A 72,089-nucleotide genomic window follows, 5' to 3' on the forward strand; every position below is an offset into this window, starting at 1 on the left:
GTAGTAATTAGTGGAACGTTAAGCAAAATAAAATTATTATTATTATATGACGTGCGGCTTAATGACGACGTGAGGTAACGCTCGTGCGCCGTCTCGCCCGTGTGAACCGACGCCATGGTTCAGCGTGCGAACGATTTGCCAAGAAACACGGAGCAGTGCGGCATCTCTCCAGTGTGGTTTACAAGTGCATGGTTAACTTACATTATTCTCTGAATATTTTATCGCACTACTGAGTACTCGTGTGTGTTCTGATCTGAACTGTTAGAGTGACTTCCTTGGCTGAGGATTTGTCGCAGACATAACACCAGAATTGCTTCTCGCCTGTGTGAGTCCGCATGCGAACTGGTAGGTAACTTTTCTGGAGGAGGGATTTGCTAGTGCGCCTTACGCCCGTGTGAGTCCGCATACGACGTGCTGGGTGGGATCTCCTGCTGAATACCCTGCATCAGACATTGCATGAGATTGGCTTCTTGCCTGTCAGCATGTGAACTACTATGCTGACTTTGATTCTGAAGAATATGCCACAGGTATTGCAACAGTATGGCTTCTCGCCTGTGTGTGTCGGCAATTGAACTCCCAAGTCGCGTTCCTCGAAGAATGACTTGCTGAACACATTGCAGCAGTGTGGCTTATCGCCTGTGACCTGTTAGATGGTTTTCTGGCTGAAGGAATTCCCACAGACGTTGCTGCAGTATGGCTTCTCATCTGCGTGTGTGTCCGTCCGTGACATGCTTGGACGGATTTATTTATAAATTACTTGGTGCAGACACTGCAGCATTATGGCTTCTCATCTGTGTGTGTGTCCTCACGTGAATAGATTGGTAGGCTTACCTGCTAAAAAACAGACATTGCAGCTGTAGGCTTCTCGCCTGTGTGAAACGGCATGTAATAAGTCAAAGCACTTTTCTGTATGAACGATTTTCCACAGACTTTGCATTAGTATGACTTATCTCCTGTGTGAGTATGCAAAAGATTTGTTAGATGGACTTTCTGGCTGAAAGATTTCCCCACATACGTTGCAGTTTTATGGCTTCACGTCTGTGTGTTTCCGCATGTGAACTGCTAACCTGTGTTTCCGGATGAATGATTTACCACACACATTGCAACAGTATGGCTTATCGCCTGTGTGAGTATGAATATGGCCTGTTAAACTACCCTTCTGGCTAAAAGATCTCCCACAGAAGTTACAGCAGTAATGCTTCGCGTCTGTATGTGTCCGCAAATGAATAGCTTGGACGGATTTACTGCTGAATAACTTGCCACAGACATTGCAGGGGTATGGCTTCTCGCCTGTGTGAGAACGCATGTGAATAGCATGGTTGTCTTTCCTGCTGAAGGATTTACCACACATTTTGCACCGGTATGGCTTCTCGCCTGTATGGGTCCAAATATGATAAGTTAGAGTGCCTTTTCGGTTGAATGTTTTACCACATTCTTTGCAGTAGTAGGGCTTAAAATCTGTGTGAGTACGAATGTGATATCTCAGATGGGTCTTCCGGCGGAAGGATTTCCCACAGACGTTGCAGCAGTATGGCTTCTCGTCTGTGTGTGTCCGCATATGAGAAGTTAGAGCGCCTTTCTGGATGAATGATTTGCCACAGACATTACAGTTGTAAGGTTCCTCCCCTGTGTGAGTCAGTTGGTGATAAGATAAACTGCTTTTCTGGACGAATGACTTGCAACATACTGTGCAATAGTAAGGCCTATCGCCTGTGTGAATACGCATATGCTCTGCTAGATGATATCTCCGGATGAAGGATTTTCCACAGACGTTGCAGCAGTATGGCTTCTCACCCGTTTGAGACCGCATGTTTGGAGTTTTCCTGAACTTTTCATGACCTACTGAGCATTCATTTATAATCCGACCTGTATTCAAACGCGTGTCTTCTGTCAGCATTTTCCTCTTTGTAAAGCATTTATCAGAAAATCCGCACACCTGCAGCGGGTGGATACTGAGGTGTTCCGACAAGGTGCTTCGACTACAGAATGCCTTTCCGCAGTGATCGCAATTGAAGGGTCGATCATCCTTGTGGCTCTTCAGATGTCGCAAGAGGCCCATCTTCCCAGCCAGGACTTCACTGCACACACTACACCTAACACTAGGTGATCCGCAATCCGGAGGTTGATGACCTCTATAGCTCACCTTGGGTCTCGATCTACAATGACAAATTAAAACAATATGACCAATAGTTCAACAGCCAACTCCACTACAACTCTCACACAAGCGATTTGTTACTGCACATTCCAATCACTGATATCCAGTGCAGAGAGCTCGTTACTCATAAACATTACATTCCTGAGAGTAAACATCATCTGAGGTTAAATTTCAAAAGCTCTCACTTGTTACGAGAATATGTTGCGTCTTTTCTTAATCACGATATCAGGCGCAAGAAACTTGTCACGGTTTAGAAATGTACGAGTTAACAGACCTCATTTAAAGAATGCATGAGAAGTGGTCCAACCTAAAAGGAGAAATACAAGCTCTTTAATCCAGCACACATTATTCTATTGAAGTCCGTAGTGTATTCTCCTACATAAAGGGTGGCATATGCGTTGGAGTTTTGATCTTGTTGAACCACTCTGCGCTTTGTGGCAGGCAAGTAATAATTTTTGTAAAAGACCTTGTTCTTGAGGTTGTTTGAGAGAATGTCAGTGTTGTAGATATTAATAAAGTTGAGAACATCGTTTGCCGACAGTCAGCATGATCTGCTGAACAATGGCTAATCTCTTATGAATGTTATTTTGTCACACAAATATACATATTGTATTTGTACATTGTTATCATATCACTATAGCATTTTATTATATCACGGTGTCGCTTTTCCGAAATATGTAGCTTGGATGTGCAATCAAACAGAGCCAAAATATATATAGGACGGTAGGTTTATACAAGGACGTTCATACTTACTACCATGTACCACATCAGTCTACGTCTTAATTGCTGTATTTAACACAAGCCGTATGCAAAACTGAAACCACTAATCCTGATGAAAACCTGGAATATCTGAAATATAACAAGTATACGACGGCTCTCTCCCTAGCATTGATCCTGTCTTTTCTCCTCCAGATACTGCTGTTATAGACATTATGAAGGCCACACAGAACATGGCTTTGGTGGTAGCGTTTTATTACAATGTTCTAATATCCTGACTTTGAAACCAAACGCAGCCCATCATGCCCTTGAATATTCTTACACGTATCACTTTAACACTACGGATAGAAGGAGCTTAAAAATCAAGGCTTGAGCCAAAATTCGAGATGACAAGACGTTAAATTGCACCGTACTGGAGATTGCTGCTATGTAAAGGAAGGAATGATATTCCAGTTATAACAAAAGATCACGGGCAACGTGATTATTTTTTGTGGATTGATAATATAGTCGTATAGCATCCAATTCTGAGCCTGTCTCCTCACCGCACAGTAGTTCTACATATTCTACGAAAGAAGGGCGGGATACACAAATTTCTTGGATAAAGGTGAGATCCGCTTAACAACTGGCACATGGGAAAATCGATCACGCAGGCTAAAATATATCGTAACATGAACTGGTACTTCCCAATTCATGCTGTATGAATTGAATTCATATGGCCCAGTCGAATGCATGACTGGCTCACAAGCAAAGTAATGGGAGGCTCGACCACGTATTGTTACTGCACTCTTTGGAGAAAATAAGTGGACAAATAAAAGGGGGACATTGATTCCAGATATGACAGACTAAACCTCTTGTTCATCTCACAAGATAATGATGTTGACACCACTAGACTAGAGGGGAAAGAAAATACGACACTGGATTATATGTCATGCATTTTGTGGCATATCACGCCAAGCAAAGCTGCAAAAGTCTGTAACCCTTCTTCTTTAGATGAATACGTGATTCCTGTGACAAGTAATTTATCAGGTTCACAATTAGTTTTTCAGTAAAATAATGTTTCATTTTGCATTGATAAATATTCTACACGAACCAGCTATATTGCTGTAACACGTGGCGCGTCCCAGGTGACGGATACGGGTTCCCCACTGGCCTGCCGTTGAACTTGAGCAAAATATAATAGCTCTCGCTTACCAAACACGTACAAAGTCTTTAATGGCATCTTTGGAGGGGATGGAAACGTTCAGTACGAAGTAGATGGCGGAAGAGGTACACTAAATTTCTGGAAGTTAATGCAGGAAAGAGGGTAGCGTTTCTTCTCTAGAGGAGTGGCTGCAAAAGGCATCTGTTCCTCATGTCCGGAGCGGCGTAACTACCTGCTCTCATAAAATCTAAAATGCTTCAAGACAAGCCGGCCGTAAAATAATACCGTTACATCATTACAGAAATATCTCTCATGGTATCGGAATCAAGGTTAGTGTAGCCTCTGGAAGGGACGCGCATTGGCAGGGCCCAGTCAGCATGAAAAGTACGCTGGGGTTACCGTCGCACGGGCTGTGACGGCTAACCATGCTAGTACCCCCATTCTGTCTCCCATCATTGAATTTCGCCTGGATGAAGTAGCAAATAAGCCACTGCACTTGAGAGAAGGCTTGTAGGCATCTGAGAGGTGCGGGAAAAAAGATGGAGTGGAGAAAAGTCATGGGAAAAGAGGTGTGGCTACTAACTGATGCAGAACAGAAACCGAAGAACAGCTCATAGTGTTGAAAATGTCATATCAACAAAATTTGACGGTTCAGTCTCCGAGGTGCAAAAGTTTGAAAATCGCTTGATGTAACTCGTCCGCATTGGGGAGAGAAAGAAATTCTAATTTTTCAGCGCAACGCTCCACAAACTGACGTGAGCACGGAAACTAAAGATGCGTTCTGGGCACTGCCTACAAGAAGACCGCTGACTCTCTCATCGCTGCCGATGATCTGAATGCACGTGCCGGATGGAGGAAAGAAGAACAAACAGTCCATGGCGTTCATGGACATGGAGAAAAGGACGACGATGCCCAACAAATTCGCGATTATGCAGAAACTGATCATCGCAAAAACACGGTTCAAAAATAGTGATATTCATCTACTCAGTACTACAGTGGCTCCCATCCAATTCGCATTGACTACATCCTTGTGAGAGAATGAAATCTCAAAGATGTTCCAGAGATAACAGATGTCCCTTATTAAATCCTTGCGATGCAACAACGACCAGTCATCTAAGCTGCGGATAAAATCACCATGAGCCCTATACCTCACAGGAAATAGACAAATTGGGATCAAATGGTGGCCCCTGATGAAGGAGACTACCGTTGTTGCAAAAGTTACAGAGCCACAAATCACCACAGTTGAAGTGAGCCGGACTAAATTGAAAGACGCCGTTCGCTCTATTCTGGAACAATTAAGTCAGGGCGACGACAACGAAGGATTAAACATGACATATGGCTAAGGAATGAAGATGTTAAATATGCAGCACGGTTGAAGAAGCTTCTGAACCACGAGTTTCTTGCTCGTTGGAATGCCTACAAAGCAGCCACTAGTAAGTGAAGGGGATCTTTGCCGTAACAAAATCAAACCGGTAGGCAGGTCTATATGTGAACCTTGACATGCGCGAATTCGAGCGGAATTTTTAACGGCTAGTCCAATCGAACCATCGCAAAACGGCAGAAGTCCAACGTTTTTATGACATCAACGAGGAAACAGACGATTTGCTACTGGACTGGCGGAACTATTTTGAATAAATTTCAATCATGGAATTTCCGTATCTACGAATCTTAATCACCTCCGCTGTTGAAGGTCCAATGTAGGAAAATAACGTCACTAAAGTCCAGGCTGTGCTGAAGGAAAAGAAACCAGGGAAAGCCATCTGTCCCGATTATCTTCCGGCAGAGTTTTGTTTCTCTCAGTGAGGGGAATGCAGCAGTGTGGCTAAAGCAAATTTTTCAACCATATCAGCAAAGAAGTTCAAAAACAAACAGACTGGCGACGGAGTATCCATACTGAAATAAGGGAAGACCTGCCGATTTATCTAATCACGGCGCGATCATACTTCTGAGCCACGCAATGAGAGACTTAGAACAAATCTTCGACAAAAGGATTATCGATTTAGCCAAATATATAACAAGCCAAGCTGGATTTGTGTAAAATTGTGGCGCAATAGGAGAAACCCACGCTGCCGGACTGTTACTTGAGAGACACTGTAAAAAGAATAGGAGGGTTCATCACAAATTTCCGGACCCTGAGAAGGCCTTCCATCGGGTACTTCATGACCTAATCAGTCAGCCCTACAAGTACAAGGCATTCCAGAGCACCTTGCTGAGAGGGTATAATTGCTCTACAAAGAACAAATGAGTTCTGTTCAAGCTGCGCAGGAGCGTCTGATGACTTCCGTATAACTGTAGGAGTCCATCAAGGCCCCGGCCTATCACCACTGCTGTTCATTCTTGTGATGGACATAATTACCACAAACCTGCGCAGTCCAATACCATGGACACTTCTCTAAGCAAATGATATCATTTTGGCTGAAGAGAATAAGCTTGACCTGCAGCGTCAAACAGAAGACTGTAACAATCGACTAGCGTAATAAGCCCCACGCCTCAACAAGAACAAGACAGAAGACATTGCATTACATCGTCGAGAAGTTGGAACCATGCATGTTGACGTTGGAGATATAACACGAGTAGGGAAATTTAAGCATAATGTCTCCACAATCTCTGATGATGGCCGACTTACTGAAGAAGTCAACTTAAGGATATACAAAGCCTGACTGAAGTGGAGAAAGACAACAGGCGCCCTTCCGAACTTTGGACGAAGGGCCATCTCTAAACTAGGTTCTACCGAACTGATATCTGTCCTATCGTTATCCATCCTGTCCTTTTCTACGGCAACGAATACTGCCCAGCTCTAGAGGTAGAACGCCAACTAAGCATCATGGATACGAAGTTGCTTAGATGGAAGGCTGGCATAACTAGACGAGATCACATTTCAAATGATGTTATTAGAAAACGTTCTGGCATTGCACCGATCCAGAAGAAAATTGGCGGGTGCGCTGGTTTGGGCATGTGTTACGTACAGAGGACGATACATTGGGAAAGTCAGAGTATTACACAGAAAGTCGGTGAAAAGAGGCGCTAGGGACGAACCAGACAGCATAGACTGATAAAGTGCACAACGGCCTGAAAGTTGGAAGACTACATGCAGACATGGCCCGAGACCGAACTGACTCACAACACCGGACACTGCCACCAGAAGCAGACTGATGAATATGCTGTTAAATGGGATGCAATTGATATTTTACACATCCTAACATTCAAATTAGTTTATTGTATGTTCAAATTTTCTCCCCTAAAGCGTATGTCCGATATCTATAAAAACTTATTTTCACAAAATAGTGTTTGAATGGCTGAACGCTTCTGGATTTCGTGTTTAAATGACTCCTATAAATGCACTGTGAAGAAAAACTTATAACTCAACAAAATAAAAAACTGGGTATATCTGTGTTAAATGGGAAGGACAGTTTGAATATCCGGTGAAATTCTATGAGTACCAAAAAGAGGGGAGTCCGTCAGTGTATTCTAGCCTGGATAGAATTTTGCAATTCATATTTCTGCTTGCATACGTCATAGACAGCAGACGATCATGTTAATCAGTTTGTTATTTTCACTCCGATCACGCCTATAAATATGAAGACCATGGAGGAGTGGCACAAAGTGGTCAGCTCAGGGCCATGTGACACTAGACGCTCTAAAGCTGGAAGGAAACCACATAACTAAGTTCAGGACCATGTGTGTCTACACAAACGGAAGTAAGCCTCATTACTATTTAGCTCACGGCGATGTGTGTCCACAGATAGAAGGTAATCTCATCACTAATTGGTAACATCACAAATACGTGTATGTCCACAAGTCAGCAATTAGGAAATTCTATGAATCTTAAAATGTGTTCTTATGTAATTCAATACCCAACTGGCATGGCAAATAGTTCAGACATTTTAAAGGAAGTCATTTAAGTTGCGGCATGACACTTGTAGACTGCTGAAATGAGAGTGAGGAAACAATAGCGCCTGAGGTGAGATATAAAACAAAGTGGGAAGTAGCAGATAATATCCGTCGACTGAAGCTTCAGAAGGATCTAAAATCTATGTTGTAAAATGGACTAAGCTACGTAGACAATGGACTGTCCTCTGCCATAAATACCAAGGAAAAAGAAGACACATAAAATGCATGTGGCTTCGCTGGTCCGTGAGTGCCACTGCACAAAATATGTTTAGAGAGTAGAAAGCTAATTTAGACTCCATCAAAAAATAGAACTATGCCTTTTGTGTGTGAAAAGCATTCATACGCAACATTTTACTGATGGTAATAATACAAGATTGTTCTCTAACGTAGCCTATTGTGTCCTGTTACACATGAATTACAAAGAAACAGCAGGATTTAAACCTGGAAGAATTGACTATTTGGTCGATCTTCAGTTGTGTGCATGGTTTTACTCTGACTAATAAGAGAGTGGAGCTGGTACTGGGTAGTTCTGAGGACCGACATGAATATTTCTTGCCACTACTTGTGAATGTACAGTAGAAACAAGTCAGTGCATCACATAAGAGTCGAGAAGAATCTAACCACACACAAAATCAAATAAACCATTCAGAATTTGTAGTTTCCGTCACAAATCTGGTTCGAAGTCAAACCTTAGGATATGACTAGCCATTGCATGACTTGCCGATACAAGGGCTTGGTTAAGAGCACCAAACCCAAACTATACAATCATTTCCCAGGGATTATCAAAGATAATTTCACACAGTAACCAATAATTGCATGACAACAAAAAATTAATTAGCAATGTCACAACTACAGTTCAAAAACACTACTGCATTAAATGTTTTAAAACAGGAAATACACTTGTGGTAAGGTCAGTGACAATAATTACTATTGTGAAAGAATATTATATCAATACGTTATTTACCTATTATTATTATTATTATTATTATTATTATTATTATTATTATTATTATTATTATTATTATTATTATTAGGATAGGGCAACAAGTTAGATACATATGTGCAAGTATATAATATTTACAAATATACATAGACAAGAAACATGTTTTAATGCAGAATGTCCAGTTGGGTGATCGACTGTATGGCTTCCCCTGTTGGTTCCACAAAGTCACTCGGGCTACCTGTGTAGGAACGTCGTGTACATTCACTTACAATATGGGGATCATCTGCCGAGATGCACCACAGTCGCACTCTGGTGATGAGATATATTTCCACTTATCAAGGGCATCCCTGCATCGTCCATAATTTGTTCTCATCCGATTTAGAGTGGTCAAAATCTTACGCGGTAGATGATGTTCACCAGGAAGATGTTCACCAGAAAAGATGTTGTGTAAGGAACTGTCTGTGGCAACTTTCCAGCGACTTCTCCATTCTTCTAAAGGGTGAAAATTCCCGTCAGCCAATGTGGCAGCATCATGCAAAGATGGATGCAGTGACTTCAACCTCGTTATCTTGAGAACAGGAATATCATTCAAAACAGGCAGTTGAGGGTTCATTTCTATCTTCTTGAACTCTCAAATGGGAGCATTTGATCTTCTTAAATCAGGCGGCATTATACCGGGCAGAATTGGGAGCCAATAAAGGGGTGTGGACTGGATAGTACCAGATATTAACCGCACGCTAGCATTCTGTTGAGTATCAGTGAGTTTTGTATATGGACTATCCAGCCAAACTGGTGCACAGTACTCAGCACACGAGGAAAACAGTCCCATAGCAGAAGACCTTAAAGTCTTTGCTGATGAACCCCAACTTAAGCCATATAATTTCTGAAGGATAATATTACGTGTTTTGAGCTTTTTGGACAGATTCATAAGATGTTGTTTGTAAGATAGTGTACGATCAGGTGTAATCCCCAAATATTTCAGATAGTTGCTGTGCCGAAGTTCATGGTGACAAAAACGTATGTGAAGTTTAATGCCAGCTTGGCGATTATTCAGGTGAAAAACATGACACTTCTGTTTTGTTAGGGTTCGGATTCGGTTGCCATTTCTTGAAGTACGTTTCAAGTTAAATGAGGTCTCTTTGTAGCACTTGTTCTGTCACAGTAAGGTCTCGATGTTGAGTGGTTAGTGTTATGATATCAGAATAACAAACTTTTTGTGATGATGTTTCTGGGAGATCGGAGATATACAAATTGAACAGTAGGGGAGACAGTACCGATCCTTGAGGTAATCCATTTTTGAGCTTCCTTTCTCTACTCATACTATTTCCCATACACACTCAAAATCTTCTGTCATTGAGCATATTGCTTATAACCTGCACGATGGTCCTACAGGGACAATTCGGAGAAGCTTGTAAATTAATACTTCCCTCCAGACTGTGTCATATGCTGCTGTAAGATCAATGAATACAGTTAAGGTCTTGAGTTGTTTCTGGAAACCTGCTTCCATGTGGAATGTCAAGGAAAGCACTTGATCGCAGCAGCTGGGATTGGGCCTGAATCCGGCTTGATCAACTGGAATATGCTGGAAAATAGTTGCGCTGATTCCGTTGTAGATTAGCCTGTCTAAAAGAAGGGCAATTGGTCTATAACTGCTTGGGTCATTGGTAGGCTTACCTGGTTTCAAGATGGAAATCACTATCGTTCGTTTGAATTCTACCGGGAGTTGTCTGTTCTGTAGAAGGTGGTAAAAAAACTTGCCAGCCAACTTCTTGCATTCTTTTTTAAATGAATCCGAAATTCTGGATGAATGTCATCAAAATCTGGAGCTTCATTTGCTTTAACGTCTTTGAGAGCAGCATTGATGTCTTGCACCGTAAGCGGTTGTGAATACCTTGGTGAGCGTGGTGTTCTTGATTTCAGAGTTTAGGGCTGGCGCCGTATGTGTTTGGTATGTTTCTTATGTGATGGAGTTTGGGAAGTTTTGACAATGTGAGATGCTACTTCATCCGGAATAACTCCAGGCTCTTGCTTCACCAAAGGTGTCCTTCCTCCAAGTTTTCTGAGGAGACCCTACGCTCTTCTACTCGAATGAGTTAAGTCGATATTCTCCACTGTTTCAATTCACCGTTCTCTCCGGGTAGTATCCATGCTGGAAAGAAGTTCATCAGCTATGTCTTCATCACCAGTCTGCAGATATTCGTTATAGAGCGCATCAGTCTCAACATTCCAACCAGGAATGTATTCCTTTTCATGGCCTCCAGGCATACTCTTCTTAGCCGCCATCATAACTGCACCTACGAAACGCTTGTAATTGTTGTGCTTGGGAACAATCCACCGAACACATTTATCCAGTTCAGTGGTGAATGTTGACCAATTTGGTTTTCTGAAGTTCCACCGAGCATGTGGTATTGACCGTACAACAGGAATTTTGATGCCAGTATCCGCTATATTGGGGCGATGATGACTGTAGGGAAAATACCTTAACACTTTACGACTGGTATGTAAGGGCTGTCCTCCCTCATTGCAGCTAACAAAACACAGGTCAAGATTGGAATCCCTATTCCATGCAGCTGATTGGAAAGTACCAAGATCTTTTGGGTCAAACATCAGATGGAGATTGTTCATCTCTGTCCATTCTACGAGTTTCGTTCCACATTCACTGTTATTCGAGTACTTCCATAGTTCGTGATGGCTGTTGAAGTCGCCTATGTAAACTACAGTGTGTTGAGCATTAGGTAGTACTGCACTTGGTCACTGTGCGTTTGGGGGTTTATAAAAGTTAAAAATAGTAACATCTGCCACTCGCACAGCAACACAATGGATGTCTTCGTCTTCGTTTTGAAAGAGCAGTGAGGCATCTTGGATATTATTACGAACATAAGTGGCTATACCATGTGCACTGTGATATGTTGCACCAAGTGCTGTGTAACCATTAATGCGGCCCCTTTTCAGAAACTCTTCTACATTGGCTGTATGGGTTTCCTGTATAGCCACAACATCCATATTATTATCCAGGATAACCTTGGATAGGTAGTCACATTTTGCTCTGCTGTTGCTTTCTACATTAAGCTGGAAGACATGGATGAAAAGTCCAATGTTTCTTCTCTGGTAGCTATGAGAAGAGCCATTTCCATGAACTAACTTTGTCATTGTTGGGAGATCTTTAAAGAGGCAGGTCCAGCAGCCACAGTTATTGCTTTCTTAGCACCACCCGGGGGTCACGTGTAGGGCACTTTGAGGGTAAACCTACGGACGTGAAGTAATAATGTACCCCCTATTAATCTAATTTTATGAGATAATAAATTCACTTAAAGAATTCTGAATTTTTTAGGCAAGCTGCACAAATTTAAAACTCCACTTGTACCTGTCCATTTTATTTCTTTATACTAATTGTGTAACTATGTTTGCAATAAACACACAACAAGTACCCGACTGACAATGAAGACTAAAATGAATCAACAAATATGACCACAACACCGGAACGAACATAAATTCAATACCGCATATTTTTGCGCTTACAATAATGCACAAGTTTTATTTGAAAACTATGATATCGAAGATGTGGCATTACTGACTCGAATGTTTCATTTCTACAACACATTATCTGCTTTGGCGTCCACAAATGGAGAAATCTGACTTAACACATAAGAGAACAGAAATGATCATAAAAAAAGGAATCTAACAAAATAGTTTAAAATGACATTCTTTGAGTTATAACATTATTGAACTCAGCCATAATTATATTGTTTAATGAAAATGATTATGTTAGTTCGATATATTACAATGTACATAAAACTTAACAATTTTGAATTTGTAGATTTAATTTATAACCTACAAACTTCACTTTTTCTGTGTGTCACTGTTGGTGTGAATGTACAAAAACTTACTCAGAATATCTGGAGGCAATAGTTTCAGATGGCATTTCAGACGATAAGAATAAGATGAATAAATGATGCAGAGACAGTGAAAGAAAGAACACTTTCTTCACAGTTGCTTAAAGGCATTGTAAACAAATACACTTCAAAATATCTAGCTTTATCAGAGATTCTTTTTGTAGATATATATTCAATAAAACTACATGATGGTACATTAAATATGATCTTAAAGTTCTTGAATATTTAAGATGATTTTAACCTATAGAATTTTAAGATATTTGCATTTAAATGAAACCTTGTAAAGAAAGGATTCAACTGACGAAAATGCCCAGTTTTTCAAGATAAACCAACCAACACTGAACACAACTGTGAATACGTACAACATATTCTATATTATATAGGATTTGTAGTGTACTTACTTTGTTTCTTCTTTGATGTATGGCAACAGCTGATCATCGGTATGTTCTTCTATGAATATTTCCTCCTTAGTATCTTCGGAAGGCTATAAGTAAGAAATAAGAAAAGTAGAATAAAGAAGTAAAGGAATACAAATATATAGGCCTAAACAAGAAAGAGCTGAGAAAATAAATTTCACAGTGGCACAATAAGGATTAAAATTAATATACCTCTCATTTTAAAAATATAACAATGGAATAGAACAATCAATTCAAAATCAATGTAAATACAAGAAAGGAGTCTACCTTGGTGGCAAATGGTACACAAAAATACATTATTATCAAGCACTAAATTTTAAAAGAACAGAGAAGAAGACAACTTCACAAAATACAGTATTATAAAATTTACGCTTTCTTTTCTATTAAGCATGTATATAATTTACAAAATTTTACTCACAATACCTTCTGTATTACAAACATAATCAACACATGTACTACTTGTTCAACTACTTCAAATAACAGTAGTACAACTTCTATTAGATTAAAATTTGCATTGCATTTATTTATTTTATTTTTTACCCTTTTTTGGAACCTAACTTGCATAATGACCTGCTGCGTTTTAACCCGGTCCCTTTTGCCACTGCTTTTCATACAAATGATAAGAGAGATAAGAACATGAAGAGGAACACTGTGTAGGATAGCAGTAGACAAGGTAGCATAGAAAAGGAGGATCATTTGCAAATATGTAAATTTAAAATTACCTACATATTTGTGAATATTCGCCAGAGTATGTGTACACATACATGTGTGAGTGGAGGCAGTTCCGTGTATGTGTACATGTACAATTTAAGGAAAATAAATAATAATAAACACTATCTCTAAATCACTACCCAATAACATCCCGTGCTTGTGTTTCTCTTTCTGTTGATCCTTATTTCCACAATGACTGGCTATTTTCTTCATCCTTTTATGTTCACATTCCCCTGTTCCCATCCTTCTAAACCGACTTGACTTAGAACTTCTTTGTTCATTTCCATGTTCTTATACACTTTCTTTCCGAAAACACTTCACTGTCATATCAAATAATCCCACATTATTCCCACTACTTTCCAAACAAGTGGACAATGCTTAAATCATAAGCACAGAAATATCCATCATCCCTCTCTGTACATCACATTAAGACCAAAAATATAAATCAGTCAATGTCCCAATCAATGAATGAATCAAACAACAGCATTTAGGGCTGTTGGTTGTTTATATAGAGAAAGATTGTGGAAATATATGAAACAACTCCCAAAGTAGATTATTTCAATCACTAAATCATCTTCATATAAGTGAACATTTCCCAACATTTGTCCCCATGAATTCCAACTTATCTTCATGTTGTGAACTTTCCTACACTTAAAGAACATGACTTAAATGTATTCATCAACTAATGTCATTCCAAGCCATCTCTCCAATGACATCTCAGAATATACTGCTTAATCGAACAGCTTGTGTCCTTTCTCCAAGTCTTCCCAGCTGGAACTTTTTAACATCTCTGTAACACACCTTTTTGTTACAAATCACCCACAAGAAATGGAACTATATCTGTGTATTATTTCCCGTTCTCCACTTAAGTAATACTGCTGATGGTCTCATACTCTCATTGTGGCTTTGCTGGAGATTTATATGCCCTCTCCTTTACAACCCCTAAATAACCTCATAAACATATTAAGGGACCTGTAAATTTTATTTTCAATGTGAATAATGAATTTTCACAACCGCATTGTAATTGAAACCGACTTTCAACTTACTAGGTCGTGTTACGTACATTTAGTACGTGTTTAAGAGATGTTAAGTACAGAACAAAAATGGCCAGTGGGATCCGAGCCCACAACCTCCCGATTTCGCGTCGGTTGCTCTACCAATGCGGTCGTGAAAATTCAATATTCATTGACTTGGCCCTCAACGGGCAACTTAAACGCACTCTACAGTGTGATGGTAGTAGTACCAGACCTGTAGCTTAGATCCTTTCCAACAGAACAAAGATGGCCTAGGCCACCATAGCTCAATTGGTAGAGCAACCGACGCGAAATCGGGAGGTTGTGGGTTCGGATCCCACTGGTGTCTGGTTGGCCATTTTTGTTCTGTACTTAACATCTCTTCAACACGTACTAAATGTACGTAACACGACCTAATAAGTTGAAAGTCGGTTTCAATTACAATGCGGTCGCGAAAATTCAATATTCATTGACTTGGCCCTCAACGGGCAACTTAAACGCACTCTACAGTGTGATGGTAGTAGTACCAGACCTGTAGCTTAGATCCTTTCCCAACAGAACAAAGATGGCCTAGGCCACCATAGCTCAATTGGTAGAGCAACCGACGCGAAATCGGGAGGTTGTGGGTTCGGATCCCACTGGTGTCTGGTTGGCCATTTTTGTTCTGTACTTAACATCTCTTCAACACGTACTAAATGTACGTAACACGACCTAATAAGTTGAAAGTCGGTTTCAATTATTTTCTATATGTTTATATGATTACCACAATGAAGATATATACTTATTATGAATAACTAGGTACTTACAGAGGTCCCCATGAATAACTTTCACCCCATCAACACAATAATTAAACCAGAGTGGTCTCTTTCTATTTGTGAAACACATAACCTGACTTTTCACCCCGTTTACCAATATAGCATTGCCCGATGTCCTTCTTAAATTATTGTCAAGGTCCTTCTTGCAGTTACTCACAATCCTGAAACTTATTTATTACAAAGAGCCTCATCACTCTTTTCAGTTCATTATTGATAATGTTTATATATATCAGAAAATAAAGGTCTCATAATACTGCCCTGTGGGACCCAATCCCATAATTGTTATAGGATCAAATAAAGCTTAATCTACTCTAATGCTCTGAGTTCTATTTTTTTTAGAAATACACCAAACAAGGCCACATTTTAATGGTAAAACGTATATTTCTATCTTTATTTAAATTATTGACCTTTATAGCCTTTGGTGGTAAAGTTACCACTTGGGATATCCCTGACCACACTATTGTATTTTTTCATATAGTGGCTACAGTGAGAACCACAATGTAATTTCATTATTTATATGGTTTTGTGCCATTTTTGTTAGTGAACATGTTCTGTTGATTATCGTCTATATCTGCATATTGTTGCTGTATGGAAGTAAATAATGTGACCTATTATTAATACTGCGCGTTCTGTAAGTTACATACATTATTGATACTATTCACGAGATCAGTTGATATTTCTTAAGAGTGATTCTTGAGAACGGTCAAATTTTGAGGTTATGGGGAGACGAAAGGACCTTTCGCCAAGAAAGGCATTATCAGAGAGCTACTTGTTGAGAAACGTTATTCACAGCAAGATATAGATTCTAGATTGCATCCATCACAGCAATCTGTAAGTAGATTTTTAAAATGTGAAGATAAGGGGAAGACAAATTGTCAACAACGTGTTGGAGAATGTGGGCGAAAGAAGAAACTAACCCCAAGGAGGAAGCAAAACTGATTAATTTGCCAGTAAACAACCTCAAGGTTACTAGTTTGTATTTAGGTAAGAAATTAGAAGAGTATGGGTCATTTGTACCAGCCAGAACTGTGAGACGAGAGCTGTTTAATGCTACAATGAGAGCAAGACAACCTCAAAGAAAAGCGAAGATTACTCCTACTATGACTGCCAAGAGGAACCAGTGGGCCAAGACTCTCCAGAGTTGGTCATCTGATGAATGGAAACAGGCAAGTCCATGACAATTACTGTAATTCCTAAATTATCATTCATTATTCCATTTTTAACCCAATCTATGTGGTGTAACTGTACAGCACAGTAAATGTATGAAATTTTCCTTTAAAACTGTACAGCTTATTGCATTTAAAGCTAGGCTTAATTGTTTTATTTATTTCAGGTTTGTTTTAGTGACGAATCTGTAATTCCTCTCGAAGAAGAGACAAGTCAATGTGTCAGAAGAAGTGGAGGAGAAGCATTCCATCCAGACTGGGTGAAGCATCCATCTTCAGTGATGGTCTGGAGTGTGTTTTCTTGGTACGACTGTGGACGATTATATATTGTAGAAGGAACTATGAGACGTGAACAATATAGCATTAAGAACCCGTTTGATACCTCAGGTGCAAGAGTGGTTCGGCCAAAGTGAATTTATTTTTATGCCATAGAACATCCTTGAGCGATAGAAAAGAAAAGTCCAAAAAACGAATATAACGACAAAAATTGTGTTTACTGAGAAGCTCGTTCTGATCTGGTGTCAAGATGACGATTTAAAGAGTCAGTGTAAAATACTGTTTGAGGGTATACCCAGTCTAATCTAGTCACTCATGAAAGCTAAGGGGGTGCATACCAAGTATTAAAGTCATCAACTTAAAAATTGGTAACATCTTACGTTTTCAATTCTCATTTTTTTAATGTTTAATAATTTGGCCACGTCTTTATAGTCACCCATTAGCCACAATTTTATCTATCCCAACCACACTAATTTTTGCCAGTAGTTTACCGAAATCTACCCCATGAAAATCCTTAGATATGTCAATTTCCAGAAGTTTGTAGGAAAGTCATCTTGTCCTGGCGCTTTTTGGTTCTTCACAATCCTAATGGCACCCTCTACTTCCTTTGATGTGATGCATAAGACGGGACTTACCATGAGGAATAGGGTGACTTGGTAATTATTCCATGGAATATTTGGAAGCTAACACTCAGAGAAGTGTTTCTCTCATGGGTCAGTTTATCTCCAAAGGGAAGAGATTGGGTTGGATCAAAAACATTTCAATGACACTTGGATGAATTATCAATTAACAAATAGTAAATGAAATGATTATCACTATTTTACAGTAAAACCAGTTACAGTATTAAAATTAACAGCTAAAAGATAGCTAGGCATATCAGAAAACTGTTAATAATGTAGAATGACACTGCGTAAGCACTGTACAAACCTACAGATAGTTTCACTTTAAAGTTCTACACAACAATTTAATCCAAAAATGCAATTATCACATCACACATAGGATTTCTACAAAATATCAACCCATCAAAATATCAAAATAATACACTTTTAATATTTCTGTATAATGTATACAGTAGTATATACTGTGGAAAGAAATTCTTCATCTACAACATATTGTATCCGAATATGGCATAATTATAGTTAACACTGAGATTGCCGCAAAAGCCAAATTTAATTCGGCCATTTATAACACCTGTGGTGAGGGCCAGGATCTGATAACCTTAGAGCACGTCGCCTTTATGCTCATAGCTGCATGCAGCTATCGAGCACGGTGAGGAAGTAGAACCGAAAACTGCATTATGGAGAGTATATTATTGAGCACACGAGGCGACAATCGCAGTTTAAGGTAATAATCAATTTCTGTGCTCAGTCAACTAAAACACGTAGCTTTAGCGTTACAAGATTCAAAGGTAAAAATCACCAACAGAACTAGGATTTGAACATGGAGCTCACTCGGACCCAAGGCTGAAGTGCTATTCAAATATCTAACACCAAAAATTAAAACTTTTAATTCTGAGCAATGAAACAATCGCTGAATTGGGTTCTCAAACTCGGAGCTAACTTCGACTCAGAACTAAAGATCTTAAGTTCACAAGAAGAAAAAATGTTAAAAGTCCTCAACCCGACCCGGAATCGATGACGGGCTTTTCATTCACTGAAGACTAAGTGTGAACGATTAGCACAAACTATGTCAATTGAATGTGGAAAGAGAATGCAACAACTTCTGTACTAAGTGAGGTCGTTACATACGTGCGTCTTAGCAAAAAAATAAAAAGATAGATTCCAAGAACTTTCTGATTAGACTTGGAAATATCTGCTGAAATACAAAGTTCATTGTTTTTGCAATTAGCCCAGTATGCACATCTCAGCGAAAGAACATTGGCGGTACGAGCAAGTTGACTACACTTCGAAGTAACTTATTTGGTAAGACAGGGAATACACAGTTTATTGTTCGCGCATTGAGCTCTAGGCTACAGATATGAACCATGGAGACGTGTAATTGCCTGCTGTAATGTTTACATCACTTGGTAACTAACATTAGAGAAGCGAGCAAATAAAAAATCACCAGGCCGCCTGGGAATCAAACTAACATAACAGCTAAAGGAATCAAAACCCACAACCTTCGAGCTAAAAGAAATTGAAAAACCACCGACCAGACTAGGAATCGAACCAATGGCTTCTTTACATGTGCATGAAACGAGCATGCTAACTAAATGACTGTACATTAAAAGCTTGTGTGTTTAATTGAAACAATCAAGTTCGACTTCCTTTCACGGGGTGGTGGGGGTGGTTGACCAAAAAAATCGCTTTACGTCTTAATAACTATACTCGAACGTTGGAAAAGTTTGAAATAATAATTTTGAAGATCCAAGCTGCTGTCGTACTGAATACTCAACTTTCATGCACAATAAGAAATATGAGGCCAGCACTTTACCCGCCTGAGCTACTCAGCTTGGCAATTAAACTGTTAAGTGCCAAAACACACACACGCTAATAATGATAATTGTACCGGGAGGTACACCTCAACCCCGTGCATTTATATGAAGCGCATAGAAGAACGCTACCTATCACATAAAAATTGAAATTACTAGTGCAGGAAGTTGGGACGTTGGTCAACAGATATCGCTACTAAAGTGATAGAGTAACGTTATATTTAGGTGTCCTAAACAGACTGCATTTCTTTTGTTCCTTTTTTGGTGTATCATATTTGGCAACAGCTATTTCAAGAAGTTCGGATATTTCTCCACAGATGTCTTTATTAAACAACTGATGTCATGCACTCTGGTGTAAAGTGGAACAACTAGAAATTTAGAGAAATTTTGTGTTTATAGGTTTCCTGAACTGAACGGACTTTCTTTGCTTTTGATACTACTAGCTTTTCAACACTTCTTACTCATCGCACCAGCCTTGGAGTCTGGCAAATCAAAAATTTTGTGTATTTATTTTTCTGCCAATCATAGGCTTTTTGTAACTTTTCGACTGTCCAATAAAATGATGGGGTGTGTCTGATCATAGCCCAGAGCCTCCTCGAACCTTCCTCTCGGGTGTAAAAGCTTACGCTTTTCCGAATTAACTTCTTTTACTGATCGTCGTGCTATTGAGTGTGTGTACTAAGAGAGGAGGCGGGTGTCTCATCCATCGGCAGGCAGAATATCAGCTAAGGTAATGGCCACCATTTTCCATTTCAGCAGTTATGTATACTTCTCTTTCTTCTCATGTAAAAGTTCGAGCAAATCAAGTGTACTCAACTAAAATTCGGGAATTGAGAGTGTGACACCCTCTCGAGTTCCCTATCAACTTGTTTTTGAGGTAAATATGTTTCTGTAGCCACATTCTATCTGTAGCCTTGTAACTTAAATTTCCTCTATATAGTCACCTCAGTTGTGTGGGATTAGCCTCTGCATCGTCGGGCCACTAGCCCAAGTAGAGTTGTAATCTTTGATTTCAAGGAGCACAAGTTTCCGCCTCCATACTTTTTGATTTTTGGGCCAGTATAATCAATTGAAATGGTCTTGTTAAATGTAGGTTGTGCCTAGAGAGGCCAGAAAGTGGAAATATTATTGAGCAAGACGCTCTTATCACTAGTGTAAAAGTTAAGGGCTGTAAGGCTTTGGGAGCGTAGTCTCCTCAGTAGAATTGTAGAGCATTGAGGCTCTTTTATTCAAATGTATACATATTTATGTGATATTGAATGGTGCCTTTGGAAGGCAATAACTGGTAACCTTCGGAGCAAAGTGCTCTTCAAAATTGTGATTTAAAATTTCCTGTAAAACAAACTGGGAGATTCGTCTGCTTGCCTATCTAACTAAACGCAACAGTAGTGGCGTAGGGACCTTGTAAATAGGGAGCTGGAAGCTCGAATTTTGTAATTGAACTTTTGTAGGTTTTTTAAAAAATTTGTATAAACTACCTCTGTACCTGAAAATTTGTTGTTTGTTAAAATTTAATATCTGAAAAGATATATAACCTTAATTTTAAAGTTTTAAATTAATCCTTGACTATCGTAGATAGACGCATTCAAACCAGCACCTTCTTTCACCTCTCTGTGATCCACGAAAACTCGGTGATACTAATAATAATAATAATAATAATAATAATAATAATAATAATAATAATAATAATTTAGAGGATCCAACCCACCTTTGTACTGAATATTCTACATGCATACCTAATAAGAAAAAATCTAGTGCCGGAATGTAGACCTGCAGGAGTTTGCATCTTGTCAGAATTACCCTATCAAGAATAAAACCCCAACTTAACTGGGAATTACAAAATCTAGAATATTTAAATCAGCCTGGATTACACCTACGTGCACATTATTCCTGTAATATTCAATCACTACCAAGCAAAATGCTTATCCTGAAACACAGACATGTTCCACATTCAGTTGTCAGAGACCAAAGGGGTTACTCTACTCTAGTTTCTAAGAAGTAGGCTCACAGAAACACAAGTTTTCATGCAGCATTTAATAATGGATCATAAAACTCATGAAACCAAACCAGTTCTTAAAAAAAATTGAGGTGAATCTGTGATGGATAGGTTAGTATTACATACGAAAGGTAAAAGATGATCGTCGAAGAGAAATATGCAAGTGCTGGCCAACAAGGGGTATACCATGGATGGTACATGGGGGGAAGGGGTAGTGTTATTTTTCCTACCTTCGGATGCTGCTTTTCTCCGACCACAACGCCACTGCTTCACTCACTCTACTGCTCTGCTCACCTGCCGCCTGCCTACTCCGTCCATCCCGTGTCTCTCCCGTTCTTCTCCACGCATCGCCTTCTCCGCTTGCTGTGTGTGTTTGTGTCATCCTGATTATGACTTTCTTATTTCTGGAACATGCCGGCTTTCAGCTTCTCTATTCATCTCGACGCTTCCATACCGCTATATATTCTCTCCTCCATCACTCTAAAATTGAGCCTGCCTTCGTCTCGGAGTGGTGGAGCACCGAACAACTGTGCTACATTTATATTGTCATTACCATCCGGACTATAATTCTTCTCATTATTTCGTGAGCAAGACTTACCATGACGTTATTTTGTCATTAGATTCTTCTTTGGGCCATCTGCCCCAGTTTGAACTTTGCTTTCGGCAGCTTATTTCGGCATCAAATTACATATGCGAGTCATTATTCCTACTAAATATTTTTAAACACGGACTGTACTACGGACAATGGAACTTTGATCTCACATTATCTGCTCTCTAGGAGCACTGCTAAATTTTGCAATAATAATAATAAAACATCCTGAAGTCTAACTACACCCGGCGAAGAGAATCCTTCCCCCAGTTCGATCCCTACTTCCATTCCCATTATTCCCTTCTTTTAGCATATTTTCTTCTCTTTTTTTGGGTTCTTCGAGTTTACCACTCTTTATTGTTCGCTTATACTTATTCATACGGTTTTTTTATGTATTTCTGATATTATTTATTGTAAATATAGCACAATTTCCTTGTCTTCTTTATATCCTTTATTGTCTGCAAATCTCTTGACGGGCATTTACTATCTTGTTGAGAAATGTTTAATTACTAATTTACTTATCGTTAAATATATATCTTATTTACGTCGTTAACCTTTGGTTTTCTCTTGCCCCTATAATTTCCTCTTAGCCTAGTTCCTTCTCACTGGCCGCTTCTGTCATTATTGTTCAATTATTATTATTATTACTATTATTATTATTATCATTATTATTTATTGCGTTTCTTCTTCCACTACTTGTATGCTTAATCTAATCTATCTATTAACTATTACTATAACTATATTATCTCAGCATCGTACGTACATAACGATGATAGCAGGGCAACAGAAGATATAAACAACACACAAGCAGTCACACAAATAAAAGGACACAAGTGTATGAACAAGGATTGGCTACTTCGGATGTATTGAAACACAAGACACAACAAGTTACAAATAGTACTGCACAAAAATATTGAAAAATATTTCAAAATTAATCACAAAGGAAATATTACAAAGATCAGTGAGAGGGACACCAACATTTACAATTAGACTCATTAAAAAGAACAGATGATTCCTAACCAACTGTACAATAAGAAATAAGAAACATTAGGGAGGATATCGAAGTAAAAAAGAATAGGGGAAGCACGCTGACTTAGTGACAAGACGACTACAAATGAACATAATCATCAACAATACAGTTTGTTGCCATGGTACCAGATGGTTGAATCAAGATCCCTCGACTAGCCCAAAATGAAAACGTAATGTTCAAATTAATCTCCCAATTCAGAAAATGCCACTAATGCTTCTTGCAGTCATGCATGGTGATCTGTTCATAATAAAAGTTGCAAGATTAAACAAGGTATAGAGAGTAGCTGTATATTGTTTGTGAATTATCTCAAATTAATTCAACAACGGTACAAAAGTTTATTGAGATCCACCTATTCAGTACACATAGCGTTCTTATAATTAGGATTTTCATCTTGTCTTACTAATTTAACGGGACATGTTTTGCCCATTGCATGGGCATCGCCACCCGTGATCTCATGCCTAAAGAATAAAAATCAGGATCCTGATTACCCTAGTCAAAGTGTTACATAGAGAAACATGTATGTTATAAAAATGAGGAAACTTGTTGTAAGTTCACAAATAACAATTTACACAATTAATGCATGTCTAAAAAATATGTGAGAATAATGGTTAATGTTAGTGGAGTTTTACATTGATATCTTTAAAACAATTTAAAAAATAGCCAATGTCTATATTTACATGAACAATAGGAATGTCTATGGCTAAAATTATTGCCTCAGGTTACAACTTTAAAATACGAATCAAACCTGGTTTAAGGCAACTCAATTTGAAGTCATAGAATGGTTACTATGGACCTTAAGTTGTTTTATCATTGAAAGATGACATTGAATATTCTTGTAAGAAGCTTGTAGTGTTATCAGAGAGTGTACAGCTGTGTGACTGATTGAGTTGTTACTGTTATTAAACAGGGTCCACCAAATCCAGATTTTGAAATTCCTTAACATTTCCCGGTTTTCCAGATATAAAAACCAGTTTTTTTCCCTGACACACAATGACAAAAAAGAAAAGTATAAAGGAAGTTTCCAGCTATGACAGCAATATTAAAATAAATTTGGAAGCTTAACATCCAAAAAGTAAATGAGTAATTAATGTGCAAATTAAATTTTATAACAAATCTTGGAAGTTGAATTTATTCTAATAAAATTCAATTTAAGATTTTAAAAGAATTGATTACCATTACCGCTGCAGCAAAGAAATTCCTTTGCTCTAGACACCAAAGACTGTTGATCTTCTGTTCTTCTAATTCATTCAGCAACAAAGTGCCCATAAAAACCTGGCTGCAAACACAAATTGTCCTCTGCCTACCACAGCTACACAATGAACTCTATCACATATGACTCCACTTCTTCTTCTTCTACTTCCATTACAGAAGGTTCACCAGAGGATAGATGTCTACAGAACTACCTTTCAAGAGAGCAAGTAACCAAAGCTGAGATTATATGGTGCATGCATACTGTCATATAACACCATTATTTAAGAGGCAGTGAAGCTAGTGTACGTATGTTCCCTGTAATGTTTCCAGACTCTGAAATTGCTTTGAAAGTTCAACTGCAAAAAACGAAAGTTGCATATACAATCACTCATGGTTTGGCTCCCCATTTTTATAAACAAGTTCTTGAGACGTGTAGTAAGTGCATACGTTTCACCGTTGGTTTTGACGAGTCAATGAATAAAGTCTCTCGGATGGGCCAAATGGATCTTGTACTTTGCTGTTTCAATCCTGATACTAATGAAGTATGGACATCTTATTTTGATTCCGTGTTTCTTGGTCACTCTACCTCTTGGAATTTGTTAAATGTTTTTTTGCAAGCACTGCAAGGACTCTAACAAATTTCAATGGATGGTCCAAATGTTAATAAAATGTTCCTTCAGGATATTGGTAATTTATTAAATGATGATCCACATGCTCCTATTTTAGTGAACATTGGACCTTGTGGCTTGCATAGTGTGCACAATTCATATAAAATGCCTGTAAAAGAAACCCAGTAGAATATTGCAGAGTTTCTTCGTGCACTTCACTTCTTGTTTTGATACATTCCTGCAAGACATTATTCAGGTTCAAACGTACTTCCTTTGAAATACTGTGCTATAAGATGGCTTGGAAATTCGAAAGTCACTGAAAGTGCTATAGATAACCTACCTAATGTTGACAAATATGTGGAATGGAAAAACAAAGGCAAAAAATCCCAAATTGCAACAGCTTCAAAATAGTATCTACTTCACTATCACTAAGATAGTGTATGCACTTCCTAACAATATCCAACACTAAAATAAGAATACGTACATTATTATTACAAATAAAAGAAATAAATTATTTGCAGCTAATGACTGGCATAGGAAGGATGTTTTGGCTGATTGAGACCATGGTGCCAATTTTTGTGGAGTCACATTCTTCTCACTTGTCTTTGATGAACTATACTGAGGTATGATACACAGATGAACAATATACTAACCAACGCACGGACGTAAATAAAATTACATCTACACTGAAGACTATTAAACCTATACCATAAACGCTGAGCCAGGTAGCTTAACCACATGGCGATGTATTGTAGACAATATAATTGGCAGCCAGGTTTCATGATTGCACTTAAAGTATATAATAATAATAATAATAATAATAATAATAATAATAATAATAATAATAATAATAATAATAATAAGTATATAAATAGATTTGAATATCAGCTTGGGACTGGTTGGATCAAGACTGAATACACAGAATCATGCCTCAAAAACTCCAAACCAAAAAAAACTTTCATCTTACAATGTGATGTCACTTTATTTTAAATCTTGATCTGTATTCACGAAATTACATGTGATATTACAAGCCACTAGTCATGCCTCAAGCTTCCGAACACCGATAGATAGATAGATAGATAGATAGATAGATAGATAGATAGATAGATAGATACTAGAAAATTGAATCTAGCAAAGAAGGCAGCTAAGGATAACCTGATGGCAAGCATAATTGGCAGTCATACGAATTTTAGTGAAAAATGGAAGGGTATGTATAGGTATTTTAAGGCAGAAACAGGTTCCAAGAAGGACATTCCAGGAATAATTAATGAACAAGGGGAATGTGTATGTGAGGATCTTCAAAAGGCAGAAGTATTCAGTCAGCAGTATGTAAAGATTGTTGGTTACAAGGATAATGTCGAGATAGGGGAGGAGACTAAGGCCAAAGAAGTAATAAAATTTACATATGATAACAATGACATTTACAATTAGATACAAAAGTTGAAAACTAGAAAAGCAGCTGGAATTGATCAGATTTCTGGGGATATACTAAAGACAATGGCTTGGGATATAGTACCATATCTGAAGTACTTATTGGATTATTGTTTGGTCGGAGGAGCTATACCAGATGAATGGAGAGTTGCTACAGTAGCCCCTGTGTATAAAGGAAAGGGTGATAGACATAAAGCTGAAAATTACAGGCCAGTAAGTTTGACATGCATTGTATGTAAGCTTTGGGAAGGCATTCTTTCTGATTATATTAGACATGTTTGTGAAATTAATAACTGGTTCGATAGAAGGCAATTTGGTTATACGAAAGGTTATTCCACTGAAGCTCAACTTGTAGGGTTCCAACAAGATATAGCAGATATCTTGGATTCTGGAGGTCAAATGGACTGTATCGCGATTGACCTGTCTAAAGCATTTGATAGGGTGGATCATGGGAGACTACTGGCAAAAATGAGAGCAATTGGACTAGACACAAGAGTGAGTGAATGGGTTGCTATCTTTCTAGAAAACAGATCTCAGAGAATTAGAGTAGGTGAAGCTTTATCTGACCCTGTAATAATTAAGAGGGGAATTCCTCAAGGCAGTATTATCGGACCATTATGTTTTCTTATATATATAAACGATATGAGTAAGGAGTGGAATCGGAGGTAAGGCTTTTTGCGGATGATGTTATTCTCTACAGAGTGATAAATAAGTTACAAGATTGTGAGCAACTGCAACGTGACCTTGAAAATGTTGTGAGATGGACAGCAGGCAATGGTATGTTGATAAATGGGGTTAAAAGTCAGGTTGTAAGTTTCACAAATAGGAAAAGTCCTCTCAGTTTTAATTACTGCGTTGATGGGGTGATAGTTCCTTTTGGGGATCATTGTAAGTATCTAGGTGTTAATATAAGGAAAGATCTTCATTGGGGTAATCACATACATGGGATTGTAAAAAAAGGGTACAGATCTTTGCACATGGTTATGAGGGTGTTTAGGGGTTGTAGTAAGGATGTAAAGGAGAGTGTATATAAGTCTCTGGTAAGACCCCAACTAGAGTATGGTTCCAGTGTATGGGACCCTCACCAGGATTACCTGACTCAAGAACTGGAAAAAATCCAAAGAAAAGGAGCTCGATTTGTTGTGGGTGATTTCCGACAAAAGAGTAGCGTTACAAAAATGTTGCTAAGTTTGGGTTGGGAAGAATTCAGAGAAAGAAGAAGAGCTGCTCGACTAAGTGGTATGTTGAAATAATAACATTAAGTTATTTATTAGACCACCTAATCAATACAAAATCGTCTTGGATTGTTTACATAAATTTGTTAGCTAATAGTGGGACATGTTTCGCCTTCCCTGAAGGCATCATCAGCCATAGTCTTAACCTTAAATTAAAAATAAGCGTCTAAATAACATGTAGTGATGAAATGAATTTTAAAATCTTGAAGAGATTTGAAGTAAAATAACATTAAAAATAACAATGATGGTTTGAAAATACAATGTGATGAGATACAATAGTGGAAGTATTAACAAAATTAACATTAGAAGGCTGCTAAAATGAGTACAATGGATAAAACAACAGATTGTTATACAACCAGTAGTAAGATTGCATAAAAGTAAAGTTGATAGTCATGGCGGTTATAATTAGACGATGGCGAAAAATCTTATATAATCAAAGTAAAGAGGAGAGAATAAAAGTCAAAGTTAGTCGAGAGATCCGAAGTTCATCATGATCTTGAAGATAAAAGACGAAAGTCAGATGCATATGGTGAAGTTGTAGAACACGTTGAGGATATGAAGTTGGTGAATAGAAGTTGAAGAACATTTTCAAATAGGATCACTATGGACTATCTCAAAATTTGAAGTCATGTTCAAATGTTGTAAATTGTGAGTTTGTAGATATTCTAGTTGAAAAAGCATATACAAGTGGAATCTGTAAATGGAAGCAAGAAACGTAGAGTTAATTGTGTGAAAAGATATTTGAAAAATATTGAAGTAGAATCGTATGCACTTACCATTTGACGGTGACAAAGATAGCTTGTAATATTATGAGTTAGAAGTATTTGCAACAGTAGACTTCTTGCTACGTGTGTTATAACTGAAGTTTTGTGCTGGAGGGGGATCTGTTTGCGTTGACGTAACTATTGGAGGGGGGCTGCTATTGGTGGGAGAGAAGGAAGAGAGTGTATTACTGCGCGTGTTGTAACGGTGTAAGGCTATTGGAGGGAGCGATGTTCCGGTGGGTGTGGCTATGGGTTTATTGGTTGTATTTGAATTAGAGGTACTAGCGGCGGGGGGAAGGGAGGGGGGTATATTAGCTGTAGGGGAGGTGGGAACTCTAATTGATGTGAGGTTGAAGATTTTTAAGAATTTGTTGGTGAGGGAAGTTGATTCTCGTAATAAAATAAGAATCTGTTCATACAAGGGGCTTTTTTATCAATAGTGTCATTTAGATTTTTATCTTTATTAAAATGTTGGTCGAGGAAAATAAATAAGTTTTCATATTCTGTCATGAGTTTGCTTTTATCGACTCTTTTTAGGATATGGAGGTCTTGTTCTATTGTGGTGAATTTATGCCCGGTGTCCCTCATATGGTTGGCCATTGCGGAGAATTTGTTGTGTCTTTGGGCATTGTAATGCTCGGTGTATCTGGTAGAGAAGCTGCGGCCAGTTTGGCCAACATAAGAAAAATTACATGTAGAGCATTTCAATCTGTATATTCCTGATCCAGAGTAACTATTGTCTGTGATGTTGATAGAGTTGTGATTGAAGAATAAATTACGATTAGTGTTTTTTGTTGTGTAGGCTATTTTTATTTCGTGCTTCATTAATGAATTGGTTATCGGGTAAATGCTATGGTTAGTGAACGTGAATTTAGCGTATTTAGGTTTGACGGGTTTTAATGGAGTTAAATTGGTAGCTAGTTTCAGTTTGGTTTTATTGATGATTTTATCAATCATATTCGTGTTAAAATCCATTGAATTTAGCTATTTCCTTGATGAATAGTAATTCTTTCTTTAAATTAGTAAGGGACATAGGGATCTTTAATGCTCTATATATTAAACTGTGATAAGTGGCTTTTTTATGTGAGTTGGGATGTAAAGAATCATTTTTTATGGTTGTTGGAGAAAAGGTGGGTTTTCTGTATATTTGGAAGTCGAATTTGTTCAATGCTCGTGTGATTTTGATATCTAAGAAGTTCAAAGAGTTATTAAACTCATCTTCTTTAGTAAATTTAATATTATTATCCAAGTTGTTGAGGAATGATAGTATGTTATTGCTGTTGTTGATTTGTTTATCAATGATAGCTATGGTATCATCAACATAGCGATGCCAAAGACAGAGTCCGTTGATGTTATTAATAATCTTACTATGTTCGAGATTATCTAAGTATATATCGGCTAGTATTCCAGATAACGGGTCTCCCATCGCTAGACCTTCTTGTTTGTAAATTTTCTTATTGAAGGTAAAATAGTTGTTGTCTAAAACGAAATTAAGTAATTTTAACCATTCATCAATTTCGATTTTACTCAATGTGCTATGTTTCAACAGATTGTTTTTTATGATGTTAATAGTATTGTTTATAGGGATATTAGTATACATGTTGGTGATATCAAAAGAACATAAAACGTGGTTTGGTTGTAGACTGAACTTATTTAGGGAATTACAAAGTTCGATCGAGTTCTTTATGGGGTTGGAGTTGTGAAATTTAGAGTGTTTTTTTAGGAATTTGTGTAGGAATTGAGAGGTTTTATAGGTAGGACTATTGATACTATTAATTATAGGCCGAATGGGGACATCATTTTTATGAATTTTGGGCAGTGATCTCACTGTAGGTAATTTTGGGTTCATTACAGTTAATTTCTGATAATCTTGATCATTTAAAATGAAGTTAGAATTTTTAAGAAGGTTCTTTAAGTTACGCTGTATTTTGTTTGTTGGATCTTTGTTAATTAAGGTATAGGTATTGTCTGAAAAAAAGGTTTCAGTTTTATTGATGTAATCTTGTTTGTTCATTATTACTATGGTGTTGCCCTTATCTGCTTTTGTAATTACTACGTTGTTGTTATGGATTTTGGATTTTAGGTTTAGAATTTGTTTCGAGACATTGTAGTTATTATCGGATGTTATCTCATTAATCAAAGTTGGGAGTTTCTTTTTTACTTCATATCGTACGTCATTCTGTTTATCAATTGGGATTTGTTTATCGATATTAGTTTCGGTTTCAGCGATGGTAGTGATGATGTCTTCTGCCTTTTTGTGATTAGGCCAATTATGTTTGATGCCTTTATCTAATAGATTTAATTCTTGGTTAGAGAAGGTTGCATTAGATAGGTTGATTGTAGAGGGAACGTTAGTCAAATGGGAAGGGGATACACCGAGCATTACAATGCCCAAAGACACAACAAATTCTCCGCAATGGCCAACCATATGAGGGACACCGGGCATAAATTCACCACAATAGAACAAGACCTCCATATCCTAAAAAGAGTCGATAAAAGCAAACTCATGACAGAATATGAAAACTTATTTATTTTCCTCGACCAACATTTTAATAAAGATAAAAATCTAAATGACACTATTGATAAAAAAAGCCCCTTGTATGAACAGATTCTTATTTTATTACGAGAATCAACTTCCCTCACCAACAAATTCTTAAAAATCTTCAACCTCACATCAATTAGAGTTCCCACCTCCCCTACAGCTAATATACCCCCTCCCTTCCCCCCGCCGCTAGTACCTCTAATTCAAATACAACCAATAAACCCATAGCCACACCCACCGGAACATCGCTCCCTCCAATAGCCTTACACCGTTACAACACGCGCAGTAATACACTCTCTTCCTTCCCTCCCACCAATAGCAGCCCCCCTCCAATAGTTACGTCAACGCAAACAGATCCCCCTCCAGCACAAAACTTCAGTTATAACACACGTAGCAAGAAGTCTACTGTTGCAAATACTTCTAACTCATAATATTACAAGCTATCTTTGTCACCGTCAAATGGTAAGTGCATACGATTCTACTTCAATATTTTTCAAATATCTTTTCACACAATTAACTCTACGTTTCTTGCTTCCATTTACAGATTCCACTTGTATATGCTTTTTCAACTAGAATATCTACAAACTCACAATTTACAACATTTGAACATGACTTCAAATTTTGAGATAGTCCATAGTGATCCTATTTGAAAATGTTCTTCAACTTCTATTCACCAACTTCATATCCTCAACGTGTTCTACAACTTCACCATATGCATCTGACTTTCGTCTTTTATCTTCAAGATCATGATGAACTTCGGATCTCTCGACTAACTTTGACTTTTATTCTCTCCTCTTTACTTTGATTATATAAGATTTTTCGCCATCGTCTAATTATAACCGCCATGACTATCAACTTTACTTTTATGCAATCTTACTACTGGTTGTATAACAATCTGTTGTTTTATCCATTGTACTCATTTTAGCAGCCTTCTAATGTTAATTTTGTTAATACTTCCACTATTGTATCTCATCACATTGTATTTTCAAACCATCATTGTTATTTTTAATGTTATTTTACTTCAAATCTCTTCAAGATTTTAAAATTCATTTCATCACTACATGTTATTTAGACGCTTATTTTTAATTTAAGGTTAAAACTATGGCTGATGATGCCTTCAGGGAAGGTGAAACATGTCCCACTATTAGCTAACAAATTTATGTAAACCATCCAAGACGATTTTGTATTGATTAGGTGGTCTAATAAATAACTTAATGTTATTATTTCAATCTAATATCATCAATACGGACCAAAAATGATATTTATTACATGTAATAATAAGTGGTATGTTCCGAGCTGTCAGCGGAGAGATGGCATGAAATGACATTAGTAGACGAATAAGTTTGAGTGGCGTTTATAAAAGTAGGAAAGATCACAATATGAAGATAAAGTTGGAATTCAAGAGGACAAACTGGGGCAAATATTCATTTATAGGAAGGGGAGTTAGGGATTGGAATAACTTACCAAGGGAGATGTTCAATAAATTTCCAATTTCTTTGAAATCATTTAGGAAAAGGCTAGGAAAGCAACAGATAGGGAATCTGCCACCTGGGCGACTGCCCTAAATGCAGATCAGTATTGATTGATTGATTGATTGATTGATAGATAGATAGATTGATAGATGTGGTTTATTTTAACTGGAAAAGTTAGGGACACATGTCCCTGTCTTACACCTAACCAGTGAAATACATAAATAATATAAAATAAAAATTTCTGAATACTGAATTAAAAAGAGACAAACAAATTACTATGCTACTGGGCTATCCTACAGTACATAAAATATCTATTATAAAACACAATATAAATTTACATTTCCTAAGTATAATAATATAATAACTGCTAAAAAATAAACATACAAAAATTGCAATAATAATAATAATAATAATAATAATAATAATAATAATAATAATAATAATAATAATAATACAGACAAACCTAATATATGCAATTAATTTGTCCAATTCCAGAAATATATTACACTGACAAATGTTTCAGTTTTCAAGATTTTATTGTCGGCAAAAAAACATTACAAAATGGGGAACGGGATAAGGTTAACTATGCAGGGAACCACAGCTGAGTACTCTCTAACACTATTGATGAATGATATAATAATAAGAAGGCAAAGAAGAAAGGCCAGGATTAGAAGGAGAAGAAGAAGATGAAGAAAAAACAAATCTGTCGCACTACAAGCTCGTTTCATAGAGATACTTTGAGCACATACTTTTAAATCTTCCCAGGTTTGATATCACTCTGACCTCCTGCGGAAGGAAGTTCCATTCACAGCTGGCCACAACAGTGAAGGAATTGTTGTTGGTTGAGGATTTATGCTTAGGGATAGCGAGCAATGTCGAGCTCAGCGCTATGATGTTTTTAACGTGTTCAGGGAGACTATGAAATCGTTCATACAGGTAAGATGGGGATTGTAAGGTAAAGATTTGGTGCAATGAAGTCAGGGTATGCAGCTTGCATCTGTTTTCAAGGCGTAGCCATCCGAGGTCGAGGTAAGACTGGGTAACATGATGTCAAAATTTCAGATTACATATAAATCTTACACAGGCATTCTGTGCACATTGTAGTTTATCTCGAAGTTCACGTCTGTGTAAACTACATCACAATAATTGAATATTGGAAGAATGAGGGTTTCAACTAGTTTCATCTTTAAACTGAACGAGAAAGTAAATTTGAAATTGTTCAATATGTGCAGCATTGCAAAAAATCGTCTACACACAGATATTGTCTGATCCGTCCAAGAGAAGTGCTCATTAATGATCACTCTGAGATTGTTTACCCTCTTGCAAGAGGGTAAAGCTTCATACTGAAGTCACACATCAGGGATGGACATGCTACTGGAAATAAGTCTTGGATGGGCAAATGCTATGATTTGGGATGTTTTGGGGTATATAATAAGTCCATGCTGGAAAGACCATTTGCTTATGGCCTCTAGATTCATGTTAATTTGCTCAATTGCTTTTAAAACATCTGTTGGTTTTGCAAGGATGTACAATTGTACGTCGTCAGCATAAATGTGGCATTTACAATGTGTCAGCTCTTTAGCTAAGTCATTGACATAGACAGAAAATAGCAAGGGTGCTAGGGTTGACCTTTGCAGAACACCTGTTTTCACATATGGTCATGACGAAAAGGTACCTTGATTGACGACACGTTGACGTTCATGTAAATAGGCTCCCATCCATCTCAGAGTACTGTAGGAGAACACTACGCAATAAAGTTTGGATAGGAGCAACTCATGGTCTACAGAGTCAAATGTTTTGCTGAAGTCCAATAATACTAGAATTGTCAGTTTTAGCTCATCAGTAGCCTGTCATTCAGTCATGCTTAGTAAGGTAGTACATGAAATGTGATTTAGGCGGAAGTCTCACTGGTGTGGCTCCAGTATGTCATGATCGTTGAGATAGTTCGTGTTGACTTCCATAAGGTAGTGGGTCTTACATCAGGTTATATAAGGTCATGGGCGTAATGTAGTCGAGCGTTTCTTACTGTGCGAGTCGTTTTATTATGTAGTCATTTGTAATAGATAGGTTTTCCTCCTTCGGGTAATGTTTATATTTCCTATGAGCTGGATCCCGCTTAGGCATCATTGCTCTAATATCATCATTTAGCCATGGAGAGAGTCTTTTACAGGTGCATGCTGTTCATAGAGGGGCGTGTTTGTCAAAAGTATGTAGTATCATGTTATTGAAAGTGTGACCATGTCTTCAATGTTAGTTTTATGAGTTATATCCTGCCAAACAGCATCATAAAAGAGCCTTCCAGTAAGTTTTCATTGTCAATATGGCTATAGTCTCTGTATCAGATCAAAAATTAATGTATGGCTTTTCAGGCGTTTGCTCTATTAACCAGCATTTTGTCTTAGGTCTCACACTAGACTCGCCAGAGTGTAATGTGTCAGACCCTACCCACTCTGTAAGTCACGTACTTAGGTTTATGTCTGGGGCACTGCAGTGCGTAAGACATAAAGATAATGTCATGGGCAGACAGTCAGGGAGCAGACGTCTGGCCATGATATAATACTCTGTCAGGGTTGTTCGTTACTATCAGGTCCAGTAATGTGTATGGTTTTAGTGTGCTGAGTGGGGGAAAGTGGCAGGATCGCCATACTGCATGCTTGAAACATATTCAATAGATGGGTGGTTTCAGATGAATCTGGATCTAGAAGGTTTGTATTGAAGTTGCCCATCATTATAAGATGTTCCCATACAGGAAACAGTCTGTTAAGATCAGTCTCTAAGTCATTCAGATGACGGGCTTTATGCAGCTTGTATACAGCACCTACTAAGCATTTCACAGTAGAGACCTGCATCACTATGAATATGTACTCATGTTTTTGCTCATACTGTTGAGGCGACTGACAGATAATTTGAGGTTTCAAGCACAAAGAGACAAAAGCATAGACCCCACCTCCCCCTTTGCCAAGTCTGTCATTCCTCAGAAGGCAGTAGCCAGGTAATTCCAGATTCTTAGCCTGATATTTGACTTTCAACCAACTTTCACTGCATAGGATTATATCAAAGGACAGTGGTATGAAAATCACTTTTAGTTCATCTATACGAGTTTGAGAAACTAAACTCTGGGCATTAAGGTGACATATGTCAAGTGCGCTTTTATGTCTATCTACGGCTGACTGGAGAATGTGTGTTGTAACTTCAAGGGATGGAGTTCGGGTCAATGGACTAGCAGGTAGACAGGTTGAAGGGTGGGTGCAGAAGGGGAAGTGTGACAAGATAAGTATTGCTATGGTCACAGGGATTTCGGCTGTTTGTGGTATGCATTACAGAGCAGGGACAAAGTATTCACAAAATGAATAAAGAAGAATCTGAAAATCCTGAAGGACAGTGTCCCAGATATATCGGAGTACTCTAGACCTTTTACTGAGAATGAGATAACTATTGAAATTGCTGATATCAAGCCAGGCAAAGCACTAGGTATGGATGGTATTCACCCAGAATTTATCACTCACCGTGGGGATAGAGCTAGAGAATGGTTGTCCACCTTCTTCATGAACATCCTACAGAGTGGGCAATTACCAAAGCTATTCAAACAAACTAAAATCATAGCCATCTTGAAGAAAGGCAAATCCAGTGATAAACCAGAGAGCTATCGACCTATTGCCCTGCTTAGTGTGACATATAAATTACTAGAAAGGCTCCTTCTCAATAGAATTGGCCCAAAGATCCTCGAGAAAATCCCAGTGGAGCAGGCAGGATACAGACCGAACAGAAGCACTACAGACCAAATAATGTCTCTTACAACTTACATAGAAGCAGGCTATCAGAGAAAGCTTAAGACATCAGTGGCTTTTATTGATCTGACAGCAGCCTATGATACAGTCTGGAAGGATGGCCTACTCTTCAAGTTTCTCAAAGTGATACCATGTAACACGACTGCCCAGCTCTTGAATAATATGCTAAGCCAAAGACTTTTCCAAGTACATATGGACCGGGCGAGTTGGCCGTGCGCGTAGAGGCGCGCGGCTGTGTGCTTGCATCCGGGAGATAGTAGGTTCGAATCCCACTATCGGCAGCCCTGAAAATGGTTTTCCGTGGTTTCCCATTTTCACACCAGGCAAATGCTGGGGCTGTACCTTAATTAAGGCTACGGACGCTTCCTTCCAACTCCTAGGCCTATCTGTGTCGGTGCGACGTAAAGCCCGTAGCAAAAAAAAAAAAGTACATATGGGGAATACTGTAAGCACCAAAAGATCACTAAATAATGGACTTCCACAGGGCTCTGTTCTTGCTCCAATCTTATTTAGCCTATATATCTCAGACATGCCTGCCACATCTTCAAGAAAATATGGATATGCCGATGATTGTGTTATTGCTACGAGAGATACAACATTCGAGAAAACCGAGATGACCTTAATGGACGACATAAAAGTGTTGGTACAGTACTTTAAATTGTGGAGACTTACACTTAATGCCAATAAAACAGAAGTATGCTGTTTCCATCTAAACAGCAAGATGGCTAACAAACAATTGCAGGTGTACATTGGAAATCAGTTATCGAGGCATAATAGATTCCCTAAATACCTAGGAGTTACCTTAGATAGAACACTCTCCTTTAGACAACACCTTCATAACGTTCAATCCAAAGTAAGAACTCGCAACAACGTAATTAAAAAATTATGTGGTACAACTTGGTGTTCAACAGCAACTTTACTCCGATGCACCGCCTTGGGACTTGTGTTCTCGGCTGCTGAGTACTGCGCTCCTGCTTGGCTGAATAGCCCTCACACCAACCTCATAGATACGCAGCTCAACACGACGATGCGACTTGTCACAGGCACAATAAGGTCTACACCCACATACTGTCTACCTATTTTCAGCCATATCTCCCCACCAGATCTTCAACGTAAAAATGCTCTCCTCAGGGGAATTTAAGAAATTAATAAATAATCCCCAATTACCAATACATGACGACATCGCCGATGTTTATCTGAATCGTCTAAGGTCCCGAAATCCACCATTAAGAACTGCAGTAGAACTGAAGAATACCAAATTCAATATTACTAAGGAATGGCAGGGAAGACAAGATACTAGGCCTGTACCAATTTTGCCACACATAGGACCGTCACTGCCACCTGGATTTGAGCTTCTTAGGAAAACCTGGTCTACTCTTAACAGGATACGATCGGGCCATGGTAACTGCACAGATTTCCACTACGTGTGAAAAAGAATTCCTACGCCTAACTGCGACTGTGGTGCCTCCAAACAGACCATCCTGCAAATTATCAGCGAATGTCCAAACAGAATGTACAGTGGTGATATCAGTGACTTTGCCCATGCGCTTCCAGAGACAGTTAGCTATATAAATAACCTGGATATAAATATATAGTTTGTCTTTCAAAATCATTGTGTGTTGTATCTGTAAAGCCATACGCTAAATAAATAAACCAACTGCTAACATGAAACTAACTAGAACACAGCATGCGACTACATCCTAAGAATGGTCAGCAATTAATATAATTTAGGTAATTAAATTATCAGTAATAATAACAATAAAAAAATAGTGATAACGTGCAACAGCAGATTAGGCATACAGAATACTCAAGTAGGAGCTTATTCTATGTAGTGTTGATGTTAGATCTATGTAGACGTAATACAGAGGCCTGACTTAAATTAGATCCAGTTAGGAAAACTTTATTAAAGAGTAAGTAGATCGACAGGTGGTAGGATAAGAAGACAGATAAGCGAATAGATATTTAGATAAATAGATAAATTTGGTAAATGGATAGATACGTAGATAGATGATAGATACCTAAATAGATAGATACTTGAAATTTTTTTTAAAAAAGCTAGCTTCTCAGCTGCGACTTCCGGTAAAGGATGGGAGTTGACTCACATTGCCAAGTGATAAGGCAGCACTGCAACAGAAGCTTATGCCACAGGAAGTTCCTCTAACTGGCACACTCTTAATTCCATCCTGTCCGCCTTCTTGATTACAATGTCTCCTGAGTCAGTCCAAGCGTTTGAAAGAACAAAACACGGGATTGCTGTCTTCAAGATGGACATTCTGATAGCCGTAAAATCTTCATGGATTGTTGTGGATAAGCTTTTCAGTTTCGTTATCCTACTGAAGACATCTTGCTGTGACCAATAAGATACAAATATCACTAGGATACGCCTTGTTTTCTCTGGTAATCAAGGTCCTACTCTGTGACACCTATCAATGTCATTAAGGGCCTGTACTACGACTGTCAGATAAACAGCCAGATATGTAGGCTGCAGTTTTGCAAACTAGAAGTTAAATATCTTCTTGCGTACTACCAACGGATTTTAACAACGATATTGTAATGCGGAAGATGTAGTAATATTTTTATTGGGTTGGTAATAAGGTTACTGAACATATAGTGAAATTTAGCGCGGTGGTATACGTGTTCCCTGGTGTTTTAGTTTGTTTAGCTCTATTCCTTTTGAAATTGTATTACTAGAATCCAATATTAGACTCTTATTAAGCTATAATGTGGAAGTCCAGGTCAAAAAACAGAATTAGGACTGAAATATACACATAGGTACGAAGAAATGTTAAAATTAATTAACTGTATAACGAAACTGAAACTGTTATAGAAAATAAAAAGACTGAAAATGTAACCTGGACGCAAAAGTTAAGAATCAGGTTATGTATCTTTTTTGTCTAGTACTATTTACGAGGTTGCGCGTTACGACGAAAGTAAGGTTTATATTCGTAATTAATGCCACTGATGCAGCGTGGGATCATTAATTTTATTATTAATTCAAAAATGGTTTGCTCATTAAATAAGTAGTTAGTTTCTTTCTTTTCAATACAATGTGAGAATAGTAACTGGCAAACATTTATCTCACTTTAGCGTAAATACTTTTGTAGCAAGTTGTTATGAAGTAAAAGAAATATAACCTCCTTAACATCTTCATTCGACGGACGAATCGCCATGAACAACGTCGTATACCTTTACTCTATATGCGCGTTGCGGATAGATTTGGAATAGAACCCACGCTTTTGACACACACATTTTAATGATTAGGAAATGTGTGCTATCACCTCTAGTACCCTACTGACTACCACTTACAAGGTAAAAAAATGTTAGACTATTGGGACTCGAACCCACGAAAAACTGATTATCAGCAAACTTTGCTGCCCTAACGACCACGGCTACCCATGAAGCTTGCGGTTGTCTGCTTGTGTACTATTCATATACTCAGTAGCAACAACTTGCTAGCTTGGGAAATCTTTAAGAATTCTGTGATAGCTGGACAGGAAGCATGATATACATTATAAATATATACATAAATTACATTGTAACAACTTAATTTCACACAGCATCATGCAGATGTAGATTCATCTTCATGAGTAGCCATCTTGATTCTTTACAGTAGCGTCCCCAATAAGAGCTAAGTCCCAGATTAGAGCGTTAACAGCCTCTCCAACTTCGGCATAGCTATACTCGAGAATACTTTCCCAGATTGCACATAAACGAAAGTCGTAGTACGCGGTTTCAACCGAACTTCCAGATAAATGTCCAAACTGCCAAATAAATTTATACCGCACTTTTATCTGGCTGTCATAGTACAGGCCCTACGTCTAACATCTGCACCTACTACATTGCACACATTGAGCACTAGTTCATCACAGTTTTCGTTCGAACATTCAGGGATGCCGAAATTTCTTACATTATTTCTCCTTCTGTACTGCCCCAATGAATTGCACGTGGCATCCATATCCTCCTTCAGTTTGTGGATTTCTGCCTCCTTCTTACCATGTTTTTCAGTTAACTCTCAAAATGCTTCGATATTAAACTTTAAACTCTTTTCAAGTTCTTTTATAACCACTTCCGTCATGCGGGTCGAACTGGCCTGCAAAATTTTTTCAAAGAAGCTGTCCGAGTTAATGAAATTCTCCAGCACGCACTTCATGAGGCGGTCTACGCTGGCAGCACTGGTAGTGGCTGGGCTTCCAACTCCATTGTTTCCCCATTTTCTTTACATTGCAAATTTGGAAGAAAAAGATCAACACCGACAAAACATATGGGTATATCGATTCGTAAATACAAACGTAACACTTCCGCAAGTTTCTATCACTTCCACTGATGTATAACACCTTCAAATCACTTGATTACTGTGGAGCCTCACTCGCGGACGTTCGTCACCAACCATTTCATCAGATAGGTTAGAAACTCAACATGGCGGAACTCGAACTGTGTCACGTTGCATTACACATTTACACAAGGTTTACCTACATCAGCACATTTAATAATTGTAATAATAATCATAATAATAATGAGCACTCAAAGCAGTATTAAGTTTAAGCGAATTTCACACTTTCCTGCATTGAGTCGGTGTATTTTCTCTTTTTACATTTAATGAGGTAGTGACTATCGCACACGTCAATACATAGTAAACAAACACAGTCATTTGTTGGGTAGTGGAATTTTGTCTATATGCATATTTTGCTGTGGAAGCCATACATTTAAGCGATTAGAAAACTGAGAACACAATATAGGCCTGACCATTCCCCAACAACACAGAATATACAATAATAAGCAGATCAAAACATTGAAAATTCGATCGAACATAGTCGCTACTGCCTGCTATATGCTATTCAAATAGCTATTGAAGATATTGGTTACTTCATATTCGAGATCACACTTGGTTTTGTTAATGTTTATTCAGGTTTCTTCACAATTTATTCCTGGCATAAAAGACATGCCCAAGATTAATCTTAAAAAATTGAAAAATTGCTTCTATTAATGGACAAATAGGGTATGTCCATTTTATCTGGCAGAAGAACGAATTTCCAGATTATTTTCAGAATTCCCTGATATTTCCTGGTTTTTCCACTATTTCTGGAATTCCCTGACATTCCCCGGTTACCAGTATTTCATACGGGTGGACACCCTGTTAATCCCATATTTGTTTGGTGAGACCATAGTCTTCTTATTTTTGTTGAAGGCATGAAAAAAGTTTCACGACTGTGTGTTAGTGTGTGTGTCTTTACTAGCTGATGTGATAGCCCCTCCTCTTGTCCTATTATTCAAATGGGGAGGCTTGTGCTAGGAGTTGGCTACAGCTTCAATGTTGAAATCGAATACTGAGGGATGTGTGGTGAAGAATCTGTAATGAGAGGAGGCTAGAAGGACTTTTAAGATTAGAGCACAAAGGGTAAAATTTGACGAAAAACGCTGTGTATAAAATTACTTACCCCCTCGACCTTTCTGGTGGGAACTAGTTGCCTTTGCAGCATCAGAACCAATGACAGTTGCACTTCTTGTATTGTACCTGTGTGTAATTGATGGAAGGGGGTGTGGTGGAGGAGAGGAGATGGGCGGAACATAGAGCTTATGCGCTGCTGGCTGTAGGCTGAACATTCACAGTGATTATGGCACAAACTTCTTTGAAGCAGCAAAAGAAATCAAGGCTTTTCAGCAAAACAACCCTCAGAAAACCAACTCTTCACACAACTGCAGTCATGGGACTGACACGGCATTTCATTCCTCCTGCAGCACCACACTTTGGTGGAATCTGGGACGCAGCTGTCAAGAGTCTGATATATCACCTGAGAAGAGTGATGGATTCTTATCGCTTCACCAACAAAGAAGGTACCACTCTTACAACACATACATCCTCTCACCAAATATTCTTTAAACGTATTGTAATTGTGTAAATTGTCGTTTGTGAACTTACAAGCTTCCCCATTTTTATAACACACATTCCTCTATGTAACAACTTGACTAGAGTAATCAGGATCCTGATTATAGTCCTTTATGCATGAGATCACGGCTGATGATGCCCAAACAATAGGCGAAACATGACCACTTAAATTAGTATTGTTGTTGTTATTGTTGTTTGAGTGATCAGACCATAGACTGGTTTGATGCAGCTCCCCATGCCACCCTATCCTGTGCTAACCTTTTCATTTCTACGTAACTATTGCATCCTACATCTGCTCTAATCTGCTTATCATATTCATAAATTGGTCTACCCCTACTGTTCTTACCACCTACACTTCCTTCAAAAACCAACTGAACAAGTCCTGGGTGCCTTAAGATGTGTCCTACCATTCTATCTCTTCTTCTCCTCAAATTTAGCCAATTCTATCTCCTCTCACCAATTCGATTCAGTATCTCTTCATTCGTGATTCGATCTATCCATCTCACCCTCAGCATTCTTCTGTAACACCACATTTCAAAAGTCTATTCTCCTTCTTTCTGAGCTAGTTATCGTCCATGTTTCACTTCCATACAATGCCACGCTCCACACGAAAGTCTTCAAAAACATCTTTCTAATTCCGATATCAATGTTTGAATTGAGCAAATTTCTTTTTTTAAGAAAGCACTTCCTTGCTTGTGCTAGTCTGCATTTTATGTCCTCCTTACTTCTGCCATCGTTAGTTATTTTACTACCCAAATAGCAATACTCACCTACTTCCTTTAAGACTTAATTTCCTAATCTAATATTTCCTGCATCACCTGCCTTCATTCGACTGCACTCCATTGCTTTCGTTTTGGACTTATTTATTTTCATCTTGTACTCCTTACCCAAGACTTCATCCATACCATTCAGCAACTTCTCGAGATCTTCTGCAGTCTCAGATAAAATAACAATATCATCGGCAAATCTCAAGGTTTTGATTTCCTCTCCTTGGACTGTGATTCCCTTTCCAAATTTCTCTTTGATTTCCTTTACTGCCTGTTCAATGTAAACATTGAAAAGGAGAGGGGACAAACTGCAGCCTTGCCTCACTCCTTTCTGGATTGCTGCTTCTTTTTCAAAGCCCTCGATTCTTATCACTGCAGACTGATTTTTATACAGATTGTAGATAATTCTTCGTTCTCGGTATCTAATCCCTATCATCTTCAGAATCATAAATAGCTTGGTCCAATCAACATTATCGAATGCCTTTTCTAGATCTACGAATGCCATGTACGTGGGCTTGTCCTTCTTGATTCGATCCTCTAAGATCAGATGTAAAGTCAGGATTGCTTCACGTGTTCCTACATTTCTTCTGAAGCCAAATTGATCTTCTCCCAACTCAGCTTCAACTTGTTTTTCCATTCTTCTGTAAATAATGAGTTAAAATTTTGCAGGCATGAGATACTAAACTAATGGTGCGATAGTTTTCACACCTGTCAGCACCGGCTTTCTTGGGAATAGGTATAACAACATTCTTCCGAAAATCGGATGGGACTTCTCCTGTCTCACACATCTTGCACACTAAATGAAATAACCTTGCCATGCTGGTTTCTCCTAAGGCAGTCAGTAATTCAGAGGGAATGTCATCAATTCCAGGTGCCTTGTTCCTATTGAGGTCACTCATAGCTCTGTCAAACTCTGACCTCAAAATTGGATCTCCCATAAATTAGTATTACAATATATAAATTTCAATTTTAAGACCCCAATGCATATTGAATACGTGAATTTCGATAAACTTTTGTAACATTGTTGAATTAATGTACATTTCAATATGGACCAGTCATGAGATTTGTAACATATAATTATCTGAGATTGTCGTAAACAAGCCACGGAGTGAAAATAAAGTCCACTGTTCGTATAGGAGTTGAACGCTCTACACAAATGTTAGATTAATGTTGTGCTGGAAACTATCAACTCATACAGTATAAAGACTATAAATCCAATCATAGATAAAGAAGGCCATCTTCTTGTTGACAGAAGACTCCAATAACAGTGGAGTAAAAAATTTAGAAATTCTGTATCATCTCACAAATATAATTATGATGGTGGAACACCTTCGACTATTTCATCCTGACACTTAATTCTCTTAGGATCTCATCAGCAAGGGGGGCAGAAAGAAACCACACTGATACACGTCTCAAGTGTTCTATGATGAATGCAGATACCTCAGAACAATTAATGTGAAATACACAAATGGTGCCTGTAACCCAGAATTACCCATTCCTTAAAACCGCTGGCCAAATTCTAATGAAAAATCGTGTGAAATCGAACAAGACTAGACTGCCTAGCTACCAAGGCTGTCTACATAGACATGATACCTGATATCACCACAACATTTCTCTCTGCACTTTATAGACTTAGTTCTCATAGAGGTCAACCCCTGAACACTTACAGCAATTACAGCACAAACTTCTTCGGAGAAGCTACAGAAATCAAGGCCTTTTTGCAAAACCACCCTCAGAAACCATCTTTTCACACACCTGCAGACATGGGACTGATGAGGCATTTCATCCCTTGTGTAGCATCACACTCTAGTGGAATCTAGGATGCAGCTGTCAAGATTCTGATATAACACCTCAGATGAGTGGTGGATTCTTATCACTTCACCAACAAAGAATGGACCATTCTTACAACACATACTCACATCCTATCACCAAAGCTAAATGATGACCCTTTTGACACTTCTTACCTAACTACATCCCATTTCCTTATAGGAGAGCCAATTACTACACTCCCTGATCATGATTATACTTCCCCTCTCATCACAACCTTGCCCACATAGCTATATTTTCAGCAGCTAACCCAGAACTCCTGGAAGAGATGGTGAAATGAATATCTCAAAAAATGGGCAATGAAATACCCCATACCAACATAGTCATACTGAAAGAAGATGACACTCATGCTATGAAGTGGACAAAGACAGTGATCAAATGTGCATCCTGGTAATGACGAATTCATTCATGCAACGAATTTTCAGGTGAGTAATGGTGAAATTATAAGGCCTATCACAAACGCTATCTCTTATGAAGTATAAAACAGGAAAGCATGATACCTTTTGAATGGCTTATTTATTCCATTGTATGTTTAAGTAAAATTATCAGTCACAATGGAAAATAAACACCACAGACCACATTAGGTCAATTGCCACAAGATGGCTACAATGTGTGTAGTATATTAAGCGAATGCTCACAGTAAACAAGCATATCACCAGCAACTTGTATCAACAAATTACTGTATTATCTAGAAATCAGTAATTAATATAATCAATAAGATAAGAAAGGAGTTTCATTTGGAAGCAACTAGTAAAATATCCTGTAACAGTAACAAAACAATGTACCTTATTCCCACATTGTGTTCAAAACTATTTACGAATTCAAAAATATTAGTAGGATTGATACCAGCTCTCAAATGATAGAAAGTAGAGGTCTTTGGAAGAATCCTAAGTGCTGTATAATTCATAATGCAAGATCATGCAACAACTCAAAGGAAAAGTGAAAATAGGTCAGTAAACAGTCAATTTCATAAAAAAGTATATTTTCTGTAGGGCTATCAATCATGTGCACTGAAATGAAGGGTCAAACACTGATATCTGTTGAGCCATTTTCTAACCATTTCAATTACCTGATGATGGTTTATCAAATTATGTACATTACCTCAACAGAGTTTTCCTGGATCGAACCTGGCTGGGTTAACTCTGATTTAACTTCTTCTTTCAGAGCTATAACTTCTGATACAAGTTCAAAATTTTCCTGTGGTAAATAAGATATATTAGGTATGCTCATAACACACATCTACAAATACAGTCACTAACAAATGAGCATGTTATTTCATTAATTTCCAGTATTACAGTTAATTTACAGCGATAATGGCACAAACTTCCTCGGAGCAGCTAAAGAAATCAAGGCCTTTCTCTCAAACAACCCTCAGAAAACCAACTCTTCACACAACCGCAGGCATGGGACTCACACGGCATTTCACACCCCCCTGAGAGCACCACACTTTGGTGGAATCTGGGAAGCAGCTGTCACGAGTCTGATATATCACCTCAGAAGAGTGATGCATACTTATCACTACACCAACAAAGAATGGACCACTCTTATAACACATACTCACATCCTCTCATCAAAGAATTTTTAGATGTGTCTTTATTGTGTAAATTGTCGTTTGTGAACTTACAAGTTTACTCCTTTTTATAACACACGTTCCTCTACGTAACACTTTGACTAGAGTAATCAGGATCGTGATTTTAATCCCTTAGGCATGAGTTCACGGCTGATGATGCCCAAACAATGGGCGAAACATGTCCACTTAAATTAGTATTACAATATATAAATCGTAATTTTAAAACCCCAATGCATATTGAATACGTGGATTTCAATAAACTTTTGTAACATTGTTGAATTAATGTACATTTCAATATGGACCAGTCATGAGATTTGTAAATTATAATTATCTGAGATTGTTGTAAACAACCCACGGAGTGAAATTAAAATCCACTGTTTGTATCGGAGTTGCACCCTGTACACAAATATTATATTAATATGGTGCAGGAAACTAACAACTCGTACAAAGACTATTAATCCAATCATAGATTAAGAAGGCCATCTTCTTGTCAGTGGATGATTGCACAATACTCCAATACTAGAGCACTGGAAACATTAGAAATTCTGTATCACCTCACAAATATAATTATGATGGCAAAACACCTTGGACTACTTCATCCTGGCACTCAACACTCTGAGAGACATGTTTAGGATCTCTTCAGAACGGGGAACGGAAAGAAGCCACACTCATACACGTCTCAGGTGTTACACCGTGTCATACTAATTTATGTTTCGCCCATTGCATGGGCATCATCAGCCGTGATCTCATGCCTGGGGGATAAAAATCAGGATCCTGATTACTCTAGTCAAAGTGTTACATAGAGGAATAATTAATGAGAAATACATAAATGGTGCCTTAACCCCGACATACCCATTCCTTAAAACTAGAATAGACTGTGCTGGCCCAGTTCTAATAAAAAAATTGTGTGAAATCGAACAAGACCAGACTGCCTAGCTACCAAGGCTGTCTAGATAGACATGATACCTGATCCCACCACAACATTTCTCTCTGCACTTGATCAACTTAGTTCTCATACAGGTCAACCCCTGAACATTTACAGCAATAATGGCACAAACTTCTTTGGAGCAGCTACAGAGATCAAGGCCTTCCTGAAAATCAACCCTCAGAAAACCAACTCTTTGCACAACAGTAGGCATGGGACTGACATGGCATTTCATCCCTCCTGCAACATGGAATCTGGGAAGCAGCTGTCAAGAGTCTGATTTAACGCCCCAGACAAGTGATGGATTCTAATCGCTTCACCAACAAAGAATGTACCATTCTTGAAACACATACATCCTCTCACCAAAGCTAAATGATGAATCTTTTGACAATTCTTACCTAACTGCAACCCATTTCCTTATAAGAGAGCCAATTACTAAACTCTCTGATCATTATTATACTTCCTCTCTCATCACAACCTTCCCCACGCAGCTATATTTTCAGCAGCTAACCCAGAACTCCTGGAAGAGATGGTGAAATGAATATCACAATAAATGGGCAATGAAATACCCCATCACAACATAGTCATAGTGAAAGAAGATGACTCGCATGCTATGAAGTGGACGATGACAGTGATCAAATGTGCATCCTGGTAATGAGGAATTCATTCATGTAACGAATGTTCAGGTGAGTAATGGTGAACTTACAAGGCCTATTCACAAACACTATCCCTTACGAAGTATGAAACAGAAAGGCAAAATAACTCTTGAATGGGTTATTTATTCATCGCATGTTTAAGTAATATTGTTGTGAGATTATCTGTGGAACTCAGAGAGGTGAAAGAAGGTGTCAGCTTGAATGGGTCTATCTACAATATCAAAGATTAATTTAAACTTTAAAACGAAGGTTATATTTCTTTTCAGATCTGAAATTTAACAAAATGCTTCACTAGGTGAAGGAACAAAATGTCAGGTACAAAATAACAATCAAGAATAGAAACCCAAGGGTTGGAAGTTACAAGTTTTGAGCTTCCAGCTCCAATTTACAAGTTTACATCATCATAAATGTTGCGTTTGGCTAGATAACGAGAGATATCTCCCAAGACGCAGGTCAAGAGCACCTTGCTCCAAAGGTTACACATATGGCCTTCCGAAGGCCCCACTCAAAATTGCACCAATAACAGACAAGAGTTTACACGCTCCTTAAATTCAACGAAGGAGGCAATGCTCCCAATTCCTTACAGCCTACTCAAGGAAACATAACACAAAACCTTTCAATTTCTGGCATCTCTCGGTACAACCTACAATTTACAATTCCTTTACACAGGGGTATCTAGTACCCATACTACTGGGCCTTCATGGAAAAGAACAACAGGTTATACTACTGGCCCAGACTCAAAATGTATACAGTTGTAAACTTGCGCTCCTTGAAAACCAAGTTCTGAATACCTACTTGGGCTTGTGGCCCGATGATGCAGAGACAAATTCTACACAACTGAGGTGACGCGAAAGAGAAGTTAATGAGTGATTTACAGGAGAATACAGTTACAAAATCGTACTTACCTCATGATAAACTGAAGGGGAATGTGAGAGGGAAACACACTCTCTATCCCCAATTTGCAGTTTAAGTCTGTATGAAATTTTACATTAGCAGAATGTATGTTTACATTTTTGAAAACAGCTGTGATTTTGCGGAGACAGCTACAGATATAGAAAACTGGTGGCCATTACCTGGGCTGACGTTCTGCCTACCAAAGAATTAGGCATCCCACCTCCTGTCTTAACACACACACTCAGAAATTTGACGAGAATAAGACAAGGTAACTAGAAAAGGCCGCGGCTTTTATACCCAAGGGGAGGGTTCAAGAAGGCTCTGGGCTAAATCCGACCACACCCTCCCATTTTATTTGACACTCAAAAAGTAACAAGAAGCTTATGATTGGCTGAAAAATAAATACAGAAAATTTGTGATTGACCAGACTTCAAAGCTGGCAGGATGAGAAGGAAGTGTTGCAAAAACATTGTAGTATCAAAATAAATGAAAGTCAATTTAGTTGAGAAAACTTATAAACCCAAAACTTCTTTAAATCATTAATTATTCCTCTTGCACCAGAGTGCATGACCTCAGCTTTTTGCAGGGACATCTAGGGAGAAAAATACAAACTTTTTGATGTACACCAAAACAAAACAAAGAAATCCAGTCAGATTAGGAAACTTTAAAATAACATATTACTGAGTTATTCGGTAGTGACGTCTTCCGATCAATGTCCCAACTTTATGCATCAGCAGTTTCAAGTTTTGTTCGATAGATAGTGTTCCCTAAGGCGCTTCTTTTAAATGTGCAGGGTTGAGGTGCACCTCCCGGTACAATTATTATAAATCACAATGGACTAGTACATCACTGACCACATTAGGGAGAAAAATAAATTTTTCACTTGCTAACAGATGGCTACAATGTGTGTAGTATACAAGCAAACCAACACAGTAAACAAGCATATCACCTGCAACTTTTATCAACAAATTACTGTATTGTTTAGAAAATAATAATTAATATAATCAATAAGATAACAAAGGTGTTTCATTTGGAAACAACTAGTAAAATATCCAGTAACAGTAACAAAAGAATGCACCTTTCAGCTAATTTGTGTTCAAAACTAATTAACAAATTCAAAAGTATTAGTAGGAATGATACCAGCTACCAAATGACATAGGGTAGAGGTCTTTGGAATAATCCTAACTGCTGCACAATTCATAACACAAGATTGTGGAACAACTTGAAGGAAAAGTGAAAACTAGGTATGTAAACAGCCATCTCATAAAAAAGTATATTATCAGTAGGACTGTCAATCATGTGCACTAAAAAGATGGATCAAACCCCGGTATCTGTTGAGCCACTTTCGAACCTTTTTCTTTATCTGACGATGGCTTATCAAATTATGTACATTACCTCAAGAGAGATTTCCTGCGATGACTCTGGCTCGGTTAACTCTGATTTAACTTCTTCTTTCAGAGCTATCACTTCTGATACATGTTCGAAATTTTCCTGTGGAAAATAAGATATATTAGGTATGCTCATAACACATATCTACAAATACAGTCACTAACAAATGAGCATGTTAAGTCATTAATTTCCAGTACTACAGTTACTTTTGTAATTTCACTAATGTTTAAGGAAGATTTCCTCAAGCAGAGGATTATTAAAACCAAAGGCTGCACTAAGAATGGTGTTACTATTCTTGCTCACTGCTTATGCAGAGAAAGGATGCGACTGAGAACAAAATATAAAATGAGAAACATTTTGTCGCCATATCAGAAGATATAATACCAGGGATGGAATTGAGGCTATCTCACACAGAATTTGGAAGGAAGCAGCCATAGGCATAAACACTAATTTGTATGAACTGTTTTCATATGTTCAATCATATCAATCAAATCATAAAAGTTGTCTGAACCAATTAGAAGCGTTACAACATTTCTAAATGATTTTTTGTTCTCAGCATAGAGTTTGTTTATAGACAGATTAAAGTTACTTGAAATAATAGAATCACATTCTCTACTATGGTTTTGCTGAGATCACAGGGGCTACGTAAAACATTAATACAGTTATGTTTCAAACAGCAAATTTCAGTGCTTCTAAGTGTAAAATAAAAAAACATAAATATGAAAGCTGACTTATCAGTCATATAACAGTGAAAGATGTAATGTAGCCCAAGGCCAAAGCAGCTAGAAATGAAATATTTTACTACTATAAGCATGTTATGTAGTGTTCTGTGAAGAACTGAGGGGATGAGGACACCGTCAGTGGAGAACCAGCAGTGTTGCAGTGCATATCTGCAGCTTCAGAAGATCTTTTATGACCTACAGTACTACGAGACATTTAAATTTCACTCTTGGATTCATAAAACCTTGTCAGCATTAAAGGGGGGAGGGACTGTAATTAAAAGCTTATATTCCAATGTAAGTTAAGTAACTAATAAAAGCAAATTAAAGTATCAAGTTCTAGAATATACCTACTTAACAAATTCAACACAGAAGAGAACAGTAGCTGAACAAAGGAATGGATGAAAAGGATGCACAAAAAGGACAAGGAAATAATGACAAAGAGGAAAGAAAAGTTCTCTTTAATGTGCCTTAAGTCCTTAAAGTGTCAGAGCCCACTAAGAAGGGGTATATAGAAGAAATTATTCTCAGAAATCATATATTCTAGAGCCCTTAGACATGGTTCTCTACTGTATATATCATAGAATCTGACCTGTATTTGAGGAATAAAATGAGCCAATCACTATTCTGTCTTCGTAGAAGAATTCAACATCTGAGCAAAATACTTATTTTGAGAGAACGTACATTCAGATTTTGAGCTATTTCATACCTCGTATGTCATAGGCAAATCTGCTCGCTCCTTAAAACACATAATATCTTCCAGCACATTGTGGATGTGACGGTAACCCAGAATAATCACACCTGTGTTGACATTTCGTTTAGCAGACTGGTGTATCCAGGCTCAAAAACACTAATGAAAGATTTGTGATTAAACTTCTTCTACACTAATTATGGTAGGAGTAATAAATTTTAACATGTGGTGCTAATGATGGTGCAGTAGTGTAGGGGGATATTAGTATTTTTTAAAGTAAGATCAGCCAAAGGGGAAAAATAAAAAAGGTGCAACCCCTAAACCAAAGTAATATTAATACTGACAGTAAAAAGTAGAGACTAATCCAAGCCTAACCTTAAGTTCCTAAGAGTTGGCAGATATGTGTTTAGCGCATTGTGGTGTATTCCCAGACAAATAAACAAAACAGAGTTGTACTACTCATAGCTGCTCATTCAGCAATTGGTGACTGCTGGTGTTAATACTGAGGAAGCAGATAGAAAATTATGCCCATGCCAAACTTATTCAGCTATTAAGGGTTAATTTCTGACCCCTATAAAGTTATCTTGAATGAGACTTACAAGTGATGCAGTTGTTTTTCCTTCAATCCAGCCTGGTTCCTCTTTGATCTTTGCTTCCAGGTCCATTTTGCACTGCAAACTGAAGTAGTTAGAAGGTACTGGAATGGTTGATTACTTCCAGTGACCTTCCACTAAAACATAAGCCAGAAAAATATATTACCTTATTAATGTCATTGATACTTATGATGTTTGTTAACAGACTAACCAACAATATTTTCATTTAAAATGACCTTCAATATTATGATCATACCAAAAAAAACCAAAATTTTACATGACTGTTGATATTGTGATCATACATATAGGACCTCAAGTTTTCTATGACTAATACTTCGATCTGAGCTAAGGACCTGCAGTTTCACATGATTTCTAAAACAGTGATCACTTCCATAATATAATTTAACTTATCTGTTGATATCAAGATCACAGTCATAAGATCCCTTATATCGTATTAATAGCTATCTAACATACAGTTTTATATGGAACTGAAACCACAACAAGATGACCTTTCTTGAAAATTCAGTGACTGTACGGTTTGCATATCACTCTGATCACCCGGGTACATATACTGGAATCTTCCTACCACTTTTATCCTTTGCAATCAGCTTCAAAACTAACTGAACAAGTTCACAGTTCTTTGAGATATGTTCTATCAAAATTTTCCTTCCCAGGATCAAATTCTCTAAAACCATTCCCCTCTCATTAAGCTTGTTCACTATCTCTTTATTTGAGACATGTTCCATCAATCTGATCTTCAAGAACTTCTGATAACATGGCATTTAAAAGGCTTCAACTCTGGTTTTCTTGGCACCAGTTATCATCTGTGTTTCACTTCCATACAGTGTCATACTCCTTACTCAGTGTAAACATAATTTTAAAAGTTTTCAATCTGTTGAACCTAAAGAATGTGATGGAGAACAGATGGGAATTTAAGCTAGATTCAGTGATGATATTTATCGATATTGAGAAGGCATATGTCAGTGTACCATGGCAAGTGGTCTCGGATGCAGGGAGAGGTGAAGAACCAATTATAAAAGCCATGAACGAAAAGTGAGTAAGTAGTATGAATACTACAATAGAACAAACAAACTGGTTCAAAGTAGAAACAGGACTTCAAAAAGGATGTGTTTTATCCCCTCCAATCTTCATTACAATCATGGATGAAATCCATAAGAGTACCAGTATACTACAAAAATGGGAATCAAGGAGGCAAAGGCCTCACTCTTTGCAGATGAGACAATAATATGTGGAGAAGATGAAATGGAAGCACAAGAACAAGATAATGTAAGGAATAAGGAGATGGAGGAATATGGAATGAAAATAAGTGTGGAAAAGGGTACGATAATAGTGGTGACAAGAGGTAATAGAAAAGGAAGTGGGAATATTGAAGTAATTGGAAGACCATTAGAAGTTGTGGAAAGCTTCAAGTATTCGTGGAGAATTATTGAAGAAGATGGGTAAATAAAATAAGAAATTGGATACAGACTTGAACAAGCCAATGAGTTTAACCAATGTGTGAGATGTGTAGTCTGTAACTGGGTTGTCCAACGGAATGCAGGAAAATTTTGCACCCAATGTATTACACACCAATTTTGACATATGCACCAGGCACATGGACAACAAAAAAACATGATGAACGCAGAATGCAAGAGGCCAAGATGAAATTCCTTAGAGAAATAATAGGGAGGGCATAAAGGAATAAAGTCAGAAACATAGAAATGAGGGAGTGAATTGGATTCCCTGAACTGAAAGGCAAGATAGAGACACATAAGCTGAAATGGTATGGACAAATGATGAGAATGGAAGAGGATAGAGTTCCACAGTAAGTATTTACAGAGAAAGTCATAGGAGAAAGACATCGGGGAATGCCCAGAAAGGGGTGAATGGCTACGGTAAGGAGAGTACAGAGAAGAGTGGACTAAAAGAAGAAAAAAAAATTGAGGAAGGAGTGGAGTGATGGAGAGAGAAAAAGGGAGGAGGTTCTTGATTCACATTTCTACCCAGAAGACTGGAAATGGAAAATGAAGAAAATTCTGATGAAATAAAGACAAAAATTTATACAATACTGCTATCAGCTCATTTCATTGAACAATGCCACCAACCTTTATTTAAGTGCCTTTTCTTTATTTTTCTATGCATGTCTTGTCTAATGACACAACTGAGTGGTGTTTACCAGAGTGCCCCATGTAGGGAGTTCCATATCAAACGAGTGGTTTAAATGTTTAGCAGTTTTTATTGTTCCCCAGGTGGCACAAAAATTGTCTATGTTCAATACCTCGAGTAGTGCCTCAGAGAATTCATTTCACCCATAGCAGTGTTCACTAGTCACTTTGTTATATTTTACTGTAAATGTAAACATACTGCACTAACAATGAATACTAAAATTTCTCCTACAGGTAATACAAGCTTCGTTCCTGTGGCTAATTGAGTTGATTCTTATGCATTGCCAGGGAACAGATTTCTATGTAAAGACATATCTATTCAGGTAACTATGATCAATTGTATTTTGTATATTTCACCGGAGGGGACAATACTGAAGAGTGCCGTGTTTACTTGTTCTGGCCAACACAGGTTATTCTAATAATATGTTATTGGCTTTACTTTCCAGCAACTACCTTTTACAGTTTCCACAGCCAGAATTTATTCCTGCAGATTGTTCTTCCATTCCAGCTAGCAGTTTAATGTTGCACCAACAACTCCAAGGGAAAGGGATACGATTACGTATGCAGCAGCATTAATTAATAGATATCCTAAATGGGAACCTCTCAAGTTTTTTAACCCTACTACCATATGTCGCAGCATACAGAGTAAAGAACAACTCAACATTCACAGCGTCACTAGGAAATTGCACACAAAGGTAAATAACACAGCAAAATAATAATTAAAATTACACACTACATATCGCAACATCTTTCTGAAACTACCATCCGCATTTCCTCACCTGCGTTGCTCTTCAGAAAAAGAAATCATCATTCCACTAAATTTAGATATACGATATATTGCCACTAACAGGGTGCGAAATCAGAAAGAAGTGGTGGGGGGGAGAAGGAGCATAGGGCTTAACTATTAATTTTTTTTCAGGCAGTACCTGGTGGGGGGGGGTGGTATAAAATTCCCCTGTATTTAAATTACCCTCTCACTCAGAAAAATGTAAATTTGAGATCTTTTTGTTCGAATTTTGCTGTTATAATGGTAATGATACACATTAGAACGCTATTCCAATCAGCTGAGAAGTTTATGAGAGACTAGCTATCTTAAGAAAGGCCAGACAAGGCGTGAGTTTCCATGGTTTATTGCTTTTTTTAATGGAACTTTCCTCTACCAGGGCTATGTGTTGACTGAACAAATTTGTCAGTTTGTACCCTGCTCAAGTGAATATTGTCCTATTGATACCTATAGGAAACACACCCACTCCGAGAAGTACCGGTGTGGTGTAAACTCGAGCTACTTACAGCAATGACAAAGGAGGATGGACTTGCCAGGGTGAAACATCAACAATAGGCTGCAGGTGCGGAGTTGCCACTGCTGCGTTGTTTCATTGCTCAAGGTCTGGCAGTCATTTGAATTATTTCTGATGTTTTTATGAATAGGCTATACGCCCAGTAAAAATCATTAATGTCAGTAATAAATTATGGGTTCTACATTTTCCTGTTTATTTTATAATGAAAGTAACCCCCTGGGCAATTTTAGTGGGGGGAGCCTCTGAGATAAAGTCATCGGTGGGGGAGACGTCCTTCCCTTTCCCCCCACCCGCGCGATTTCGCACCCTAGCTAGTACACACAACTTGCAGGCACTTGCAACACAAAGGCTGGGAGTTTTCTAAAAAGCAAGCTAGTTATATGCGTATTCATTTTTCATCCTTAATTAAAAATAAAATTTAAGAAAATTGATAACATTAAATATTATAAATATGTAGAATGCTGAAACTGAGAAAGATTAGTATTAACTTCTAATATTCTCAATTGAGATCTATACATTTAGCAACATTGAATTATTGAATTTGAACATTACCGACAGTATGTTAAGGTTGTGAACACAGTGTAAAATGATAGAAATCACAATTCCTCAATGAAGAAAATCCGTAACTCACTTCACGGAATTAGCGGTAGAATAGGCTAATACGCGCCTTGTATAACAACATACCAGCCACTTCGAAACAAAACCAAGTATTTGAATGTTGTTTAATCACTTAAAACAAACTCTTGAAGAACAAATTTGATTTATAACAGCCAGTAAAACAGGCTAAATTTAGGAAAGGATGTATTACTAGCGACAAATGAAGAGTATGGGACACTTCTTCTTCTCTTGAAATGTGAATGGGCCTGTTATATCACCCAGTTCCAATAATTGTAATAAATCACACCGTAACACTATTAACCATCAATACAGACCTTTCCCTGGTGCGCTTTACACGCAGTAGTGGTGGGGGTAAGGTTCGGCAGTGTTCGGTTATTGGTGGTGGGGAGGAAGGGGCGTTGGCGTTGATGGAAGGATTGGATGTAGTGGGGTATATACCCATTACTGATTGAAAACAGCTCATTTCCGAGCTTTAATCTGAAAATGCAACAACCCGATCAAAAAAGTCAAGTTGTGAGTTTCACAAATAGGGAAAGTCTTCTCAGTTTTAATTACTGCGTTTATGGGGTGATGCCAATATGCAAAATGTCACGAATGGGCCGTCTTTTAACTCATAACAACGAATAAACAGTACAATTTAGATTAATGTGAAATGTCACGAATGGGCAAAGTCTTTTACTCATAACAACGGATAAACATATTACTTAGTACTATTTAGGTTAAGTTTTAATCCTAATTATTGCTTTAGGATGCATGTGTAAAATGCTATGTACCGGTATTAAATCAAATTATAAGTTGGGGTAGCCTAGGCTATATGAACTTGTTAAAATCCACAGTTTCTCTTTATATAGGCCTACATTGGTGGAGATTCCTTTTTGTAGGTTAATATTCGGTTTCCTTAAATTGTTATTTAAAGAAGAAACTCGCCGTGTTGAGTACCTCCGTGCTCAAATACGTCAGCCTCGTGTCAGTATATTTACTGGCACGTAAAATAACTTCTACGGGACAAAATTCGGGCACCTTGCCGTCTCCGAAAACCGTGCAAGTAGTTAGTGGAACATAAAACCAAATACAGTAGAGACAATACGCGACACTTACGGATTTCGCCTTGCTAAAATGGGAGACAATTCGACGGTGGCGCTCCTAGTGACTTGACCTGAACAAATCGCGCTAAATTCAAATATGAATGGAAATGTATATACGGAAATGGATAAATAAATTACGTCTAGAAAGGAAGTGGTATTGAGATATTAACTTCGAAGCTGCTAAAGCAATTCTGGATAAATTAATGAAGAATTATTTAAAAGGTTATTATTCAAAGACTGAAATTAGACACAGAAACAAGATATGAAATGGGCTGCTGTGAAATGGCTTGATCTTTCATTTATGCATTACTTTTTTAGCTTTAGCATTCCTGTCTGAACTCTTACGGTTGGATTAGTCTTTTTTCTCATTTAAAAAACATTATATGATCACATTAAGACACTTGTCAATAAAAATATCGGCACATTCCTTACACACATGACGCAATGAATTAACATTTAAAAGCTGGACAATTTTCCTCTTAACATGGAGCCTACTAACAGAAAGAAAATCTTTAAAATTCCGGCTTAAATCTGAGAAGAGGGATTAAGGAAAGAAAAGTATGAAAATGTTGTCGATAGTGATGCTTTGGGGAATATTTACATACAATTAGAGTAAAAATGTAACATACCCTTGGCTGTATAGTCGAGGATTTTTAAAGTCGCTGGCCTGGAAATGATCTGAACAGATCTTGTAATTCTTATATAAGCGTAACGTTCCTTCTTTCTTGTACACCTTATCCAAATCACTTCTGTGACATTTCAAAACCTACAGATCACACCAACAACAACACATCGGTATTGAAGGTTAACTGCTGCACTATACAATAAAATATGCGTATTACATTTTATGCCAGTTAAAATATGGGTCGAGCAGGTCAGAAGATTATGAAGTACTATAAAAATCTCTGTCACTGGAAGAATATATATGCAAACACAGTATTGCTTACATGTTCTTGTCACGAGGGTGCCTGAATAACGAGCGCGCATTTTTCCGTACTTCGTAATTACTGCTGCCAAACACAGCACATACCTTTCCCCTCATGTTGAGAGGAGATATCAAGGAATGACACACGCTACTATTTAATTTTGTCAACTCACTGAAAACGCATAAATAACACCAAAGACTTCACACAAAAATACACGTGCTCTTATGAGAGAATCAGTACTGTTCAGGTCTACCCGCTAGAGTGAGCTCCAATAGCTGTCCCTCGATATCTCGCTCAGTGTCGCGTATTGTCTCTACTGTATTTGATAAAACCAACAGCATCCTCACTTTATTATTACTAGCACGTACCCGAGGTTTCGCCTGCGTTTGTTAATTTACCCGTTAGATGTTTTTGAACCGTGTACTTATTTTTTAAATTTAAGTAATACACATCGTTTTTAAATAAACTGTATGAAGTACATTATTTTATTTTTAATTTCACCCCTTCTCACTCCCATAACTATAGGGACCGAACTTGGACTAAAGTGATACCGGTATCCGAAGTTTCCTATTCATCTTAGCGACCCCGATAACCATGGATTCTACATTAATATTGGTCGTTTTCTATTATTTTTATATTTCACTCACTTTCTTCCCCTGCCCCTTGGGGTGTCTTAGCCCACAGTACTTTCTTTCCAGATAGTAAGTCTTATGTGTACCAAGTTTGGTTGAGAGCTGTGTTGGAACAGACAGAATACGCACTAACATCTGTAATCTCTGTCATTTTGATATTTTCTTTTCGCCCTTTCTAATCCCCATTCCGATTGGGAATGAAATTTGACTTAAACGGCATCCAGAGTGTTACAGTTCCTCTCAGCGTCCACAAAAACAATGGATTCGACACTAATATCAGTCGTTTTTATTTATTATCATAATATGTTATCCCCTCCCCTATGGTTGCTAGGGTTCCTTGCCCCCTCTGTATTTTTTTCTGGATAGTAAGACATATTTTTACCAAGTTTGATTGAGAGCTATTCTGGAACATAAACACATTCATTTCCAATTTCGGTCATTTTGGACATTTTCTTTTTTACCCCTTCTCATCCCCCCCGCACCAAGCCCGATAGGGGCTGAACTTGAACATAAACGATATCTGGAGAGTCATTATTCATTTCAGCAACACTAAAAACTATGGATTCGATACTATTTTTAATTATTTTTATAACTCACCCCTTCCCAACACCCCTAACCTCTAGGGGTGCTAAGAGTGTCTGATTCAGAAACTTTATCAGGCATACGCACAACAACTCACCAAAGTTTCATCACAATTGGATGAATGGTGTAGGAACACGTATGGGACAAACAAAGACACATTCGTTTTTATATACACAGATAATTATTATTATTAGATGGCCTGTCATGTGGTCAGCATGAGGACATCTGCGGCTTTTGTAACCAGGTCTGCTGCAATTTGTATTGAACAACTCCTCACTTGGTCTCATGAAGTTCAGAATTAAGATCTTTGTATTTGAGTTTTGGGTCACATAGCTGTAAGCTTTCGTTAGGGAGATCGTGGGTTCTAACGCCACCCTCAGCAACTCTGCAGATGGTTTTACCGCGTATGTGGTTATACAGTATAGGTCACGTAGCGTGCGGTTTGCATTCAGGAAATAGTGGGTTCGAACCCCACTGTCGGCAGCCCTGATGATTATTTTCCGTGGTTTCTCGTTTTCACACCAGGCAAAATCTGGAGCTGTACCTTGATTAAGGCCATTACCGGGCAAGTTAGGCGTGTGGTTACGGGCGCGCAGCTGTGAGCTTGCATTCGGGAGATAGTGAGTTTGAATACCACTGTCGGCAGCCCTGACCGTTTTCCGTGGTTTCCCATTTTTACACCAGGCAAATGCTGGGGCTGTACCTTAATTAAGGCCACAGCCGCATCCTTCGAACTCCTAGTCCTTTCCTATCCTATCCTATCCTATCGTAGCCATAAGACCTATCTGTGTCGGTGCGACTTAAAGCCACTAGCAAAAAAAAATTAAGGCCATTGTTCCTTCCTTCTCAATCCTAGCACTTTCCTATTCCTTCGTCGCCATAAGACCCATCTCATGCCCTCAGAACTGGAATCTGAGTTGCTGCGCCGATGGCCTGTTGTATTGTGTGTTGGTTTATTATAACGTTGTTTGTCCCTAGTCCTTCAGAGTTCTTGGGGCAAACACAGCACAGTGGAGCTCCTCTTAATTCTGTGCTTGAAAATAGGCTACCTTTAACCTATGGAACAGATGCCTTTGACAGCCACTTCTAACCTGGAGAACAGCGGAGAGTAATGAGGATGTGAGCTGTTTTAATATCGATATCTATTCGAATATTGAGCCTAATAGCTCCTCCATCAGCCATCACAGACGGCCTAGGTGTCACTGAAGAGTTGTACTAGGGAAATGAGAAGTGAGATTTCTTAGTTTCCAGTTGCTTTCCTCACCAAGCCAGAAAATGCTATTAAATATCAGTCTGTCAAGCCTACTGAAAATAATACACCAATTGACCCTATGAACAACATTTTCACACCATTCATAACAGGGACTGGCTGCATAACGAATGGCATTACTATTAAAGCATCATTCTTACCCTGTAGCGGCGATTGGGGGAAGGCAAAAAAAAGTACAGACAACAAAATGTACCTGGGTTTGTGGGATGTAGTGGCGCAGGGGGAGTATAGACATCGAAACTGGAAAAATGCTACAAAGTGGTAAGTTTTTTATGCTCTCTGAGCGAACTTCGACAGAGAGTTAAAGGTCGACAGTCAACCAACTTAAGTGCGGTAATAATAGCTTTTTGAGATTTTGATTCTATACTGACCGGGCGAGTTGGCCGTGCGCGTAGAGGCGCACGGCTGTGAGCTTGCATCCGGGAGATAGTAGGTTCGAATCCCACTATCGGCAGCCCTGAAAATGGTTTTCCGTGGTTTCCCATTTTCACACCAGGAAAATGCTGGGGCTGTACCTTAATTAAGGCCACGGCCGCTTCCTTCCAACTCCCAGGCCTTTCCTATCCCATCGTCGCCATAAGACCTATCTGTGTCGGTGCGACGTAAAGCCCATAGCAAAAAAAAAATCTATATTGTACAATAAGTACCTCTTGGCCTAGAATAGAGAAAGTGAAATCTGTCTGCAGACGAACAAGAGCAGAGAATCTCCTGGACAAGGGAATTGGACAGAAGTACATGGATACGATTATTGAAAGGTTCCAGACAATAGACTGGTTCAGGTGGCATACAGGGTTAGTAACATGACACTCTAGCAGGTGGAAAGAATGGTAAATAAACTCCATTGTCATAAAGCAGCAAGAATAGATGAAATTAGACCTGAAAAGTTGAAATGGAGTGGGAAGGCTGGGATGAAATTGCTACACAGAGTAATAGCATAACGGGTAGCGACTCTCTTTGAGGCAGCTCTACTGCAGAATGTGGTGACCCTGCCAACGTGAGTCCGAGATCACAGTGACCCGGTGTGTGGCATCTGGTAAGGTTCCAGCTGACAGTTACGAGCGAAAACCTCTATGACATCTGCAGTGGAGAAGATGGACTTCGGTATAGTGGAGATGATGGAAGAGGCAGCCCATTACTCGGGGATTAATAAGAGTGCACTGAATTAATCTGCTGCCTTGTAGATGAAGTAGAGGACTACTAAAGGCTAGGGGAGTTCTCGCTGACAGAAAATCCCTCGACTGTGGTAGACCTAGCAAGTCAGCAGAAGAGGAAAGTAAAATGGATTGCTTTCAAATGTTTGACAAGTTTCCAAGTTCTTTGAGAACTTTTAAGGAAAAGCTAAACAATTGATAGGGAATCTGCCACCTGCATTGATTGTTGATTGATTGATGATTCAACACAGAAGAAAGAATAGTAAAACACAGACTGCGACCAACATTTCTGAAACATTTGGAATTAATTATGGCTCCGAAGGATGTGATGTTCCCCCAAAGTGTACTAGAAGAGACACTTTAAAAAGACATAAAGAATACAATTTAAGAATCGACACATTGAATATATTAACCGGGACCAATAAAGTCAATGAAATCACTGACATGATGGACCAGAGACATCTAACGATCTCAGGCCTGAGTGAAACAAAATGGAAGGGTTGTGACACAAAAACATTAGATAGTGGCCTTTAACTTTGTTAGAGTAGAAATAAGACCACAGCAAGGGATAGTCCTATACCAGGACATCGACTGTATTTCTGATGTAACCTATGTTATTGAAAGAATAATTAAAGTAAAGGTTTTTTAAATGAAGAATATCTTACAATTGTTCAGGTCCATGCTCCCCAAAAGGCCGTAGTGAAGAAGAAAAGATAAATTTCCTACAGCAGTTGGAAGACAACATCGATGAAGAGAACCTCATAATGATATGTGACTGTAATGCCCAGTTAGGAACAGAAAGAACAGGGTACGAGGCAACCATGAAAGCATTCGGGTATGGAAGGAGAACTTTCACTTGACCTATGCTTGAGAAACAAACTCTTAGTCAAAAATACATGGTTCCAGAAGAAAGAATGTTATAAGGTGACAAGATACAGCTGGGATGGCAAATCAAAATCTCTGATAGAGTATGTTATATTAAGGACATAGGTAGCGGAGCTAAAGTGCGAGATATCAAAGTCTTTCCAAGTAAATGTCTTGAAAGTGATCAATCAATCAATCAATCAATCAATCAATCAATCAATCAATCAATACTGATCTGCATTTAGGGCAGTTGTCCAGGTGGAAGATTCCCTATCTGTTGTTTCCGAGCATTTTCTTAAATAATTTAAAAGAAGTTGGAAATTTATTGAACTTCTCCCTTGGTAAATTCCAATACCTAACTCCCCTTCCTATAAATGAATATTTGCCCCAATTTGTCCTCTTGAATTCCAACTTTATCTTCATATTGTGATCTTTCCTACTGTTAAAACGCCACTCAAACTTATTCGTCTACTAATGTCATTCCACGCCATCTCTGCGCTGACAGCTCGGAACATACCACTTATGATATAGATGTTGATTCCTATAGATATTTACTTAGATACTCCCATAGATATTTATTTACAATCCCATTTGCCTGATTACCCCAATGAAGATCTTTCTTTATATTAACACCTAGATACTTACAATGTCCAATAACGGACCATTTATATTGGTATTACATACCACTTAGTCGAGCAACTCGTCTTCTTTCTCCCAAGTCTTCACAGCCCAAACTTTGCAACATTCTTGTAACACTGCTCTTTCGTCGGAAATCACCCAGAAGAAATCGAGCTGCTTTTCTTTGGATTTTTTCCAGTTCATGAATGAAGTAATTGTGGTGAGGATCCCATACACTGGAACCATACTCTAGTTGGGGTCCTACCAGTGACTTATACGCCCTCTCCTTTACATCCTTACCACAATCCCTAAACACCCTCACAAGCATGTGCAGAGATCTGTACCCTTTATTTACAATCCCATTTACGTGATTACCCCAATGAAGATCTTTCCTTATATTAACACCTAGATACTTACAATGATCCCCAAAAGGAACTTTCACCCCATCAACGCAGTAATTAAAACTCAGAGGACTTTTCTTATTTGTGAAACTCACAACCTGACTTTTAACGCCGTTTATCAACATACCATTGCCTGTTGTCCATCTCACAACATTATCGAGGTCATTTTGCAGTTACTCACAATCTTGTAACTTATTTATTACTCTATACAGAATGACATCATCCTCAAAAATCCTTATCTCTGATTCCACTTCTTTACTCATATCATTTATACATGGTGTTCAGGTTAAAGGTATAATAATATAAAATTTTATAACTTGAGAAGTAGTGGAGATATATACCTTCAGTTTGTTTCTCCAAGTAGGGTAACTCAAAATGTTTGTTTACATACCTAATAAACCTTGATATGGGCACCATTAATAGTGCAACAGACATCTAATCGGTATTCCACTTCTCTCGAAGTGTTCTGCAGCATTGTAGGCATAACATTTGCAATGACACAGATCTGGTAGATCACGAACTGGTGTCTGGTACACTTGAATCTTGACAAATCCCCACAGAAAAAAAAACAAGTTGCGTAATGTCGGGTCTTCTCGGTACTCCTGATTCAAGAAATGCCTCACAACTTCCGCATAATGGCATGGTGCATCATCTTGCTGGAAGATCACTTCACGAGGAAGTTATAGCAAACATACTGCTCCAACATGTCTAGGTAACGTGTACCATTAACTGTAGGCTCCGCGAAGAAGAATGGGCCAATAACCCTATCCTTCAACAATCCACACCACACATTCACTTTCAGAGAGTCCCGTTCCAAATCTATCACTGTGCGGGGCTGGGGAGGTTCAGATTCCCATATGTGGCAATTGTGCTTGTTTACCGTGCCGGAAATATGGATTGTAGCCTCGTCTGAGAAACAGACCGAATCGAAGAATGCCTCGTTTCCATCAATTTTTGTCAAAATTGTCTCCGCAAATGCCTTCCGTAGCGGCCTGTCCTGAGGTTTGATTTTCTGATGAAGCTGCTGTTTGTACGCCCGTAGGCGCAACCTTTTGTGAACGCTATCGTGTACTGTCGAACGAGGTAACTGTAACTGCCTACTTGCTTGTCGAATTGACTTACGAGGGCTCCGCTTGAAGGACTCACGGATTAAATCAACTGAAACTGCGTGCTTGGCGTGGTGGCCCAACATCGAGAGCAAGGTCCCAGATTCTCGAAGGTGCCTGTCCCATTTCATGATTGTTACATAAGTGGCTACATCATCAGTTCGTAACAGTCCATACCCACGCCGAAATCTACGTTTCACTAGTGTAACGGGTTTTATCTCCGCGAGCGGAAGCATGCAGAACACCTGCTGCTGTGGAGTCCACATGGTTACTGGCGCGCTTCTCGTGAACAAGGCGCATGTGGTACCACCACCACCGCAAGCAAACACAGAAAACATTTTGAGTTACCCTAGTTGTAGAAACAAGCCACCAATGAATATCTCCATTATTTCTCAAGTTATTAAATTGTATATTATTATACCTTTAACCCGGACACCTTGTATATATAAGAAAACATTAAGGTCCAATAATACTGCCTTCAGGAATTCCCCTCTTAATTATTACAGGGTCAGATAAAGCTTCACCAACTCTAATTCTCTGAGATCTATTTTCTAGAAATATAGCATCCCATTCGGTCACCCTTTTGTCTAGTCCAATTGCACTCATTTTTGCCACTAGTCTCCCATGATCCACCTTATCACATGCTTTAGACACGTCAATCAAGATACAGTCCATTTGTCCTCCTGAATCCAAGCTATAGCAGATATCTTGCTTGAATCCTACAAGTTGAGCATCAGTGGAATAACCTTTCCTAAACTCGAACTACCTTCTATCAAACCAGTTATTAATTTTGCAAACATGTCTAATATAATCAGAAAGAATGCCTTCCCAAAACTTACATGCAATGCATGTCAAACTTACTGGCCTGTAATTTTCAGCTTTATGTCTATCACCCTTTCCTTCATACACAGGGGCTACTATAGCAACTCTACATTCATTTGGTATAGCTCCTTTACTCTACATTCATTTGGTATAGCTCCTTCATGCAAACAATAATCAAATAAGTACTTCAGATTTGGTACTATATCCCAACCAATTGTCTTTAGTATATCCCCAGAAATCTTATCAATTCCGGCCGATTTTCTAGTTTTCAACTTTTCTATCTGATTGTAGATGTCATCATCGACTTCTTGTTGCAATTCACAAGTAGGAGAAGGAAATCTAAGATTAAAAACTGGAAATTAGAGGAATGGGATAACAAGTAACAGTTTCAAGAGAGGAAAGAAAATAAACTACCAGTTTCTGAATCAAAAAGTGGTAATGAAGAATGGGACAACATGAAGAATGCTCTAGTAAGGATTGCTGTCGAGCTATGTGGTAAAACATACACTTGAGTTAATGTAAGAAAACTACAGTGGTATTAAAATTCTGTCCCGTGGTTTAAAGATTATGGAAAAGATTATCAAAGCTAGACTCTGAACCATATTAGAGCCTATCTGAGAGAAAGAACAACATGGCGTTAGATCTCACAGGAGTGCTGTAGACCTGTTCATTGCTCATGGAGAATTACAGGATAGAAATCTCTTTGTGGTCTTCTTGGATTTGGAAAAGGCTCTTTACAGCATTCCAAGAGATGTCATCTGGAGAAGCCTAGAAAAACTAGCCGTACCAGACTACCTTACTGGCAAGATCAAAATGTTACACAATAAATGCTACAGTTGCAACAGAATTGCTGACGATCATTCAGAATGGTTTGAGACAGCTCTGGGAATACAACAGGGAAGTGCTCTTTCATATCTGCTGTTTGTGACAGTCAGATGCTCAAAAGAAGGACTTGAGAAAAAGAACTAAATGGAGAGTTAAATGCTGATGTAGGTATTTGGGGGATGGAAAAGGAGGTACAAGACCAGCTCAACAAATGGGTAGCCTATAAGTAACCAAAACCAAAACCATTGCCATGAAAATGAGTAGAGATAAAACTGGTTGCCAAATACGTCTTGAGGGACATTTATTATTCATTTATAGAATGAGAAGTAAGGAATTCGAATCATTTATCAAGGGAAATGTTCAAGAAGTTTCCAAGTTCTTTGGAAACCTTCAAAAAACAAACAATTGATAGGGAATCTGCCACCTGAGTGACTGCCCTACATGCAGATCATCGATGATGAATGACAATACATTACAACAGTACAAGAATTCAAGTACTGTACCGGTACCTTGGGAGCGTGGTCCCAAACAAGGGTGGAGAGAGAAGAGAGAGGACCGGAGAGTGATCATCGAGGGAGAGACCTACATGCAGATCATTGATGATGAATGACAATACATTACAACAGTACAAGAATTCAAGTACCGTACCGGTACCTTGGGAGTGTGGTCTCAAACAAGGGTGGAGAGAGAAGAGGAGGAGACCGGAGATTGATCGTGGAGGGAGAGACCTACATGCACATCACTGATGATGAATGACAATACATTACAACACTACAAGAATTCAAGTACGGTACCGGTACCGGTACCTTGGGAGTGTGGTCTCAAACAAGTGTGGAGAGAGAAGAGAGAGGACCGGAGAGTGATCATGGAGGGAGAGACCTACATGCACATCACTGATGATGAATGACAATACATTACAACAGTACAAGAATTCAAGTACTGTACCGGTACCTAGGGAGCGTGGTCCCAAACAAGGGTGGAGAGAGAAGAGAGAGGACCGGAGAGTGATCATGGAGGGAGAGACCAACCTGGTGAGAGCTCATTGAACACCACTCTATCCGGCGAGCTGGAAGGGTTACATCATAATGAGTAGGGCTCAGATTTTTATGAAAAGTCATCTTTTTTCTGAGTATTCAGAGCCGATGCTTAGTGACAATTAAGTGTATTCTGCAATAAATATGTTAGATATGGGAGGTTCACACAAGTATAAAGAATGAGAGTTTTCCACCTAATCAATACTTTATTATATAAAGTGTCTAAAATATTTCAATCACCTTAAAACACAGTACCGGTTTCGATCTGTTAATTAGGTCATCGTCAGTTGCTGATGAACCTGCTTACTCAATAATGATTGTACTTAGACTAAACATGAGTGCCACATATTCCAATAAAATATAATGCTACATACAACAGAGTACAGTTCTTGAAGTCCTTAGTGCAGTGCTCGTATATTACGGATTTTACAATACAGATATTCTAACCATGTATTCATTATTTGTCTAAGACGATTATTAAGAAATTTATCATTTTTACAGGTCATTTTTTAAAACTTGAGGTCAGTTTAAGAGAATTTTGGGGGCATTCTATAGGTCATTTTTCAATTATTTTTAGGTCATCAACATCCGGTCCCTAAGGATGAGTTATAGCATTAGTTTTGAATGTTGTTAAGGTACCTTCTGATTGGATGAAAACAGTAACTGTACCTATCTATAAGCGGGGCAACAGGAAGGATTGCAACAACTGTATTTCATTGATCTGTATACCAGGCTAGTCCGACTCCTTGCCTGAAAGGTCAACGTTGATGCCTTCAGTTCAGAGGGTCCCAGGTTCGATTCCTGGCCAGGTCAGGGATTTTAATCGAGTCTGATTAATTATTCTGGCTCGAAGATACAGACAACACACCACACTACCAACCAGCACAGAAACACACAATAGTGATTAAATCCTTCCATATAGAGTTGGCGTAAGGAAGGGCATCCGGCCGTAAAAGAGGGCCAAATCCCCATGAGCAACACAGTTTACACCCCCACAGGTGTGGGAAAAGTGATTCAAGAAGAAGTACAATATACCAGGCTACGTGTTCACTAGCTTTTTGGAAAGGAGGGTACGATCAGTGGTAGGAATTCTGTGTTTTCAGACCTCGAAGGTGCTGTTCAGAAAGGGGTATCAGGAAAAAGATGTTCGCCGTACTGAGAGATTATGGGATTAAGGGTACATTATTAAAAGTAATCAAAAATATATTTATATTGACGTTTGGGTTACAGTGAGAACTGACAACGGGGTGAATTCTTCGCTCAAGGTACTTACAGGCATTAGAAAAGGCTGTGAGTTTTCACTTTTGTTGTTCGTAGTTTACATGGATCATCTACAGAGAGCTATGAAGTGGCAAGTAGGGATTTAGTTAGGTGGAAATGTGGTCTGGCATGTGCTGATGACTTGGTCTTATGGTAGTCTCTGCTGAAAGCCTGCAATTGAATATCTTGGAATTAGAAAATAGTTGCAGCAAGTATGATATGAAAATTTGCATTTTCAATACTAAAGTGATGTTAGTAGGGAAGAAACCTGAGAGAATTGAATGCCAGATTGGAAAGACAAAACTGGAAGGGGTAGTTCATTTGAAGTATTTAGGTTGTGCAGTATGGTGAGATTGAATGAAGGTGCAGCAAAGCTATTTGCAGTGAGCTTGCAGTTGCGATCAACAGTATTCTGTAAGAAAGGAGAAACTATCCTTACATTGTTCTGTTTTTAGGCCAACTTAGCTGTGCAGGAGTGAAAAATGGGTGTACTCAGGATATCTTATTCATAAGTTAGAAGTAACAGCAAACACATTAGAGACAATACGTGACACTCAGCGAGATATCGAGGGACAGCTATCAGAGCTCTCTCTAGGGATAGACCTGAGAACTACTGATTCTGTCATAATAGCATTTGTATTTGTGTGTGCAGTATTTGGTGTTATTTATGCGTTTACAGTGAGTTGACATTAATTAAATAGTAGCGTGTGTCATTCCTTGATATCTCCTCTCAACATGAGGGTAAAGGTACGTGCTATGTTTGGCTGCAGTAACCATGAAGTAGAGAAGAATGCGCGGTCTTTCTTCTGTTTCCCTCGTGACAAGAAAATCTCAGTAGTATTATGTTTGCATATACATTCTTCCAGTGACAGTACGTCATAATCTTCTGACCTGCTCGACCCATATTTTAACTGCCTTAAAGTATAATAAGCATATTTTATTTTATATTGAAGCAGTTAACCTTAAATACCGATGTGTTGTTGTAGGTGTAATTTGTGGGTTTGATTTAATTCAGCAAAATACATATGCATATGAGTGTGGATGGTTGTGTTCCAAATTACCCAATTTGGAATGCCGTAATGCGTTGTCAAGCACTGAAGAAAATATGGGTGATTTTAGAAATGTACCTATTTTGTTGAAACAATATGATGATGCAAATTTTCTTTACCGTAATGTAATGGCATTATGGCAAGTACTTATAGGGAATGTTTGAATGTTTTTTATGCTAAATTTGTAGATTTTCTTTCTGTTAGTAGGCTTCAAGTTAAAAGGAAATTTGTCCAGCTCTTAAATGTAAATTCATTGAATCATATGTGTAAGGAATGTGCCGATATTTTTGTTGACAAGTGGTTTAATATGATGATACAATGCTTTTAAATGAGAAAAAGGAAAAATCTAGCCGTGAATGTTCAGGCAAAAATTCTAAATCTAAAAATGTAATGCATAAATGAAAGATCAAGCCCTTTCACAGCAGTCCATTTCACATCTTGATTATATGTCTAATTTCAGTCTTTAAATAATAACCTGTTAAATAATTCTTCATTCATTTATCGAGAATTGCTTTAGCAACTTTGAAGTTAATATTTTAGTAACACTTTATTTCTAGACGTAATTTATTTATCCATTTCAGTATATACATTTCCATTGATATTTGAATTTAGCGCGAATTTTCAGGTCAAGCCACTAGGAGTGTCACTTGCGACTTGTCTCCCATTTTAACAAGGCTAAATCCGGAAGTGTCGCGTATTGTCTCTACTGTGTTTGGTAACAGACATGAAACTAGTGAGAATGATCGCTGGTACATACGTGTGGGAACGATGGCAGGAGGTACTCAGAATGATGAGATAAAAGTGAAGTTGAACACATAAACTGGCTTTGGTGGTGGGGTCATGTGAGGCGAATGGAGGAGGATAGATTACCTAGGAGACTAATTAACTTGATCATGAAGGGTAGGAAGGGTACCTAGAGGGAGACCAATATGATGATGTTTAGACTAATTTTCTAATGATTTAAATGTACATGATATGGAGGTAGAGAACCGAACTTGCTACAAATAGAGGACTGTGGAGGCATTAAGTGCATTCACAGAGGCTTGCAGATTGAAAACTGAACGGCATAACAGTCTATAATGGAGATGTATGTATGATGATGAAGGTATGTATATTCATCAAATAACTACCATAAATGCTTCAGATCAATATGGTAATCCATAATCCAAGTCTCTCCTGCATTTCACTGAATAACAGTCATCTTAACAAGATTATGCCTTTCTTGTTTTGTTACACCTTTTATTTTGATAATGTATTTTATTAATTCAAAAGGGGAATAATACAGGGTCTTTTTTATGGCTTGTTCCGTGTGTCAGAGGAACACGCACGGAAGGCGATAGCGTGACCGGGTGACTCATTTGCCGAGAGATATATTGTTCATGACCGGCTAAGATGATCTAATGCAGTACGGTAGCGATGACCGTTGCTTCACAGCAATAGTTCAGTTTAACATCTGCGGTATTGGTAGCGTGTTCAATGTGTTCGCTTTAAAATAGCGGAGTTTCTTTTTTTTTTCTTTTTTTTTTGCCAGTTGCTTTACGTCGCACCGACACAGATATGTCTTATGGCGACGATGGGACAAGGAAGGGCTAGGAGTGGGAAGGAAGCGGCCGTGGCCTTAATTAAGGTACAGCCTCAGCATTTGCCTGATGTGAAAATGGGAAACCACGGAAAACCATTTTCAGGGCTGCCGGCAGTGGGGTTCGAACCTACTATCTCCCGAATGCTGGATACTGGCCGCACTTAAGCGCATGCAGCTTTCGAGCTCGGTCAGGCAGGTTTTAGACTAATAGTTCCACTATATAGAAATGGATTTATATAAGTGTGATTGCCGTGAGTAGTGGGGAGGAAAAGCGCGCATTATACCGGCTAGCGACCCAGCCGTGCTCTGAGTGGTGCTGCGGATGTTATCAGCTGCCCTGTTTGATTGAATTAATTTCCCATTTTATTCAATAATGGTATGTTGTGTGGCCTCCGGAGAGGCCTAGTGCAGGTCTTTGATTTGACGTTACTAGGCGACCTGTGCTTCGTGATGAGTATGAAATGATGATGAAGATGGCCCCGTGTCAGGGGAATGGTTAAAATTCCCGACTGTGCCGGTAATCGAACCCGGGACCCCTGTGACCAAAGGCCAGTACGCTAACCATTTAGCCATGGAGTCGGACAAGTCTGAAATAAGATGTACTTAGTCCTGTAAAACAAAGAATGTGTTTGGATATGAGGATGGTTCCCTATACCATACATATACCAAGAC

General features: G+C 38.3%; 1 protein-coding gene across 1 annotated transcript; it reads right to left on the bottom strand.

Annotated features, from left to right (window-relative positions):
* Window positions 1-1,024: 1,024 nt before the first annotated feature.
* LOC136886269 (zinc finger protein 567-like) lies at window positions 1,025-56,212 on the bottom strand. Its single transcript, XM_068230919.1, has 5 exons — window positions 56,145-56,212; window positions 52,136-52,266; window positions 50,133-50,228; window positions 13,142-13,224; window positions 1,025-2,156 (listed from the first exon to the last, which is right to left on the bottom strand). Exons 2-5 carry the CDS (start codon window positions 52,199-52,201, stop codon window positions 1,025-1,027), a joined length of 1,377 nt encoding a protein of 458 aa, XP_068087020.1. The 5' UTR covers window positions 52,202-52,266; window positions 56,145-56,212.
* Window positions 56,213-72,089: the final 15,877 nt, after the last annotated feature.

Source organism: Anabrus simplex, chromosome X, assembly GCF_040414725.1.
Source record: "Anabrus simplex isolate iqAnaSimp1 chromosome X, ASM4041472v1, whole genome shotgun sequence".
NCBI lineage: Eukaryota > Metazoa > Arthropoda > Insecta > Orthoptera > Tettigoniidae > Anabrus > Anabrus simplex.

Excerpts from the sequence above, each read along its gene's own strand:
- LOC136886269 (XM_068230919.1), bottom strand. The coding sequence starts at position 52,201 with ATGGACCTGGAAGCAAAGATCAAAGAGGAACCAGGCTGGATTGAAGGA. Across the intron at positions 13,225-50,132 it reads CGCAGGAAATCTCTCTTGAG|CCTTCCGAAGATACTAAGGA; the intron begins GTAATGTACATA and ends TCTTACTTATAG. Across the intron at positions 2,157-13,141 it reads TACATCAAAGAAGAAACAAA|ATCGAGACCCAAGGTGAGCT; the intron begins GTAAGTACACTA and ends TTGTCATTGTAG.